The sequence below is a fragment of the Oryx dammah genome, unplaced genomic scaffold (genome assembly GCF_014754425.2).
Source record: "Oryx dammah isolate SB20612 unplaced genomic scaffold, SCBI_Odam_1.1 HiC_scaffold_16, whole genome shotgun sequence".
NCBI lineage: Eukaryota > Metazoa > Chordata > Mammalia > Artiodactyla > Bovidae > Oryx > Oryx dammah.
This window is the reverse complement of record NW_024070200.1, coordinates 13,361,569-13,433,657: the sequence shown is the minus strand read 5'-3', so window position 1 is coordinate 13,433,657 and position 72,089 is coordinate 13,361,569. Positions and strand designations below refer to the sequence as shown.

The following is a 72,089-nucleotide window of genomic DNA, read 5'->3' as shown; positions in this document are numbered from 1 at the left end:
TGAATCCAGGAAAAAAAAAAAAAAAAACCTGAACCAAGAAACCATGTTTGGGGACTTCCCTGGCAGTCCAGTGGTTAGGACTCCATGCTTCCAATGCAGGGTGCACAGGTTCAATCCCTGGTCGGGGAACCAGGATCCCACATGCCACGTGGTGTGGCCAAATATTTTAAAAATAAAGTAGAAATTATGTTTGATACAGATGATAGAGATAATGATAATCTATCATAGATTTAAAAAAAGGTTAAGCCCAACTTTGTATAAAAATACATTAGGAAGATGTATGTATATACCACAGATGACATCTGGAAGACACCAGAATATTAATACTACTACCTTGACATGGTCAGAGCAGGCAATGGCACCCCACTCCAGCACTCTTGCCTGGAAAATCCCATGGACGGAGGAGCCTGATAAGCTATAGTCCATGGGGTCACTGCGAGTAGTCACGACTGAGCGACTTCACTTTCACTTTTCACTTTCACGCATTGGAGAAGGAAATGGCAACTCACTCCAGTGTTCTTGCCTGGAGAATCTTGGGGACGGTGGAGCCTGGTGGGCTCCCGTCTATGGGGTTGCACAGAGTCGGACACGACTGACGCGACTTAGCAGCAGCAACCTTGACATGGTAAAATTATAGGCAATGTTTGTTCTGCTCATCTATATGTTCCTCCAGGAGGAGGAAATGGCAACCCACTCCAGTAGCCCCACGGGCAGAGGAGGCTGGCGGGCTGCAGCCCCTGAGGTTGTACTTGCATCTATATGTTCCTACCTTCCTACAACGAACATGGATTTTTTCATTGAACTTTTACAGAATCAAGGCCCCATGAAGAGTGTCACATCCTGCAACCATGAAAGAATATCACTTAAGTTCACGAGTAAAAATTCTTTTTGCCCCAAGACTTTAGCACCAACACAAACTCATTCAACTAACAAGTATCTGCCCCTTTATCCTCAGCTTTAACATCTGCAAAATGGGAACATAACTCCTCTTCTGGCATTCTAAGAAAAAACTTATCCTTCAAATGCTTTTCATTTTTCTTTTCTCCTGAGAAAAGCAGTTTTTAAAAGATTTACTTATTTTTAATTGGAGGATAATTGCTTTACAATGTTGTGTTGGTTTCTGCCATACAGCAACATGAATCAGCCGTAGGTATGCCTATATCCCCTCCCTCATGAACCTCCCTCCCACCTCCCATCCCACCCCACCCCTCTAGGTTGTCCCAGAGCACCAAGCTGAGCTCCCTGAGTCCTACAGCAAATTCCCACTGGCTATCTGTTTTACATATGGTAATGTATGTGTGTCAATGCTACACTCTCAATTCGCCCCAACCTTTCCTTCCCTTACATAAGGTAATGTGTATGTTTCAATGCTGCTCTCTCAATTCATCGCACGCACTCTCTCCTCCCCGCCCCACCCGGCTCCCGCTGTGTCCACAAGTCCGTTACCTATGTCTGTGTCTCTATTGCTGCCCCACATAGAGGGTCATCAGAACCATTTTTCTAGATTCCATATATATGCACTAATATACAATACTCCAAATGCTTTTTAGAAGCTTAAGAGACTCTTCCATTGGCCTGCGGATATTTCCAACTTCTGAATAATGAATATATTATTTGTAATTCTGCAGCTAGCACAAGGGGTTAGAAAGGAGTCTGAACAAACCAAATAGTATTGGATTTAACATAGGCCTTGCCCAGCTACAAGCTTTTAGTTCCAGTTTCCAACTGCACTCAACAGCCACTGCATCAACGCAGGTGTCCACTCTCATGTGGACAGATGCACACCAGCACATGCATGTGTCCACACACACAAAGTCAGCTTCAGGCCTCACTAACAATAATGATGACTGACATGATTCACATTTGTTGGGCATTTCCTATACATGCATAATCATATTTAATCTTCCCCAAATCTATAAAATACCATCCTGCTTATTACAGATCAGGAAATTGAGGCTTAGACAGTTTAAGTAATTTGCCCAACGTAACAGAACCAGTATAGCAGAGGGAAGATTTGAATTTGTCTGCCTGATGCTAGAGTCAGAGCTCTCTTTTTTTCTTTCTTTTTTTTTTTTTTTTGAGTATTTTCTTTCGGGCGTCCCTGATAGCTCAGTTGGTAAAAAAAAACCTGCCTGCAATGCAGGAGACCCTGGTTCGATTCCTGGATCAGGGAGATCCCCGGCATCACTCCAGTACTGTTGGGCTTCCCCTGTGACTCAGCTGATAAAGAATCTGCCTCCAATGTGGGAGACCTGGGTTGGGAAGATCCCCTGGAGAAGCAAAAGGGTACCCATTCCAGTATTCTGGCCTGGAGAATTCCATGGACTGTATAGTCCATGGGGTCGTAAAGAGTCGGACAGGACTGAGCGACTTTCACTTTAAAGTCTTTATTGAATCTGTTACAGTATTGCATCTGTTTTATGTTTTGGCTTTTTAGCTATAAGACGTGTGGGATCTCAGCTCCCTGACCAAGAATCGAACCTGTACTCCCTGCATTAGAAGGCAAAGTCTCAACCACTGGACCACCAGGGAAGTCCCTCTTAATTTTCCTATGAGACTGTGAAAAGCATGTCCTAAGTGAATTAGACATCCTGTTTTCCCCTTGGGGACCAGTAGGTACCCAGGGAAAGTGCATGCACAGAGGAGCTATTCAGCAAGTTTTCCAAGCCGCTCCATCCACACCACTCAATGCCTCACTTCATTCAGGAATTCTCCTGGACCTGGGCCTCCCCTGAAAGCTGAGCCCACAGGGCTTTCCTGCTTTCAGGCACTGATGTCACCGAGAGGCCTGGCCAAGAGACTACCATTCCAGCCTTCTTCAGTTGCCGGAGACAATGCCCAGGTGCAGCCACGTGACCCCCAGCCAGCCTCCATATGGCTCTCAAGTGTTAGGTAACACCCCTCTTGTCTGAGCTCTGGCAACACATTAGCACACTGCTCTCTGCCATCTTCTCAGCTCCTACCAACCCGGAGAGAATTTATCAAAATAGGCGAACTGCACACAGTAGGGGCTACCAGCATGGGATATAAGGCAGCACAGCCTTATCGCTTACCCGCTAGTTAGCCTGACACTCGGCAGAAGTGAAAACAGGCTTGGCTCAAGTACAGTGTTAGATGTGGGGCTAGGATGTGGGTCCCAGAGTCCAGTTTTGCCCTCTGTTTCATGAGGAGAGGGCTAAGACTTAAGAATTATTAAGCGACTAAGAACATAGGGGGAAAGTAGACTGAAAAAAAAAAAAAAGAACTTTCAAGCAGTGACGCAAATCCTTTCTGGATTAAGAAGGGAGACATAACTACATAACTGATACCAACACTTACTAAGTGGCAGGCACTGTGTTAACTGCTAATACATCACTCATTTCATCTTCACAACCATCTCTTAAGGGAGGTACTTTCCTGCCCATTTTACAGATGAGGAAATGGACATGGTAGTGATGTGCCCAGCAGCACAGGGCTTGCATGAGAACAAGCAGGTTACACAGGCTTTTGACACTAGGGCTGAAACTTTCTTTTTAAATTGAGGTCCTTTTTACACAGGGTGAAATGCACGTATCTTAAGTTACAGCTTGATGAGTTTTGAAAACTGAAATATACTCCAGTCAATACATGGACCATTTCTACCACCCTTAGAAGTTCCCCTATGGACCTCCCTGGTGGTCCAGTGGCTAAGACTCCATGCTCCCAATGCAGGGGGCTCGGGTTTGACCCCAGGGTCAGGGAACTAGATCTCACATGCCACAACCAAGACCTGGACAAGCCAGCCAAATAAATAAATAAATAAATATTAGAGAAAAGAAGTTCCCTTGTGCCCCCTTTCAGATCAACACCTACCTACTTCCAAGAGCAAACAATGCTGATTTGTCACCTGGAGCAGGATTATTTCGATCACCCACTCAGTAAACCGCATGCAAGTGGCACCTCTCCCTCCTTATGTCCTTCTAGAAAGCCACTCAGCTTCCCCACTGTTCTCTTTCTTGGTGCCTAACTCTAGCCAGAGGACCCAGAACCATTGCTTGAGGCCTGAGAAGCTGCAAACATATCAGTTCTCACTTGCAGGACCATTACCGTGGCACATCACAGGGGAGAAAGGAACACTGAAAATTGTCAAGGGGAAGGGAGAAGCCCTTCAAACTGCATTTAGCTTCGGGGCCAAGTGTGAACAAGTGATGAGCTGGCATTTCTCAAAGGAATGGTCCAACAGGCTTTCCTGATTTACAAGCAAGTGGTAAACGCTTCAGGAATTCCAAAGGTCAGGGAAGAAAAAGAAACAGTCCCAGGGCTTTTGTTCTCCCCCTCGCCTGGGTGTAAAACCCTGAATGAAAAAGCCGGGGATACTGCTGGTTTTTTTAATTAAACAGGACAGGTTGAAATTTCACTGGTTGTTGCACCAATTGGAATCCAGCAATTTTGGGGGGTCTAACAGGATGAAGAGGGGAAATAGATGCCATGAGACAACCCCAGGAAAACTCCTTCTTGTGAACCAAGAAGTACTGCCAAGCTGACAAGAGATTCATCATTTTAGAATCCAATCAAACTCAAGACAGGTAACATTGGTAAAAAACATTAAGACTGAGATGTCTCTGCCACAGCATGACATCAAGTAACTTATTATGCCACAGGAGCAATGACCTCAGGAAATTGTTTAAAATAGATCTTTGTAGGTAGATCTTTTTAAACCTCTTTCAGAATATACCAAAGCTAACCGCTCCTCCTCCCACAGGGGCTACAAATGCAGCTGATTCTCATCAGCTAATAAGTTCCTGGCTCAAGATGACAACTTGCTTAGTTGCAGGTGAGTAGATGAGCACAAGGGCCTGATCCACAGAGAACATTTGCTCCAAGTGCCTGTGAGTCATACAGACACTCCGTTCCAATATGTTCCCTGCACTTTCTGAGTTAAAAACAGAACGCAATGGCAGGAGCCAACACCTACTTGTGGCAGGCTGTCAATCAGACAGGCGCTGCAGAATGCAGCAACAGGAAAGGTTGCGGTCAAACACGCTAGCAGGTGTAACCTCCACCAAAACTCCGTTTAAACCCACGCCTCAAGACAAACAGCACCAAAGCATTCTGGCTCCCCAGGCCTCTCCCAACACAGTGACTTTTCAATCCAGTTTATAAGAAGGAACCTTAACCAACTGCACTTGCTCTGGGGCAACTGGGAACACAAGATGAAAGGGAGGCAGAAACACAGGCGTCCTGACCTCGAATGAAACTTTATAGTCACTCGCGGATGCTCTGGTCCCACCCGACACTTCCTGTAACCAGACACTCTCCGTTATAGCTCCTTGCCCCCCAAAAGAAAGGTTGTTTGTTTTCCTTTTTTTTCCATGTAATTGTCAAACAACACTTAAGTCCCTGAGTTTGAAGTCAGCTGCAACATGTGGATGACAGTCACTCAATTTCAAATTCCTTTCACCAAACGTCTGACCAAACCTTTGTCCTGGAGTTCTTCACACCCAACAAACCAGGAAAAGACACCATTAATACCGAAATACCAGTGGGCCCACATGCAGAGAACACTGCAACCTCACATTCCATTTCTACAACCTTAAATTCGACTTTCCCAGGCATCATTCCTTCCTTCCTCCCGGAAGGTAACTCACATTTGCAACATGATTTGGTTCAGAAAGATGCCATCCGCTAAATCCATGTACATGGTCAGGTTGTCCTGGTTGCCGCTTCCGAATGGCCCAAAAGTTTTCACCTGCGGGGAGGGGAACGCGGAGAGTAAGGCAGTAAAAGTCACCCCCACGCGCTCAGTCTAAAGCTCTCCAGGCGGGCAGAGCCCCTGGGGGCAGAAGGGAGTCACCCAAGGCCACCCACCCTTCCACAGCACCCTTCTCCCGGGCCTCGATCCCCCTCCCCGTGCCAGGCAACAGAAGCGAGACAGCAGAAAGAAAACTTCCTCGCCACTTTTTTGCGGCGTCTCAGAGCGGAAAGAAAATAAAATAAAGGGTACTTTTAAATAAATTTCTCACGTCTCAGATCTATTGGAAATCACAGCGCCCACCCTAGCCTGTACACGTTCTTACTCGAAACCCCCTAATCTCCACTGCCCTCCACCCGCTGGTCTCAGGGGTTCAGAAACTACACGAGGACATCTTAGGGGAGTGGGTCCTTTTTTCAAGCGGTCAAGCCATGCGCCCAGGGTAACCACTAGGACCCTGTCGCTCCAGGGCCGCCGGCCCAACGCCCTGGCGGGAACAGGTGTACCCGCTCAGCACCCCTGCCCGGCCGAGAGCGAGGCGGGGTCCTGCACCCGGCGCGCCGTCTCCAGAGTTGGAAATAACCCCAGACCCTGGGACACTGACCCCGACCCTGGCTGGGGGTGGGGGGTGGGGGGCGGAGGGCACTTGATGAGTCCTCTGGGTCTAGGGGCTACCCGGGTCACCGGCTGGGTCGGGTTTAACTGCGATCGCCAGCGGGCGGGAGAGGAGCCGGCGCCCCAACAATGGGGCGGGGAGCCAGGCACACTCACCCAGGTCACCAGCGGGCTCTGCAGGAAGAGCTCCATGAGCTCCGAGACCGTCACGTCCATGCTGAGGCTGCGCCCGCCGGCTCCGCGCCCCGCGTCCCCGTCCCCCGCGCCAAGGCACAAAGCGGCTCTGGCAGCGACCGGCGGGCGCGGGGCTGCGGCGGCTCGCGCCCGGGAGACAAAGGCGGGGCGCGAGCCCACGTTCCGCGGCTTCGGCGGCCCCGCGCCCCGCCCGGGGCTGGGGGAAGGGGAGGGCCCGCCGCTCGGGGAGGAACAATGCGGGCGGCGGCCCCGCCCCTTGGCGGCCCTGGGCGATCGGCGCGCCGCCTCGCGGTGCTGGAGCCGGGAGTCCCGGCGCTGGCTCGGCGGCGCCGGGAGGGGGCAGCGGCCCGCACGTGTGCAGGGGGAGGGGGCGTCCCGGCCGCCCGCACGTGGGGCTGCCGCCGCGCGCAGATGCAGAGAGCGCTGCCTCGGCGGGCTTGGGGCCCCAACACGTGGCTCCTAGCTGCGCGCGTGCGTCGGCCACGCGGCCCGGGAGCCCGATGCGGGCCTGAGCGCAAGAGAGCGTGGGTCCCGGCCTCTGCCTCCCCGGGTGCGCGCGTGGGAGACCGAAGGAGAGCGGCGCGCCCTGCCCACCCAGGTCGATTCGGGCACACCGCACGCTGGAGGCCCAGCGGAGCCCACCACCGCCAGGCTGGCGGCCCCCAAGCAGGTGCAGCCCATCGGCCGCGCGGAGCCTTCCAGGTGCCGCCGAGGCCCCGCCCGGCTCCGTGAAGACAGGCCCAAGCCCGCCAGCCTCAGGTGCTGGGGTCGGCCTCGTGGGCAGGTGGGGCGCAGGCCCGGAAGTCAGAGGAGGAAAGTTGGTGTTGAGTTTAAGCCGTAGGAGCGCGACCTCTTGCGCCCCACCTTGCCACCTCCCAGGCTGCTAGCCTTTTAGAAGTTCCCGCAGAAAAACGGGTGTTTTGGCCGCCCCGACCTGGACCCGGCCCAACTGGGACACCCCCTCCCTCCAACCCCAACACCACCGCAGCTTTGCCAAGAGTGAAGCCAGATTCCGGATTCCTACTTGGAGGACGTAGCGGCAGCTTGGTGGTAGGCGACAGGAAAGAGGACAAGTGCCCCAACTGGATGGAAAGCCAGCCCTGGGCCCAGACCCACAACCTCCCTGCTGAGACAGCTGCGGTGGATCAGGCGGTCTCTACCTCACCTTGGGCCGGTAATAATTTCACACTACGATTCAGTCATTGTTCAAAACATTTTACACAGTTAAACTAGTCGAATCCTCAAGAGTTTCCCAGGTGAGCCCGCCGATGCTGTATTGACCTGAAAGCGCCTAGCATAATTGGTGGCAAGTATACAGTAGGCGCTAAATGGCTGCTGGTTTGCATGTGAAAGTTGACTCTGTCAAGCGTTGGGGCTGCGGCATCTGCCGGTGAAATGTGGAATTGCAGCCGAGTTCTGTGGTACTTGAGCGGGTGAGGGGGTGAGATTGTGGCCCTGCCAGGCTCCCCTGTCCATGAAAATTCCCAAGAATACTGGAGTTGGTTGCATGTTTCCTCCTCCAGGGGATCTTTCTGACCCAGGGATGGAACCCGGGTCTCCTGCTTTGGCAGGCAGGTATTTTACCACTGAGCCACCCGGGAAGTCAGCCAAGTCGGCTGCTGCTGCTGCTGCTGCTAAGTCGAATCAGTCGTGTCCGACTCTGTGCGACCCCATAGACGGCAGCCCACCAGGCTTCCCCATCCCTGGGATTCTCCAGGCAAGAACACTGGAGTGGGTTGCCATTTCCTTCTCCAATGCAGGGCATCCCTAAAAAGAAGTGCCGAATTCAGGATGATGGAAGGGAAAATGGGAGACTGAGAACTAAAATTTCGAGCTTATGTGGTTTCCTCGTGCACCAGAAATTCAATAATTCCTAATTGCCTATATCATGAAATCAGTTGGAAATAGATAAAATATGTATTTATGCCCACCTCTGTTTAAAAGGCCCCTGTTCTGTGCGGCTGGGATTTTTTTTTTTTCCATATTGATCCCAACTATTCTGGAAAGACAAGGAGGCGATCTTTAAAATTACTAGATAAGCATAATCTTTCACATTAGGAAATACATTGGACAGATGTTTTTCTGACATTTGTCGCTGAGGACATTGACACCTCCTGGGCCACAAATATGTCAGGAATTTCTGTTTGGGGGCCAGTTAGCTGCTGTGTTGGTTCATTGTCATTGATGTATCCGCAGTCCATTTGCTCAACCCCATTTTTGTTTCCTGGTGAGCCAGGGTGACAGGTAAACTGGATGGTGCGCAGGTTGCAGGAGTGGAAGGCTTCACAGGGTTGGATGAGCTGGACAAGGCACTTCCTAGAAATCCTCTCAGTCCCTAAAATCAGAATAAGGAGTTTCCTGTATGACTTTACAGGGTAATTTTGAAGTTCAGGTGATGGGGTGTAAGAAGGTCTATAAAGGAATCTTCCTCACTGTCTCCCCCTCATCTGTTGCCACTCCGCCCCCGCCCCCCCCCGCCCCACCGAGCCCCCTTCTGCCATTATTTTAGTAAGAATTGTTTCCCCTATGTCTCCATCGAGTTGGCCATAAACTTCAGGAAGCAAACACACAGACCTTCTATTAACCACTAAGCATTAACCCTCTGTCCCCTGTACATCCAGACCAACCCTTGGGTTTCACTCTTATCTGAGATTTAACTGCTGCTGCTGCTAAGTTGCATCAGTCGTGTCCAACTCTGCACAACCCCATAGACAGCAGGCCACCAGGCTCCCCCGTCCCTGGGATTCTCCAGGCAAGAACGCTGGAGTGGGTTGCCATTTCCGTCTCCAATGCATGAAAGTGAAGTCGCTCAGTCGTGTCTGACTCTTAGCAACCCCAGGGACTGCAGCCCACCAGGCTCCTCCGTCCATGGGATTTTCCAGGCAGGAGTACTGGAGTGGTTTGCAATTGCCTTCTCCGGAAATTTGGCTATTTATTTACATTTTTTTCTTGTTGATTTCTGCATGAAAAGTAATTGCTTTGTGCATTGCTTCCTAGATAGAAGCAGTACTTTAATTATGTTGTTCATCCTGATAAATTTTCCCCCTTTCTCCGAAAATGCTGGCTCAGCTGTGTAATCTAATGGCATCTCTGTAATTTGATAGGAGTTTTAAATAATTCATACAACTTTAAGGAGGGGGGGAGTGGCTATTTGTTAATGTCTTTGTAATTAATTTGTTATAAGGAGCATGTATTAATTTCATAATTAAATGTTTGGGTTAAAATATACATACCATAAAATTTACCATCTTAACATTTTCAAGTGTACAGTTCAATAGCATTAAGTACATTCACTTCGTTGTGCAGTCCTTGCCACCATCCGTCTTGTAAATCTGACAATACCTATCACTTTCCCTTCTCCCCTGCTCTAGCCCCTGGCAAACCTAATTCTATTTTCTGTCTTTATTATTTTGACTACTCGAAGTGGAATCATACAGTATTTGTCTTTTTGTAACCGGATTATTTCACTCAGCATCATGTCCTTAAGATTCACAGAATACCTTTCCTTTTTTAAAGCTGAATAGTACTCGTGTGTGTGTGTTGAATTTTGCTTATCCATTCGTCAGTGGATGGACTCTTGGGTTGCTTCCATGTTTTCGCTATTGTGGATAATGCTACTGTGAATATGGGTGTACAGGTACCTCTGTAAGACCCTGCTTTTGATTCTTTTGGATACATAGCCGGAAGTGGGATTGCTTCATCACTTGCTTAATCTATATTTTGTTGGAACCTCCGTACTATTTTGCATAGTGGCTCTACCAGTTTACTGTCCCACGAACTGTGCACGAGGGTCCTTTTCTTCACAACTTTGCCACCATTTTTTATCTCTTATCTTTCTAAGTTTCACCATTCTAACAGGTGTGATGTAATCACTTGGGTTTTTTATTTCCTTTTCCCTAATGATAGTGATGTTGACCATCTTTTCATGTACCTGTTGGCTATTCATATATCTTCTTTGGAAAAATGTCTGTTCAAATCCTTTGCCTATTTTAAAATTTGGATTATGTGTTGCTTTTTCCTGTGAGTTGTGTAAGTTTATATATATATATATATATATATATATATAGGGTTTTAACCCCATTATCAGATATATCACTAGCAAGTATTTTCTCCCATTCTATAGGTTGCCTTTCATCTTGTTGATTTTCTTTACTGTGCCAAACCTTTTTAGCCTGAATTTTACTTTTTGTTGCCTTTGCTTTTGGTATCAGATCTAGAAAATCATGGCCAAGATTGATGTCAAGAACCATACATGGCAACACTTTCTTCTGAGAATCTTTTTGTTTTCAGGTGTTACATTCAACTAAATCTATTCTGAGTTAATTTGTGTGGATGGTATAAGATAGGAGTTTAGTTTCATTCTTTTGCATGTAGCTGTTCAGTTTTTCTGACACCATTTATTGAAGAGGCTGTCCTTTCTTCATTGTGTAGTTTTGGCTCCTTTGTCATAAAATAATAGATCATATATGGGTGGGTTTATCTCTGGACTCTCTGTTCTATTGCATTGACATACGTGATGTTTTTATTCAGTGCCATTCTATTTTGATTACTACATCATTGTAATAATATAGTTTGAAATCTGGAAGCATCATGCCTCCAGCTCTGTTGTTCTTTCTCAAGATTGCTTTGACTATTCCTGGTCTTTGTAGTTTCATATAAATTTTAGAAACTTTCCTATTTCTGTGGAAAGAGCCTTTGGAATTTTGACAGGGGTTGCGTTCAGTCTGTTTATTGCTTTGGGTAGTTTGGACATTTAAACAATATTAAATCTGCCAATCCATGAATATGGAATATCTTTCCATTTTATTTGTATCTTTGATTTCCCTCATCAATGTCTTAATAGTTTTCAGCATATAGGTCTTTCGCTTCCTTGGTTAAATATATTCCTAAGTATTTTTTTTTTTGGTTGCAGTTTTAAATGGGATTATTTCCTTAATTTATCTTTCTGATAGTTATTGAGGTGTTGAAACACAATGATTTTTATTTATTCTGTATCCTGCAACTTTACTGAATTTATTTATTATTTTAATACTTTTTTGGTGGGATCTTTTGGATTTTCTATGTATGTCATCTGCCAACAGTAATGTTTTTACTTCTTCCTTTCTGATTTGAATACCTTTTATTTCTTTTTCTTGCCTAATTGTCCTGGCTAGGACTTCTAATACCATGTTGAAAAAAAGTGTTGAGCAAAGGCATCTTTATCTCCTTGCTCATCTTAGGGGGAAAGCTTTCAGCTTTTCACCATTGAGTATGACGTTAGTTGTGGTCTTGTCATTGTGCTTGGTCGAATCTGGTTCTTTGCAACCCCATGGACTGTAGCCCGCCAGGCTCCTCTGTCCATGGGATTTCCCGGCAAGAATACTGGAGTGGGGTGCCGTTTCCTCCTCCCCTGCTCACCCAAGGATCTCTTGTGTCGCCCGCACTGGCAGGCAAATTCTTTCCCACTAGCGCCAGCTGAGAAGCCCAGCCTTGTCATAGGTGGCCTTTATTACGTTGAGGGATGTTTCCTCTCTACCCACTTTGTTGAGAGTGTTTTCATAAACAGATGTTGAATTTTGTCAAATGCTTTTTCTGCGCATATGATTTTGATCCTTCATTTTGTTAATGTGGCATATCACACTAATTGATTTGCAGACACTGAACCGTGATTGCATCCCTGGAATGACCCCACTTAGTAATGGATATGATCCTTCCTTTATTTTCTTGTGAGAACTCCATGGTTTTAGCTCTTACACTGAAGGCTTCAATCCAGTATGAGTAAATTTTTGTATGAGGTGAGGCACAGTTTCATTCTTTAGCATGTGGCTGTGTGTCATTTCAGTACCACTTGTTGAAAAGACTGTCCTTTTCCCATTGAGTGATCTTGATGTCTGTATTAATCAAGGTTCTTCAGAGATCCAAACCAATAAGATGTGTGTGTGTCTACATATGTCTGTCTGTATAGAGAGAGACAAGGTGGGGAGAGAGAAAGGGAGAGAGAGATTTAAGGAATCGGCACATGCAGTTTGGGGGCCGGCAAGCCCAAATCTTCAGGGCAGGCCCGCAGACTTGAGACTCAAAGGAGCATTGATGTGGCAGCCCAGGTCCCAAGACAGACTGGAGGCAGAACTCCCTCTTCCTTGGAGGACCTCAGTCTGTTCTTTTCAGGGCTTCAACTCGTTGGATCAATCCCACCCACACTACAGAAGGTAATCTGCTTTACTCAGAGTCAACTGATTTAAATATTACTCTCATCTAAAAAATATCATTGTAGCAACATTCAGACATTTCATGAAATCTCTGAGTACCTTGGCCTAGCTCAGTTGACACGTACAATTAGCCACCACCAATGTAACCTTTATCAACTTGGTGCCCAGACACATCTCCTTAAACCACACTTGATCTCTGAATAAAGACAATACGTAACATGTTAACAGTCACTCTGCATACAATCAAAAATGTACTATTTCCCCAGAAGAGGATGCAAAATTCTTGGGTGATATTTACTCTTCTCCTTGAAATCCTGTAACTTAAATACTATGATGCAAAAAAAAAAAACTATGATGCAGTTAACAACACTTAAAAGTCAGAATATCTTATATGATAAGGAAATAACAAAAGGGAAAACACAGATAGTTGTGACATATATATATACACACACACACATACAAACATTGTTGTTCAGTTGCTCAGTCATGTCCAACTCTTTGCCACCTCTTGGACTACGTGCAGCATTCCAGGCTTCCCTATCCTCCACTGTCTCCCAGCGTTTGCTCGAGCTCATGTCCGCTGAGTCAGTGATGCCATCCAGGCGTCTCAGTTGTCCCTTTCTCCTTCCGCCCTCAATCTTTCCTAGCATCAGAGTCTTTTCCAATGAGTCGGCTCTTTGCAGTTAGCCAGTACACACACACACACACACACACACGCACACACGCACACGCACACACGCACACACACACACACACCAACACACATATATCTATGTATATATATACATGTATATTATATATGTATGTGTGTGTACACACAAACATACACACACACGGATACACACTTAACAAAATAAGGAAGGAGTAAATACTCATGGCCATCACAGTCCTCGTTTTTGTAACTGATCACATGGGCCTAGCTGGTGTTTATAACTAGCTTCTTCCAGTACCGTTGCCTTTTGCTGTCAGCAAGTGCCTCATTTGGCAGGGGCTCTTGGCCTTCATTAGTTCAGTGAAGCGACTCAAACCTTCATTCCTGAAGGATCCAGGCCTTTGGCAGTCCTGCCTCAATTGTGTGCTAGTAGTTTTCCATCAACTTTAATCACAGGGCACAGTAATACAACTAAGAGGTGCCTTAAGGGTTCTTCTTTATTCCAGATACCCTCTTCCTTACTTCCACTGTGGACATATAATCCAATTTCTCCCAGATAGTCAGGTTCAACCACCCCAGTCAGCACAAAACTTCATTCTTTACCTGTTGATCCAGAGGCATGAAGAGCCCAAAGTGGCCAAGTGGCAGGCTGAACAGTTTAATGGACTCCTCCTTCCTTTGAAACTAAGACCTAGCAGAGCATAAGGTTTTAGGAAGCTTTAGGAAGCAAAATTTTACTGGTGAGTCACTAGGAGTAATAGTGGTGCCACCCCCATCTCCAGCCCTTGATTGCTGGAGCCTTGAATCCTGGCTGTTGGAGAAACAGCAAGCATTCAGATTCAGAACATGTGTAGCTGTCTAGAGACCTTTGCCCCACCCCTACTTGGTACTGCTACCTAGCTGATGCTGTAACTGAGTCTTCCAAAGGCCATTCCAGCATCTATCTAGCCAACTGCTTCAGGATGGTGGGGAACCTGGTCAGAGCACTGAACTCTGTGATTACAAACCCATGCATTTGGAGAAGACCAAAAGACTCACTGGGAAACACCCTGATGCTGGGAGATTAAAGGCAAAAGGAGAAAAGGGCAGCAGAGGATGAGATAGTTTGATAGCAATCACCAACTCCAAGGACATGAACTTGAGCAAACCCCTGGAGACAGTGGAGGACAGAGAAGCCTGGTGTGCCGCCGTGAATGGAGTGGCAGATAGTCGGACACGACTGAGCGACTGAAAACAGCAACACACCTGTGCGTTTACTTCACTTGCTGAGAAGTGAGCGCCTTGATCAGAAGCAGTGTGAGTGGACTCCCATGGCCATGGACGAGGCATTCTGTAACCACAGATGGCAGTTTCGGCAGAAACATTGTGTGCAGGGAACACAAGTCTGTATCCAGAGTAAGCGTCCATTCCAGCAAGAACAAGACATTGCCCCTTCCATGGTGGAAGCTGTCCAGAGTAATTGACTGCGAGGTAGGTAGCTGGCTCATCATTCCAGGGAATGGTGCCTCTGTTCATCAGGGACTCACTGTTGGTCCCTGATTGGAGACACTCTGACAAATTGGACACTCAGAAGTGGCTGTAGCCAAGTTGAGCTGGTGAGTAGACGTCCATGTTGCTGAGCCTGTACGTAACCCCTGCCCTGCCACGGTGACCACTTTGCTCGTGAGCCCACTTGGTGATGACAGTGTTGACGGGGGAAGGAAGCTGACCGGCGTCCACAGAATGTGAAAGTCGCTCAGTCACGTCTGGCTCTTTGCGACCCCATGGACTATACAGTCCATGGAATTCTCCAGGCCAGAATACTTGAATGGGTAGCCTTTCCTTTCTCCAGGTGATCCTCCCAACCCAGGGACTGAACCCAGGTCTCCTGCACTGCAGACAGATTCTGTATCAGCTGAGCCACCAGGGAAGCCCAAGAATACTGGAGTGGGTAGCCTATCCCTTCTCCAGAGGATCTTCCCAACCCAGGAATCGAACCGGCGGGGTCTCCTGCATTACAGGAGGATTCTTTATTTACTGAGCGATCAGGGAAGCCCTATCCACAGAATAGGTCCTCCTATTCCCTTGATTACATCTCCCTCTGCTGAAGTCAGTCATTGGTGAACGTTCCCGGGGGAGACAAATATCCCTGTGGCTTTTGCTCATTCATAGAGGTTTGCTCAGGTCCCTCTCTGCAGACTTCCTTGCTGCCAGTGCTCCAGTCATGTTCCTCCCAAGTGCCTGGCCATCCAGCCACACATCCCTGGTTACAGAAGGGACGGCTTGGTTCACTGCTCCAGGTTCTGTCCACTGTGGTTATTCCCCTTGGCCGCCGCCACTCCGGGATCCAGTGACTCCTATTCCACTTAGATTGCCCATTTTAGTGGCGGCAGCTCCCACCAAAATTTCTGACCTACAGAAAAGAGTGAAGTCCTTGGGTGTAGTATCATATCCACCCAGGGTGAGTGAGCAGATCTTTTTTAAAAATTCTAATATTTATTTATTTGGCTGTGTTAGGTCTTAGCTGTGATGCGTGGACTCAGTATCTCTGTGACATTTGGGATCTTGGTTCCCCAACCAGGGTTTGAACCCGTATCCCCTGCATTGGAAGGCAGATTCTTTTTTTTTTAATTTATTCATTTTTAGTTGAAGGATAATTGCTTTCCAGTACTGTGTTGCTTTCTGCCATACAGCAACATGGATCAGCCATATATGTCCTGTCCCTGTTGAACCCCACTCCCACCCCATCCCACCCGTCTAGGTTGTCACAGAGCCCCGGTCTGAGTTCCCTGAGTCATACAGCAGATTCCCCCCGGCTGTCGATTTTACATGTGGTCGTGTATATGTTTCCATTGTCCATTCGTCGCCCTCTCTCCTTCCCTGCCCCTCACCCACATGCCCATGTCTGCTTTCTATGCCCGTGTCTCCACTGCTGCCTTGAGGATAGTCTCATCAGTGCCATCTTGCTAGATTCCATGTATATGCATTAATAGACAATGTTTATATTTCTCTTCCTGGCTTTACTTCGCTCTGGATAATAAGCTCTAGGCTCACCAGCCTCATTAGCACTGACTCAAGTGTGTTCCTTTGAATGGCTGAGTGATATTCCATTGTATATATGTACCATGGCTTCTTTACCCATTCACCCGTCAGTGGACATCTAGGTTGCTTCCGTGTCCTATGGAAGGCGGATTCTTAACCACTGGACCACCAGGGAAGTCCCAAGTGAGCAGATTTTAAATGGCAAATGTCCCTGGCATTCCAGTCTCCCTACTCCTTTGGATCCTTTCCTCTATCTCAAGGCAGATCTGGCATTTCAACTTCCCTTACTGTAGCTGCTTTTTGGTTGGGGTTTCAGCCAGCCAAACCGTTAGAACCCTTTTTAATCCCCCTGCAGTACAACATTCAATTCAGAACCTCTGCCTAGCGGGCCCCTATAGATAAATTCAGCTTGATTCAACTTGTTCCACCCATTATCCCATACTCTAATATCCATTCCTATACACATTCCCAGATTCTGTATTTGGAAAATGTATGTGGCCCTTCTTGGAAGAGTGCACCTCGTCACGGGCCACACTTTTGCCTCCCCTTTAGGAGCCTGAAGGGCCTTGAGCCCAGTTATAGCCCTAGAAGCAAAGGGAAGGTGGCGGGGCACTGAGGTGAGGCTGCAGCGTCTTGCAAGGCAGTTACCCGAGGGAGGCCATTACAGATTTCTCTTAGGGTTAATCTTAGATAGTCTGGCAGAGAAGACTCATCAGAACCAAGGGGTTCTCTGCTCCCAGCCTCATTTGGATCTCTGCATATCTCCCCACTCCAGTGCTCAGTGAAAATAAAAAGCAGTCTATAATAGGAACAGAAGGAAATAGTTTTATTTGAGCCAAACTGAGGACAATGGGCTTCCCAAATGGCGCTAGTGGTAAAGAACCTGCCTGTTAGTGCAGGAGACGAAAGAAACTTAGGTTCAATCCCTGAGTCAGGAAGATCTCCTGGAGGAGGGCATAGCAACCCACTCCAGTATTCTTGCCTAGAGAATCCCACGGACAGAGGAGCCTGGTGGGCTACAGTCCATGGGGTCACAAAGTGTCAGACACGACTAAAGCGATTTAGCATACACGCACGCACACGAGGACTATAGCCTGGAAGACAGCCTCTCAGATAACTGAGGAATGCTCCAGAGAAGCACTGTTTCAGCCGTTTTATGTCTTGTCAGAACAAAGAACATCAAACACGTCAAGGAAACATTCCTTCAGGGTTTCAAAGAAAAACACATCAGGGGACTTCCCTGGTGGTCCGGTGGCTAAGACTCTGTCCTGTCAATGCAGGGGGCCCAGGTTCAATCCCTGGTCAGGGAACTAGATCCCACATGCCGCAGCTAAGACCCAGCACAGCCGAATAAGCAAAGGCACACACCCAGTGAATCAGTGTGGCCTTGGCACCTGGGAAAGGGAGTCTTATCCTGGAAGGAGGAGCAGCATGGGTTTCTCAAGAATGGAGGCATTTAATCTTTATTTTTAACATAGACATTCTTCTGCTCAGTGCCCCCTTGTGTTTAATAATTGAAGCAGATGTCCAGGATGTGTTTGACAGGCCACAAACAGGCTGTTTTTGTCAGCGTAAAATTAAAGTTAACTCATGAGTGAGCCAGAATGATTTCCTCATCCCTCAATATGTGAGAATATCTTTGATCACAGCTTTCAGAATCACATTCCTTCCCAGTTGTGTTCGCCTGCTCATGCTGCCATAACAAAATAACACAGACTGGGTGGCTTAAACTGCAGAAATGTATTTTCCCACAGTTCTGGAGTCTAGAAGTCCAAGATCAAGACACCAAGGCAAATTTGATTTCTGGTGTGTGCTGACGTCTTCCCGGTGCACGGGTGGCCACGTGTCACTGTGGCCTCACATGGCCTTTCCTCTCCACATGCGCAGAGAGAGCTCCATCGTTTCCTCTTATAAAGACATCAGCCCAATCAGGTCAGGGACCTCCCCTATGACTTCATTTAAGTATAATTACTTCCCTAGTTCCGAATGCAGTCACACTGGGGGTGAGGCTTTACCATGTGAATTTTGAGGGGAGACCATCTAGTCTCCTTCCCTGGTGGCTCAGATGGTAAAGAATCTGCTTGCAATGCAGGAGTCGTAGGTTCAATCCTTGGGTTGGGAAGATCCCCTGGAGGAGGGCATGGCCACCCACTCCACTATCTTGCCTGGAGAATTCCATGGACAGAGGAGTCTGGCTGGCTACAGTCCATAGCGTTGCAAAGTGTTGGCCACGACTGAAGCAACTTCCACTTTATGTTACCTGATCTAACCTTCAACACCAAGCAATGCTCAAGCTTTAATGGTATACGCTCTGTGAGGTTCAGAATTTAATCTGCATTGTAATTCAGCCTCTCACAGTACGAGGGTCTGGGTTTTATTTTCTGCAATGTTGGTTTTACAGATATAGGAGAAAATGATCTCTTTCAGGCAGACATAAAAGCATTTGAGTCACTTATGTGGAATTTGAACTGGAAATTTGAATTCCTGAGCTTATCTTTGTCTTTGCCTACTTTGTTCAGCGAAATTAGGAACAAGCAGCCAATCTTCATATTTCTTCGTTTGACAGAAAATGTTCCAAGGTATCATATACATGATTGCCCAGAACCTTGCCTCTTACAAGTATGTGATTAGAAGTGTCCATTGGTGACATTTTGAATATCTCCATGCCACCTCATACCATGGACTATTTGTGCATTCTTTACTTCTGGAAATTGAGTCATTAATGCCTTTAATCAGATAAGAGAACCAATTCCAGAAATCTTAGAAGGATTAGATTAGAAAATTTATCCTTAAGATTCTGTTCTCTAGAATGACTCTTGCTACCAAAACCTTTATTAGTTTGCTAGCTCTGCCATGATGAAGTACCATAAATTAAGCGGCTTAAAACACCAGAAATTTATTTTCTCACAGTCCTAGTGGCTTATGTCCAAGATCATAGTGTCAGTAGGCTTGGTTTCTATTGAGGCCCCTCTTCTTGGCTTCAAGATAGTTCTCTTCCCTCTGTGTATATCTGTGTCCTAGTAGTGTCTTCTTGCTGCTGCTAAGTCGCTTCAGTTGTGTCCGACTCTGTGTGACCCCATAGACGGCAGCTCACCAGGCTCCCAGACACCAAATATGTTGGGTTAGTTGTTCAGTCACTCCGTTCTGTCCGATTCTTTGCAACCTTGTGGACAGAGGCACGCCAGGTTTCCCTGTCCTTCACTATCTCCCTAAGCTTGATCAAACTCATGTTTGTTGAGTCAGTGATGCCATCCAAACATCTCATCCTCTGTCGTCCCCTTCTCCTCCTGCTTTCAGTCTTTCCCAGCATCAGTGTCTTTTCTAGTGAGTCAGCTCTTTGTGCCAGGTGGCCAAAGTATTGGAGCTTCAGCTTCAGCATCAGTCCTTCCAATGAATATTCAGGGTTGATCTCCTTTAGAGTGGACTGGTTTGCTCTCCTTGCAGTCCAGGGGACTCTCAAGAGTCTTCTCCAACACCACAATTTGAAAGCATCAATACTTCAGTGCTCAGCCTTCTTTATGGCCCAACTCTCATATCCATACGTGACTACTGGAAAAACTGTAACTTTGACTAGAGAGACCTTTGTCGGCAAACTAATATCTCTGCCTTTTAATACATTGTCTAGGTTTCTCATAGCTTTACTTCTAAGGAGTAAGCGTCTTTTAATTTCATGCTACTGTCACCATCTGCAGTGATTTTGGAGCCCAAGAAAATAGTCGTCGCTGTTTTCACTGTTTCCCCATCTATTTGCCATGAAGTGATGGGACCGGAGGCCATGATCTTCGTTTTTTTTAATGTTGAGTTTTAAGCCAGCTTTTTCACTCTCCTCTTTCACCTTCATTAAAAGGTTCCTTAGTTCCTCTTTGCTTTCTGCCATAAGAGTGGTATCATCTGCATATCTGAGATTACTGATATTTCTCACAGCTTGTGCTTCATCCAGCCTTGCATTTCACATGATGTATTCTGTATAAAAGTTAAGTAAGCAGGGTGACAATATACAGCCTTGATGTACTCCTTTCCCAATTTGGAACCAGTCCATTGTTCCATGTCTGGTTCCAACTTTTGCTTTTTGACCTGGATACTGCATACAGATTTCTCAGGAGGCAGGTAAGGTGGTCTGGTATTCCCATCTCTTTCAGAATTTTCCACTGTTTATTGTGATCCACACAGTCAAAGGCTTTAGTATAGTCAAGAAGTAGATGTTTTTCTGGAATTATCTTGCTTTTTATATGATCCAACAGATGTTGGTGATTTAGTATCTGGATCCTCTGCCTTTTCAAAATCCAGCTTGTACATCTGGAAGTTCTCAGTTCATGTACTGTTGAAGCCTAGCTTAGAGAATTTTGAGCATTACTTTGCTAGCATGTGAAATGAGTGCAATTATTTGGGAGCCTGAACTTTCTTTGGCGTTGCCCTTCTTTGGGATTGGAATGAAAACTGACCTTTTCCAGTCCTGTGGCCACTGCTGACTTTTCCAAATTTGCTGGGATATTGAGTGTGGCACTTTTACAGCATCATCTTTTAGGATTTGAAATAGCTCGGCTGGAATTCCATCACTTCCAGTAGCTTTGTTCATAGTGATGCTTCCTAAGGCCCACTTGACTTCTCTGTCTAAGATGTCTGGCTCTAGGTGGGTGATCACACCATCGTGGTTTTCTGGGTCATGAAGATCTTGTTTGTATAGTTCTTCTCTGTGTTCTTGCCACCTCATTATTCTTAATATCTTCTCCTGCAAGAACATTGAAATAGCAACTAGCTACTGAACAACCATCAACAGGAGAATGTTGGATTCCCACCAAAAAAAGACACCCCATGTCCACAGGCTGAGGCAAAGCCCCAACAAGATGGTAGGAGGGGCACAATTGCATTTGAAATCAAATCTCAGACCCGCCAGAGATACTTGGAGGGCGCAAACAAAACCTTGCGTGCACCCAGGACCGAGGGAAAGGAGCAGTGACCCTGCCTTTGCGTGTCTCCTGCAGAGGCACAGGTGGGCAGTGACCTGCTGCGGGGACAGGGGCTCTGGCTGCAGCAGGCCTGGGAGGCTGGCCATGTGGCCTAAGTTCTCTTGGAGGAGGTCTCCGTTAGCCCCACCATAGAGCCGCCAGCATAGACCCACAAACTGCAGAAAAATTATACCAAGGAAGTTCTCGCACTGTTGCAAAAGTTCTGGGGCCCACAACAGATTACCTAACCTGGGGATCTGGCAAAGGGACTGAGAACCCCAAAGGAAACAGACTCTTGGAGGGCACAACAAAAACTTGTGCGTATCAGGACCCAGGAGAAAGGAACAGTGACCCCACAAGAGACTGAGCCAGACTTGCCTATGAGTGTCTGGGAGTCTCCAGCGGAGGCGTGGGTCAGCAGTGGCCTGCCGTGGGGTCAGGGACACTGACTGCAACCGTCCTGGGAGTAGGAGCTGGATCATTACCCCTACCATAGTTTGGCCTCAGGCCAAAGTATAAGGAGAGAACACAGCCCCAGTCATCAGCAGAAAATTGGATTAAACATTTACTGAGCATGGCCTTGTCCACCAGAGCAAGACCCAGTTTTACCCACAGCCAATTCCTCCCACCAGGAAGCTTCTGCAAGCCTCTTATCCTCATCCATCAGAGGGCAGACAGAATGAAAACCATAATCGCAGAAAACTAACCAAACTGATTACATGGGTCACAGGCTTGTCTAACTCAATGGAACTATGAGCCATGCCGTGTAGGGCCACCCAAGACAGATGGGTCTGGGTGAAGAGGTCTGACAGAATGTGGTCCACTGGAGAAGGGAATGGCAAACCACTTCAGCATTCTTGCCTTGAGAACCCCATGAACAGTATGAAAAGGCAAAAACAATATGTTGGGTTAGGACTCACCCTAAAACCTCATTTTAATTTAGTTATCTTTTGAAAGAGCCAGACAGCCGCAATCTGAGATACTCAGGCTGAAGCCTTTATTTTCCAGGTCTGGGGACCATGGCTCAGCTAATGACAGTATCCTTGCTGAAACTCAGTTGCCCATAGAGACGTGGTTTTACTCCTGAACTCTTGGATCTCTTTCATTGATCTGTATTTCCATATATTGGAGAAGGAAATGGCAACCCACTCCAGTGTTCTTGCCTGGAGAATCCCAGGGACAGAGGAGCCTGGTGGGCTGCCGTCTGTGGGGTCGCAGAGTTGGACATGACTGAAGTGACTTAGCAGCAGCAGTCCATATATTAGTACCACACTCTCTTGATCATTGTTGCTTTCTAGTAAATTTTGAAATCTCAAAGTATGTGTCCTCCTACTTTATTTTTTCTTTTTGAAGATTGCTTTAGCCATTTGGAGCTTCCCTAATGGCTCAAAGGGTAAAGAATCGGCCTGCAATGCAGGAGACAGAGGTTTGATCCCTGGTGCAGAAAGATCCCCTGGTGGAGGAAACAGGAACCCACTCCAGTATTCTTGCCTGGAAAATCCAATGGACCGAGGAGCCTGGCGGGTTCCAGTTCAAAGGGTCACAGAGTCAGACACAACTAAGCGTGCACGTTGGGTTGTGGTTAGCCAGTTAGGGTCCCCTGCAACTCCATATACATTTCACAAGCAGCTTTTCAGTTTCTATAAGGAAGTCAGATTGGGGATTCAGATGGGGATTGCATTGACTCTGTAGATCAGTTTGAAGAGTATTGCAGAATTTACAATATTGCTTTTTAATTCTAAGTATGAGAGGTTTCCCATTTATTTAGATCTTTCTTTCTATGGTCTTTTTATAGTTTTCCGGTTATACACTTTGCTTTTCTTTTGTTAAATTTGCTCCTAATTTCACATACTGTGGTAAACGAAATTGTTTCCTTTTGTACTGTTCATTGCAAATGTATAGAAATAACAGTTGATTTTGTTTATTGGTTTTGTATCCTGAAACTTTGCTGAACCCATTTATTAGTTCAGTTTTATAGTGGACTCCTTAGTGTTTTCTATATGTAATATTGTGTCATCTGCAGATAGTTTTGCTTTCTCCTTACCAATCTGGATGCCTTTTATTTTCTCGCCTAATTGCCCCTGGCTAGAACCTCAAGTACATGTTGAAGTAGCAAAAACAGATATCCGGGTCTTCTTTTTGATCTTAGATGGAAAATATTCTTTCTTCATTAAGTGAAATATCAAGCTATATTTTTCTGTAGATGTCCTTTATCAGGAGGAAGTTTCCTTTCCCCAGAGTGTTGAGGGTTTCTATCAAAGTGGGTTGATTTTTCCCAAATGCTTTTTTTCTGCATCTGTGAAGATGATCATGTAGGTTTTGTATTTTGTCCTTTCAATGTGGTGTATCACACTGATTTTCCACATGTTAAACAACCGTGCATTCCTGGGGTAAAGCCCCTTTAGTCATGGTGTCGAGTTCTTTTTATTTATTGCTAGAGTCATTTCTTAGTATTCTGTTGAGATTTTTATGACCATATGCGCAAGATACTGTTTTATAGTTTTCTGGTGTTATCTTTGTCTGGATTTGGCCTTTATAAATACTGGCCTCATAGACTGAGTTGGGAAGTGATCCCTCTTCTTCTGTTTTTGGGAAGAATTTGTGAAAAATTGGAGAATTCAGTTTTGAAACCATTTGGGCCATATGACTTTTCTTTTATGGGCAGTCTTTTGATCACTAATCCAGTCTCTTCATGTATTAATACATAGATCTGTTCAAACAGTCTAGTGCTTTTTTATTATTGGTATAATGACACAGGACATTATATGAGTTTCAGGTATACATCAGTTAAGTCGCTCAGTCGTGCTATTGGAATTTTGGTAGGGATTACAATGAATCTGTAGATTACTTTGGTAGTATGGACATTTTAACAATATTATTTATTCCAGTCCATGAACACAGGCTATCTTTCCATTCATTTGGGTCTTTAATTTCATATGCCAATGGTGCCAATTTACTTTACTTTCTGATTTGGATGGCTCTTACTTCTTTTCTTGCTTAATTGTTCTGGCTAGGGCTTCCAATACTATATTGAATGAAAATGATTAGAGTGGGCATCCTTGTCTTGTTCCAGATCTTAGAAGAAAAGCTTTCTGCTTTTACCATTGCGTATGAGGTTAACTGTGGGCTTGTCATATATGGCCTTTATAATGATGAGGTACATTCCCTCTATATTCATTTTGTTGAGATTTATCATAAATGGTGGGAGAAGGGGACGACAGAGGATGAGATGGTTGCATGGCATCACAGACTCAATGGACATGAGTTTGAGTAAACTCCAGGAGCTGGTGATGGACAGGGAGGCCTGGCATGCTGCAGTCCATGGGGTCGCAGAGTTGGACACGACTGAGGGACTAAACTGAACTGATCATAAATGGGCTTCCCAGGTGGTGCTAGTGGTAAAGAACCCACCTGCCAATGTAGGATACATAACAGATGTGGGTTCAATCGCTGGATCGGAGGGATCCCCTGGAGAAGGGCAGGGCAACCCACTCCAGTATTCCTGCATGGAGAATCTCATGGACAGAGGGCCCTGATGGGCTACAGTCCATAGGATCGCAAAGAGTCAGACACGACTGAAGTGACTTAGCACACAGCAGCCCAAGTTATAAATGGATGTTGAATTTTGTTAAATCCTTTTTCATCTATTGAGATACTCTCATGATTTTTATCCTTCATTTCATTAATGTGACTTAACACATTTATTTACAGATGCTGAACCATTTGCACCTTAGGAATAAATCTCATTTGACCATGGATGTGATCCTTTTAATGCATTGTTGGATTTGGTTTGCTAATATTTTGTTGAGGGTTTTTGCATCTATGTTTATCAAGAATATGATCTATAATTTTCTTTTTTGTGTGTGTGTGGTATCCATCTCCGATTTTGATATCAGGATAATGCTAGCCTCATAAAATGAATTAGAAATGTTTCCTCTTCTTCTAAACTTTGAACCAGTTTAAGAAAGAATGGTATTAATTTTTTTAAATGTTTGGTAGAATTCACTAGTGAACCCATCTGGGTTCACAAAAGTCCTGGACTTTTGCTGGGAAGTTTTTGATTACCAATTTAACCTACTTGCTAATAATTGGTCTGTTCAAATTTTTGTCTGATCTTCCTGAGTTTATGTCTTGCTATGATTTTGTCCATTATTCAGTCAGTTCAGTCGCTCAGTCATGTCCGACTCTTTGAGACCCCATGGACTGCAGCACGCCAGGCTTGCCTGTCCATCACAAACTCCTGGAGCTTGCTCAAACTCAGGTCCATTGAGTCAGTGATGCCATCCAACCATCTCATCCTCTGTCGTCCCCTTCTCCTCCTGCCCTCAATCTTTCCCAGCATTAGAGTCTTTTCAAATGAGGCAGTTCTTCGCATCAGGTGACCAAAGTATTGGAGTTTCAGCTTCAACATCAGTCCTTCCAATGAACATTCAGGACTGATTTCATTTAGGATGGACTGGTTGTATCTTGTTGCTGTCCAAGAGGCTCACAAGAGTCTTCTCCAACACCACAGTTCAAAAGCATCAATTCTTTGGTGTGCAGCTTTATAGTCCAACTCTCACATCCATGCATGACCACTGGAAAAACCATAGCCTTGACTAGACGGACCTTTGTTGGCAAAGTAATGTGTCTGCTTTTTAGTATGCTGTCTAGGTTGGTCATAGCTTTTCTTCCAAGAAGCAAGCATCTTTTAATTTCTTGGCTGCAGTCACCATCTGCAGTGATTTTGAAGCCCAAGAAAATAAAATCTGTCACTGTTTCCCCATCTATTTGCCATGAAGTGATGGGACCGGATGCCATGATCTTAGTTTTCTGAATGTTGAGTTTTACACCAACTGTTTCACTCTCCTCTTTCACTTTCATCAAGAGGCTCTTTAGTTCTTCTTCACTTTCTCCTCTAAGTGTGTATCATCTGCATAGCTGAGGTTATTGATATTTCTCCCAGCAATCTTGTTTCCAGCTTGTTCTTTATCCACCCCAGCATTTCTCACGATGTACTCTGCATAGAAGTTAAATAAGCAGGGTGACAATATAAAGCCTCGACGTACTCCTTTCCTGATTTGGAACCAGGCTGTTGTTCCATGTCGTTTTAACTGTTGCTTCTTGACCTGCACACAGATTTCTCAGGAGGCAGGTCAGGTGGTCTGGTATTCCCATCTCTTTAAGAATTTTCCAGTTTGTTGTGATCCACACAGTCAAAGGCTTTGGCATCAATAAAGCAGATGTTTTTTCTAGAACTCTCTTGCTTTTTTGATGATCCAATGGATGTTGGTAATTATTCCTTTATAATCCTTTTCATTCCTATAACAATGTCCTGACCAAATATCTTGCATTTCTGATTTTTGTAATGTGAATCCTCTATTTTTCTTGAACAATCAAGCTTGTGTGTTTTTTTCCTCCACTGTAATCAAGTTTGCCACTTCCAGTAGTGGAACTGCTTGGTTTCACAGCTGTTCTGCATTGGTAGAACTACCTACGTGGTTCAGCTGAGGGAGTAGTGAAAAGTGGGCATGGGAGTGACCCCAGGCCCAAATGTCAGACTCTCACTTTTTAATGTAAAGATTCCTGAATGAACTCTTCTCAATTTGTTATATGCCTTTGGCTAATCTTCAGAGTGCTGAAATAGTTGGTTTTGACAATTTTTAAATTGTCAGTTTTTAAATACTTTAAAATTTTTAGATATTGTTTTTACATTAGTTCTCATGGGGGAGATTTGCCAAGTTCATCATATTGCCAGCGCTGAATGTATATTTTTACCCAAAATTTGGGTATTGACAACCCCCGCCACTGTATAGACTGAATTGACTCATGAAAATAGATAGTTTTAAGTTTTAAAGACAAAAATCATCATAGCCATTTCCCTCCATTTTGGACTATATTAATATATTACATAGCTACCATCTAGTGAATATTGGGATAATTGCTTTATCTACACACACACACTCACACTCATTCTACAGTCCTCACACTTGTAATGTTACTCACATCACAGATGGGGAAACCAAGCCTTGAGGAAATTGTCTAAGATACTCAGTAGCGGAGGAAGAATTCATGCAGGCCATTCTGACTATGCTGTTGCCATTATACCTGTTTCTGCAGTTGTTCACCACTTCCTCCAAGGAAATGTGTTCTTGGTATCAATTTGATTCAGTCAGTTCAGTCGCTCAGTTGTGTCTGACTCCTTGCGACTGCATGGGCCAGCACACCAGGCTTCCCTGTCCATCACCAATTCCCGGAGCTTGCTCAAACTCATGTCCATCGAGTCGGTGATGTCATCCAGCTATCTCATCCTCTGTCGTCCCCTTCTCCTCCTGCCTTCAAACATTCCCTGCATCATGGTCTTTTCTACTGAGTCAGTTCTTCACATCAGGTGGCCAAAGTATTGGAGCTTCAGCTTTAGCATCAGTCCTTCCAATGAGTATTCAGGATTGATTTCCTTCAGAATGGACTGGTTGGATCTCCTTGCAGTCCAAGGGACTCTCAAGTCTTCTCCAACACCACAGTTCAAAAGCATCAATTCTTTGGCACTCAGCTTTCTTTATAGTCCAACTCTCACATCCATACATGACCACTGGAAAAACCATAGCCTTGACTAGACAGACCTTTGTTGGCAAAGTAATGTCTCTGCTTTTTAATATGCTGTCTAGGTTGGTCATAGCTTTTCTTCCAAGGAGCAAGCGTCTTTTAATTTCATGGCTGCAGTCACCATCTGAGTGATTTTGGAGCCCCCCAAATAAAGTCTGTTACTGTTTCCCCATCTATTTCCCATGAAATTATGGAACTGGATGCCATGATGTTCACTTTTTGAATGTTGAGTTTTAAGCCAACTTTTTCACTTTCATCAGGAGGTTTAGTTCCTCTTCACTTTCTGCCCTAAGGGTGATGCCATCTGCATATCTGAGGTCATTGATATTTCTTCCGGCAATCTTGATTCCAGCTTGTGCTGCATCCAGCCTGGCATTTCCTATGATGTACTCTTCATGTAAGTTAAAGAAATAGTTACAGTATACAGCTCAGATGCACTCCTTTCCCAATTTGGAACCAGTCTGTTGTTTCATGTCTGGTTCTAACTGTTGCTTCTTGACCTGCAGACAGATTTCTCAGGAGGCAAGTCAGGTGGTCTGGTATTCCCATCTCTTTAAGAATGTTCCAAAATTTGTTGTGATCCACAGAGTCAAAGGCTTTGGCATAGTCAGTGAAGCAGATGTTTTTCTGGAATTTTCTTGCTTTTTCTATGATCCAGTGGATGTTATGTCCAGCGGCAATTTGATCTCTGGTTCGTCTGTCTTTTCTAAATCCAGCTTGTACATCTGAAGTTCTCAGTTCATGTACTGTTGAAGCCTTGGAGAATTTTGAGCATTACTTTGCTAACGTGTGAGATGAGTGCAATTGTGTGGTAGTTTGAACATTCTAGTCAACTTGATTAATCAACATGTGTGGAGCACATATTGTTTCTTGAGTCTCATTCAACCTCGTTTGTTCTGTCCCCAGCCTCTCCCACCGCATTCTAGTCTTCCAATGTAGGTCCATAAAGAACTTGCATTGGGAGGGCTTAGGATGAAAGGTTTTCACTAATAATTCAAATCACATTCAGACCCTTTTTGAAAGCTGCCTGAGTATTCTAAAAGCCACTTTTTTTTCTGGGCTCTTGGTTTTGATGGGGCACCTACTTCCCACAATATGAGCCAAAAAAGAACCATCTAGAAGGTTCTTAATAAAATTTCATTATTTCCTCTTCTTCCAGGATAGTACTTTATAGAATGCTGTACTACAATTTGAATGGTCATTCTTCAGGCTTTTATCAGAAACGTTCTTTCAGAAATGAAATACATCTGTTTTATCATCCTTGTAAAGTGCTCATTGAGTCAACACAGAAAATCTATTTACCCGACCAATCTACCTACATATCTGATCATATAAATCTGGTCTTCCTTCTGGGAACTCACACCCCAAGAAACAGACCAAGATACAAAGTGCATTAGATAAATAAACAAGCAGACCAACAGATGTGACATCTACAGCCTTTGGCTAAGTCTAGCTATAAAAGGCAGGGGTCTGTATGTACATGTAAAGAACTATGACCAACACATCAGTAAGAGAATTCGAGGTGCTGGAGTTCAGGATGAACAGACCTGAAGTACAATTTTAATGGTTGTTAAAATGACTCAAGATAGGCTAATTGTATGAACCTAAAATACCCCCTTTGTCACTAATCTAAGGCTTACAGGCATAAAGGATAGGACAAAGGTCTTGAGTCCTCTCCCTTTGTCCACAAAGAGAATTTTATGGTCAAGAATGAGTCAAACTTGACTGTGTAGGGGAGTCTACTAAGACTTCCCCAGTCTGTATATTGTATGTACATTACTCAGTCTTTCCTTCATTTATCCAGTAAACTATTTGTAGATTCATCTGTAGGCTCTGTATCATGTTAGACACCAAGTTGAAAAAGATACAATTCTTCCTTCAAGGTCAGAGTCCCTAAGTGTCAGAGAACAGTTCAAAACGATGAATGAGTTCATCAGCAGGCAAGGCAAGAGTATTCAGAGGCACACGACATGCGCACACTGCCATATTTAAACTACATAATCAGTACTCACTAAGGACCCTGTGTACAGCACATGGAACTCTGCTAAATGTTACCTGGCAGCCTGGTTGGAAGGGGGCTTGAGGAAGAATGGATACATGTATGGCTGAGCTCCTTCACTGTTCACCTCAAACTATCACAACATTGTTAATCAGCTATACCCCAATACAAAATAAAAAGTTCAAAAGGAAAAAAAAAAAAAGGCACATGACAGGCAGTCTTTTAGGGCACAGAACAAATGGATAGGGACATAAAAGTAACGTGGCTTGATGGAAATTGGGAAGATGAGTCCCTAATGAATCGCAGCAGTGGTCAAGTACGGAGCTATCTAACAGCAGAAAGGTCAGTAATGTTACAGCACATGACGTTAGAGCAGCCAAGAGAGTAAGGTGTCAAGAAGACCATGGATAGTAGCCAATGCTGCCTAGGTGTCAAGTAATATAAACTGGATAGGGTCCACTGAATTTCTGATTGGATGTGACCTACACCACAGTGGGAACATAAAGAAATTAAGCCCATTTAGCATCATGTTGAAGGAATCACTATGCCCTTGGAGAGCTTAACCTATGAGAGCAAAAAGGTCAAGGAAAGTTATGTCTCCAAGTTATTTTAAGGACCAAGACATCTGACTCCAGCAGTTAGGACATTTGTCTATTTGAAGAGAGTCTCTAGTTTCCTTTCAAAAGAGCCAAGATAAGTCATTAAGGCCAAAGGGAAAAATCAAACTGATCTAGCAGAGTACCCCAGTATACTGATGACTGCCACATTTCCTCATGTGTCAGTGTTCCATATAATGGTAGACAGTACTCCATCCCATAAACGTTTTTATAATGCTCTTGCTCGAAATTTTAGGGCAGTTAATACAACCTCGTGTATGAATTTTGAAGGACAAATTTTCCCCCAGAGGAATTTTTGATATGGTAAAAACTAGAGGTTGCTAACTGTAAGTTCTCCACTTAAAAGAAATCTTCCAGTGTAAACTCCTTGCTATTCTAATCTGGCAAGCTTTGCAAAGGCCAATGCTTAAATTAAGAATTAAAAAAGAGACACATTCCTCCCTGCTCCATGCCTCCCCTTCATCCCCAAAACTGACTTGCACATTGGCCTTCCAAAGAAAATGACATGCAGAATCTGAGTGCAATCAGGCAGAGAAAACCCATCAGGCTTCATTCTATCAAAAAAATGCCGAGTAACATTTCTTGACAAGATGGATGTCAAGGTACTTTCTCTAACAATTATAGGTTTTTGGTTTTTTTTTTCTTTTCAGAAATTGCTAGGTAATCACTGAGAGGTGAAATGTTTTTCCTTTTATAAAATGAGGAAAAGAACCAACAGGTATCATTAAAATATGTGAATACTTACATTATACTGACATTGGCTATCAAGATAGTATGTATACTCAAAAGCATGGATTTTTGAGTCAGATGGAACTGTGTCAATTCAAGTGTTTTTCTAGTAATTTATTGCTAATAGTCTTCCTCCATGAAACTTTTTTCTCCTATTATAGCAACTTGTATAAAGTTTCTGCTTTAGTAACCAACCTGTGCATCATTGAAAGGGCATCTCTTAAATGTTGAAGGTCGATAGCTAATACCTATTTTTTTTGTTTTTTTTTTAATATATCGGACCACAATTCATGAAAATAAGGGATGGTTCTTCCCATTACCCAAGAACTCCCAGAATACCACTAGTAAGTGTTGCATGAGTCAATTAGAAAGGTCAGTTTAAACTGTATGTTTAAGGAACAGACATTTCACATGGACTTTCTAGGTAATAAAGGAAGACATAATGTAATTAAGTTAGATCCTATTAAGTTTTTGTTCTTTATTTACAACATAAATTAAAATTATTAATTGCCAGAACTTGTGACCCAGAAGTATCTCTATACTGTAGTGAAATACACTTAACTCTTATAGTTAATAATGCACCCAGTTTCATTAAAAAAAAAAAAAAAATTAGTCCACAGTAAGACTCTCTCATGACTGTAGCAAGTTGCTGATTTCTGGTTCTCTATTCGCCTGTTCCATGGAGCCTTGTTTTTGGTACCGCAACGTACTGAGTGCTAGCAAAGGAGCTAAGGTAGAAGCACGCAGTGCTTGCTAGATTATCCAGTTAAAGTATGTGATACTTAAAATAGTATCCTTTTCCTAGATATGAATTTTTATTCACATTTGCAAATACATTCTTCCATAAGTTCTAAAATCTTCACTTTAGAAAAGTGAAGGTATGTGGAACTGAGATATTTATGTTTCCTTAAAATTTTAGCACACCTAAGACAATAAAAAGAACCTATTTAAAAAATAGTTAATAAAGTGTTATCTGATGGTCCTCTGGCCAGGTATTTATTTAGGAACCATCAATGACAACTCCAACTGGTATTCCAAAGGGAGCAGTTAAAAAAAAGAAAAAGAAAAATACAACTAATACAATTTCTCTTACTCTTCACTTTTATTATTCAAAAGTCAGTATGTTATTCTTAAATCATTCATCCTCAATTTTGATTTAATGTACCATCATTTTTTCCCAAGATATGAAATTTCAGAATCTCTTTGGAATACTAATTTCACGTTTCTAGGTTTAACAAAACTGTTGAAATTTTAAATTCCATTCTGTTTCCCTGAATTCTCAAGACAATTGCTGATGTAAATTTTAATATAAAATATTTAGTCACAAAATAGTATTGCTTTTTGTATGCACATAGTTGTAAGATTACTTTGCTTTTGTCAATAAAAACTATACCATCTTTCATAAAACTCTAAACAAATTAAGAAATGTAGAACAAAAATTACACATGGTAAAACAGGTACCAGCACAGCATTAGGTTATGTTACATCAAAAGAAAGTTTAATGGTCCCAAATATATATACTCAACAACTAAGCATACACTCAGAGAAGGAAAAAATCAAAAACAAAACGAAACAAAAGAATTATGACACACATGACCACATCTAGAATTCCACTCAATCTTTAATCAAGTAGGGACAAATCCCCACTTAAAAAAAAATCTGCAGTTTGAAGGGCAAAGGGAACAGATAAAAAAGAGGAAACTTTATATTCGCCCCTCCCCCAAAGAAGTTTTCCAAACCTGTTGTAACTTGACTAAAATGTTCAGAATGTATGATTTTAAAGGCAGGTCTCTTTATACAAAGAAACTGCTGGCATTCTTAACTGGTGAAGAATTACGGCAGAAAAGCCTATTCTTCTGAGTCTCAAACATGGTCCGAGAAAGCATATTCTGATTGTAGCAACTGACCAGTCAAACCAGAGTTCCACTTACAAAACCCCCTGCCCTGTTGGCTTTTTGTTTCCATTTCCTTCCCTGAGAAAAGGGCAATGTGTGGTCCAAGCTGGAGAGCTCAAAGGCGTAAGTCTTTCCCCTAAATGTGTAATATCCCCTCCTCCTGCTCCACTGAATTGGCACTTGATGAGCAGAAGTCAAGTGTGCGAGCTGATCGGTGTGTCAGTCATTCACAAGAAACCACTGCTTTGTTGGAGATGTTGTAGTGGGGAGGGGTAGAGAACCAGTTTTCTCGACAGGTACTGATCACAGGCAGTTGCCACTATTATGACTCAAACTTTGCTTTCTTTGACAACGGCAGAGTGTCTTCCTTGTCGTCATCCTCATCGTCATCTTCATCATCGTCAGGATAATCGACCAGACCCACGAGGCCTCCCTGTTCAGAAATAAGGATTATTTCAAGAAAAGACTACATTTTTTAATGCTCGTGTTTTAAGTCTGAGCAAAGGACATCTCCCCACCCCAATATACAAATTGGTTATTTCTGGGAGATGAGACTGTATAGAGCTGAAATTTATTACATATTTCCCAAGTTTTCCATGATAAATTTTTAGCAGTTGATGGAACTTCCCTGGTGGCTTAGATGGTAAAGAAATCTGCCTGCAATACAGGAGACCTAGGCGGGATCCCTAGGTTGGAAAGATCCCCTGGAGAGGGGAATGGCAACCCACTCTAGTGTTCTTGCCTGGAGAATCCCATGGACAGCGGAACCTGGCAGGCTATATAGTCCATGGGTTACCAAGAGTCAGACATGACTGATAAACTCAACACTTTCACATGATCCTTGGAAACCACTAGGGAGATAAATACTAAGTACTGAATTTAAAATTCAAAATTTAAGTTTTAAGACTTAATGCATTAAATTTTTTTTTAACACAGTCTCAACAGTATCAAAATTAAAACCACAGAAAATAAACAGACCACCAGAAGTAAGGGTAGACAGGCTCTCAGAGGCTAGGAAAGTGATTCTGCCCTGTTCCTTCCTCATTTCATCCAGGCCCTGCTCCTTCACCAGAAACCACCGTGGCTCATGTCAGACCTGATGTAGATCAATGAATTCCAAATGCCACTGTGTTCACTTAGTCCAGGGAAACATAAGGTGGCCAAAAAAATTGGTTTTTATTCAGAGATTATGTTTGTCCCCTATTTTGGTGGTAAAATTTTGATCCTTCCTAAATGAAATGTTTGTGATAGTATACAGTTAATTTTTATAAACCTTGCGTCCAGATATTTAAATTATCTTCTCCGCACGAAGTCTTTACCTGGGTATTAATTGGGAAATTTGATAAAATAATAAACTTTAAAATTTCTGTAAATGTTTTGATATATGCAAGTACGAGCCTAAGGTTCTAAAATGCAAACAGCCAAAATAAGAATATATTCAAACTTCTATATGGGTCATAAAAACTTTCAGAAATCTCTCAGCTGCTGGTGGGAGAATTATTCTCTATCACAAATGTTAAAATCAGTTCCAAAAGACAGTAACTGAAAGGAGTCCTAGTCATGACAACTAGTGTTGAGAGAGTTGGAACTTACCTTGGTAGTAATAGCTGCCGTCTGAGATGTACTTTTAGGGATGGATCCAGGAGAGCCTGGAGACCCTGGGGATCCAGGTGATCCTGGAGAACCAGGCAGATTTGTTGCAGGTGACTGGGTGGAGAGGGTAGTCTTTGTTCCACTAGAGAGGGAAAGCTTGAAACTTGGGCTCTGCCGACCAGAAAGATTCGTTTTCAGAAGCACCTCCTTTTCCTCACTTTCTTTTACTAAAAATGAGAATATTGTCAATAGTTGTCACCGGTACTCATTTTTTAAAATACCTCCAAGTGAGGTGGCACTAAAACACAGTAATTAACTAGCTTACTCCTTCTCAAGAGCAACACTGAAGTTCAGTTTATGAACAAAGCTTAGCAACAAAAGCTTAGCAAAACACTAAGCATCCTTATCCAGGAAAGGAAGGAAACCTTCATTGTTCTACCCTTCCGGAAATATCTTATGCAAGTCAGATGAAGGAAATTTAGTCTATACCTTCACAACAGAGCTATTTAATCCAGTCTATAAAAGCAAGAGTCTTTTAAGTCTGCTGTGACACAAAGTAGATACTAATCACTGTCAAGAAAAAAAGGATAAACCTAGAGTGAGAAAGCCTTCATTTTTTTCCGCCCATCTTTTCAACATACATTTCTTCCTCTCCATGAATTTACTTATTGGATCCATAATGTCATCATCATTCTTAGTTTTGTCAGATGGAGACACTACAGCTTCTCCATCTTCCATGTCATCTTCATCTGTGTTGAACCACATCTCCTCTTCATCTTCTAGTGTTCTAGCATCTCTTCGATATCGATGATTCCTCAAAATGGAACGCATACTGTGAGCAAAGAGAAGAAAGGTAAAATGAACAGACTTATAAAGACTTTTTTAGTCTTCAGATATTGTCCCAAATTACAGTCTTAATGGATTAATGGAATATTAACAGATTCACAGACATTGAGGCCGTGGGAAAAAAAAAAAAACAGAACAGATTTTACCCAGCACAGAACAAAACACTACACTCTACCATATCTAGTGTTAATTAGTGGAATCAAAATCCCTATTATCAAAATTGTACTGTTACAGATCAGTTATTAAACTAGGAATTGATAAGTCTTAATTTATGGATTTTAAAATATATCACAAGTATGTGAATTCAGGTAGTTTGGAAAAAGGTACACAACTTCATTAAAATAATTTGTAACATTAAAGAAAAACTAATAATCTGATTTTACTTTGGACACAAAAAATAGCCTTATTGTCATATCAGTGTTTTGCTTTGCTTTTTCTCTTTTGCACTAACTGGATATATATGCCTGAGATAGGTCTATAGGTCAAACTGCTATCCACCTAACATTGCCAGGAAAACATTTACATTGATCATTAGAGAAAACTACAACTTCCATTTATTTCCCCCTCCCTTGCCAAGCTAAATAATAAACAAAAAAGAGCTGCCACCATAAACCTGAATAGGTTCAAATATGTGGTAATCTACCTGTCAAGTTTGGGATTATCTTGCCTTTCTCTTTGTTGTTCAAATCTCAGTTTCAATCCTTTAAATGTTTGTACATAATCTACATCTTCCAGTGCTTTCCAGTAATTTTCAACTACATGAGCAGTTAATGATTTTATATCTTCCTAAAAAAAGAATTATAATACAAAATTATAGGGAAAATGTTATTTTAGCAAAATATGAGGCTTAACTGCAGTGAACTCATAAACTCTCCCAGAACAGCAATTTCATAAAATTGTTATCCAATCTTATATCCCCCAACTTTTGGTGCACCTCAAAATTATCCATGGCTCTTTCCAAAGTAAATGCCCAGGTTCCACCCTAGATGATTCTCATTCAGTTAAGTCTGGGCTGAGCAAATATATTTTAAAATCATACTACAAAACAGTGCTAGAGATGGATAGTGGTGATGACTACAAAACAATGGGAATGCACTTCACGCCACTGAACTGCACCCTTTAAAAATGGTTAAAAAGGCCAATTCTGTTATGTATACTTTACCATAATATTTTAAAAAAGCATGCCACAGATAATTGAGACACACACCAGTGTCTGAGAACTGCAAACATACTATATCATAAAAGAATCAAGTTTTTGCTCTTAAGAAACATGGAGGAACGTCAAGAAAAAGCCAGAAAACCTCAAAGTTAAAAACACATCCAAATACTATGTCAACTATAATTTCACTTTCTTAAAATGACCAATATGACATTATTATATCAGTTTTCAAACTATTCTATAAAAGACTCATAGCTGCTGAGAGAGATTATTTTTTTCTTAGTTGGAACTGAATCTCTCATAAGCTTTTGGTAACAATGGTTTCCTTTCAGAAATTCTCTCCAAATATAATCTCAAAAAAGCCAAAATACCAATAATGCTTATTAGATTTTCTCAAACAAAATCAAAATTCTAACTAAAAAGCATAGAACCTACCACTCTAATAAATTCAAACATTTCTATTATAGCAGAGTTCATCAGATTGTAGCGGGATCCATTGTTGAGAAATGCTTTGACTACTGGTTCAAATAAAAAACTTTTCATTATGTAGCGGTTGTAAAACTCATCTTTTAATCCAATGATCTTTCTCTTAAAACGAAGAGCACCTGAAACACAAAGGTATTGTTGTTCAAATCACATACCGTATTTTCGTATTTTAGAATTACCAAAAAAAAAAACAAACCCAAAACTATTTAATAAACATAGTTCTTCGTGCAGTAATAAGTTACTGCTTCCAGAAGTATGAACCTAAAAGATTACAAAAGGGTTATCAGAAAAATGTATTCTAAAAGTAGTGTATGTCATCATAGAACGCAAGTCTTAGCCAGAAAAATTCTGGAATTAAGTTACTAATTACACCAACATGTATCTTATATCTGAAGAAATAAGATTGGGCTAATAAATGAATCAACCTATCATACTACTGCAGATGAGAAAATTCCAAATGTAACCTTTTGTATATACCTTCAGAACAATAGAAGAAATATTAGGGCAATCCACTCTATAATTTGATCTTATTTTTGGACACTCTTATTATTTTGTATCAGGGTTAATGGGTTTACATTGGTTTGTATTTTGATGTGTTTGCAGAAATGCCATAAACCCACAGAAATCTGTAGGACCCCAAATTTGCCTTCCCATAGATTAGGAATCAATTTAGAGGATGCTTTTAAAATGTGGTCCTCTACGCTTGCTGCAGCGAGTATGCTTTTTTTCCCTAGTTTTCCTTTTTACAATTAATTAGGCTTTAACTTACAGATTAAAAGGTATATTTACATCTTGAAGTATGGGGAGTTACTTAAGTCACCATTCATCAAGATCCAAATATACTCAGACAGCTAGACTTCAACAAAGCCCTCTTCACCTAAACGTAATTATCAGTAAGTTAATGCCCCAGTTATTGTAAACAGTTCAAAAAAGCATACTCACTTCATGCAGTCACATCGTCTTCGGTTGGCAAGATTAAATATTGTGTTTGTATTTTGGTTTCTTTGGAGATCATGGAAGTGGCTCGTTAAATTGCCAATTTGTTATTAATCAAGTCCTTCATGAGCAGGTAGCCAGGCAACCATGCTGACACGGTTTCTGGGTAGGAAGGCAGAGGAGTAAAGCAGCTCAATTTTTCTTTAGTTGGCAGAAAAGAGGTCCACAAGTGAATGCCCAATTAGGTACAGTTGAGTATAAACTGCCTTAACAATCCAGCTTATTTAAGAGTGTCTCTTACTAAAGAGACACACTGGGCAGGGAGTTCAAAATAGTTTAAAAGTATTTTTAAACTACTGAATATTTTCAAATACAAAAGCATGGTGAAATAAAACATTTTAAACAATAAGCGTCATCTTTCTTTGTGATAATAAGTCAAAGCCTAACAATGAGTTTTGAGAGCCTTTTTTTTTTTTTTTCTTTAAATGTTGCCTGACAGAGGAACTTAGGAAGTTCCATTTGTCAGAATAAAAATCAGACTCATGCTAACAGGCCAAATTTTAAGCTTTTAGTAAATAAGGCAAGTGCTATTATCTTACAAATTGTTACTCCAACTCTGCAGGCTTTTTGGAGACTTGTGTCCTACCATAACACACACTAGCCAAACCCCGTGGTCTGCATGCATTTCCTGGGTACGTGAAAAGAACTCCCTTTCTAGAATTCACTAAGACGGAGTATGCAGATGGCGCCACTGCCATCTCCTCAACAGCAGTTTTGTTCAGAAACTGCTAAGGTGGATAGAATGTGATTCTAATGGGCTTTTTTGTTTTGCTCCTCATTGCCCTTATGTATTTATATTAAGAACTGTGTTATTTCCACCCATACCTCTCCCCAAAAAGAAACTTGTATGAAAAATATCCAAACACTATTCTTGTTCTTGAATAAAAACTTACTTCTAAAAATTTACCAGTGAGTTCTATGAAATCAAGCTGCTCAAAGGAGAGTAGAGAAAGCTTTTGGGATAAGTCAAATTAGCACAACTGTAGGATTTTCAATGTAAAAGTGGCACTCTGCTTCCACTCACATCTCTAACCTTCATTAGCATGCCAGGGATCTCTTAACGTTTAGTGTTAATCATCTCTGAAATAATAAATCTTACCTTATACAACATGAGATCTTATATATAAGTTTGAAACTTTTTGCCTCACATATAACTAATGATAGTTGACTAAATCATCTCCCAAGAAATTTTTCTTTACTTCATTCTTCATATAGATTTTCATATTTTAAATAAAAACAATCTGACAACATAAAGGTATGCGCTAAAAAGCTACAGTGTAAAATCCACGAATCTGGAAAAGGCCAAGACTGATAAAACTGGTGTGTATATGTGTGTATACTCAACACAAACATATCTAATGTATAAGGACTAGGTAAGAATTGGTGTTCTCACCCAGACTTATGTTGTCTTTAAATATAAGAAAAAAATTAAGAACCAGCAGATATAAAAAATGCAAAGTCCTCAAAATTTAAGCAATCTTTTGTCTTTACAAATGGACATCTAAATTTACTCATAAAACTTCCCTTAAAAAACAAACCATACTTAATATTTTGATGTACTCTTTTCTAAGACTGAAAACACCTTTAATCTCAAATTTATGCTAACTCTTAGAAATTCTTGAAAAAATTCCTACTGTATAGACAGTTATAAAGCATGCATCCCTAATGACTGGCATCTTCTTTCAGAAGCTACTCATTCTCAATCCTGGAAAGAGCCACACTGAGAATTATCTGAGAAAGAGTAAGGTTTAATCAATGATAGCCTAACTTAGTTTGGAAAATATTAATAAAACAAAACTTAGATTTTTGCAAGCATGCTTAGTTTCCTATAATACAGACTAATTTTCTCTTCATAGTTCTCATCAAACTGTGAGACATTTTCTTTGCAGTACTCTAAGCAAATAGCAAGATGAAGGACGAAAGAACAGGCCTTTCCTTCTCTGCCACTCGACCAACTAGGCTCACATGTCCCACCTATACCAAACCACTAACACACCACGCTTAAGATTTGTTCACTGGAATTATGTATTCAACCAGGAATGTCACCCTCTCTCATGATCAAGACACAACTTATTTTACTCATTTTTGCAAGACTTCCCTCATCTGCCTCATTCAGGTAGAATAAGTCATTTTCACTATGCATCCAAAGACACCCTGATATAATGCTGTTGTTTTGGTTTTAACTCCTAATGAACTCTGAGCCAACTTGACAGCTGAGTCTAGGTCTTAATCATCTTTATCCTAATACCAGGTATGTACCATACTCCATCAAATCTAAGATGCCACTGATTACAAAATACCTTTTCTACTATTAACAAAACAAAAAAAACCTACCAATCATAACATGTCATTAATTTTAAGACTCAATTTGATATGAGTATCAATACATATCTTAGAATCAATAAAATGTGGTAATAGATGTTAAATTTACTGAAACAAAACTAATTAATTTATTCATTTATTCAGTTTTTCCATTCTGTCCCATCTGCTCAAACTCCCTTTCCCACACTCAAATAAGACCTTCCAGACGTGAAAGAAAAATTCAGAGAGGCATTTGTTATTAACTCCCTCTCAACTTGCTTTGGGACTCTCTCTCTTCCTGTGGTAGGTCTGTAAGGAAACTGGGCCTGAGTTTGAAAGCCCTTCTTTATACGCACCACATGTGTTCTCAGTGCACACTGCAGAATGCACACCAGATAACTCAGCTCTAATAACTGTCACCCTGATAGGTTTCCTTCTAAGAAAAATTCATTGAACTTTCTATTTTTAATACTGTTTTAAAGATAAAATGTTGACATGGTAAGTTAACATTAGGAATATCCTTATGTTTTTAAATTTAAGGATACCTTCAAAATTAATTAAGCAAAACCTTTTTTTATTTGGCCATACCACATGGCTTCTGGGATCTTAACTCCCCAACCAGGTATTGAAACATGCCCTTGGCAATGAAAGTGTGGCGTCCTAACCACTGATCACCAGGGAATTCCCAAGCAAAATAATTTAAAATTAAAGTAAAAAAAAGATAGCAAAAACAGATGTTTATGTTCAGGCCTCTAACAGTGGATGATTACAATGCCTTTATATACTAACAAAACCAAACTTACCCATAAAAACCAAAAGGCCAAAAGAGTTACCAACAAACATCTCTTACTGAACCTCTAGTGTATCCTAAAATTGCTGTGTCAACTTACCAAAGAAGGCTGACTGCTGTATGATCAAGAATATTCTGTATTAATCTATTTATAATTCAGAAACATGTTTCACTTCAGAAAACTAGGGTCTTATAAATACAGTGAAAGTCAAATTTTGAAAAACGTATAACTAAAACAGCCTTGTTAGAAGACTTGTTGCTCTAAGAGTTGACAAACCTTTCTCATAAAGGTCTACCGAATACATATTCTAGGCTTTGTGGGCACAAATGGTCTCTGTAGCTTTTTTTATTATTTCAACAATGCTTTAAAAACATAAACTACTTTTCAGCTTCAAGTTGTGCAAAAACAGACCACGGACTGGATTTGGCCACAGCTGTGGTTTGTTACCCCTGCTCTAAAATATCTGAGGTAACACAATGGGGGAAAACATTTGTGGAATTAATGAATGGACCATCTGTAGACATTTGTGCTTGGCAGTCTGTAACTTAGAAAAAAACGCATTTTGGAAACTTAGTACTATTAGCTATGTTTTCCAAATTATGACTATATTCTTCATGACAGTGTGAGATTCTAGTCTCACAAGAGTGTGACTAATTTGTGACTGTCATGCCATATATACTAAGTAAAAAATAAATAAGGTAATAAAATGATTTAAGGTGTCATTTTAATAATGTAATACTTTAAAATATATCTTTATTGTATACTGAGGAAGAAGAATTAGGAAAATCACTGCTCAAAATGTGGCAAAAATACATGATCAGTACAGTTTAGTATTAGAACCTAGGTTTCCTGAAATCAGTGATCTTTTCTTCTCAGGCCACAAGACTGAAAGCTAACGCAATGATACAGAAACAAGAGGTAATGCAGCAGAAGCAGCACTCACACAGCGCCAAGAAAGCGTGCCTCGAGGCCATGAGGACCAGCACCCTCCGGAGGATGTCTTTGTTAATGATGTAGTTCTTTATGTGGTAGGTGTGGTGCTCCACACAGAATGTCAGCAGTTCCAGCACCAACGCCAGCAACTGGGCAGTCTGAAAATCATCTGAAGAGAACACAATCGTACTTAACGGCTTATATTCATTTCCCCCCAAATTTCAATCAAATAAAATCCTTTCGATTAACCCAAATATGTTCAGATGAAGGAAAAGGAAACTAACATTTACTAACGTTGCCTACCATGTGCTAAGAACTGTGCTTCCCATTTCTCACATCTAATTTAAACAACTCTGAAGAATTAAGTGTTGTAAGACCCAGGTGTGAAATATTAAGGCAACTGAGATACAAATTTATTACATCTGCTTTATTCCGAAGCGTGAGAATGCTCTACCATGTCTTACCATATCCCTCAGCGGATGCAGATATCACAGGAGGTCCTACCAGACATCACCCAGCTTTAATGAACGGCTCTCTCGGCTCCTTTGATTTGTGTGCTTGATTTATGCCTCCTTTTACTCCATATTACTGAGTCCACACTGCATTATAATCTAATCACTGGTTTATCTTCCTTACCAGGCAGCAAGCCTCCAAAAGTATTTCACACATTTTTTAAAAAATTTCCTTCACTTAACCCCTAAAGATTAGCAGAGTGCCTTTCCCACAGAGGGCTAACAATAAATGTTTGATGAACTAAACATGTAGGTTTGGAAGGGAGCCTCAAGATTTACCTACTATATATTGTGTTCCTAAGACTTACTTCCAGAGTCATAAAAAAGGGTAAATTAACATGTTTTTAAGTGGTATTATGAATTATCAATATAACATATTTAACTTATATGACAAAATCACTTATTGTCAAAATTTCAGTAAGCAATTTCTCAATGTAGATCCTAAAACTACTGTTATTTTCTAAATCTCACACACAGACACACCCAAGCTAAAGGAATAAAATGCAGAAATAAATAATCCCAACTTGGAATAATCCTCAATGCCAAAAAAAAAAAAGTTTAATACTGAGCACAAGCTTTGCTCTAGCTACACATGTGAGGTGCACATAACTTAAAATCAATCCTCTAAGAATTACTTCCATTTGTTTCATATATGTAAATACAAACTAAACACAAATATTGCTTTAACAAAAAAATTGTTTTAAAACTGAGAGCAACAAATTATCTCTGCTATCTTCTTTCAGAGTTCTACTACCTCTGATTATAACACTTAAAAAAAAGAAATTTATCTTGACATTACCTCTTTTGAAAATGTATTAGTAGACCTCCTGGCGGCTCAGATGGTAAACAATCTGCCTGCAATGCAGCAGACCTGGGTTTGTTCCCTGGGTTGGGAAGATCCCCTGGAGAGGGGAATGGCTACCCCACTCCAGTATTCTTGCCTGGAGAATTCCATGAACAGAGGAACCTGGCAGGCTACATACAGTCCATGGGATCGCAAAGAGTTGGAAACGAATGAGCGACTAATACACATTAACACCAACTTTTTGGGTTTCAGAATTCAAAACGAAGAACTTAACTACCGACCTATATTATCTTACCTTTGCTAGGTTTGTCTTCAGTTGTATTTGCCAGTAAGGGAGCAGTAAGGACATGCATACAGTGCTTGTAGAAGAAACCCAGAAATTCAGTCTTTTCTGTTTTCTAAGGAATCAAAAACACTTTCATGAACTTTAACTGCACTGGTTCCTACCAGCAATAAAAATTATACTAGCATGAAAAAGAGAAAAATGCCCGTGGCTTACATTGGCAGTAGCCAACATGTTTTCCGGATCAACTAATGTTCGAAGCAGGCCCATAAGCTGGACTGCTCCTCCAAGTTCAGGGTCTGTATCACAAATCATATGTTCTATGATGAGGTTGATGAGCAAAATATCCTGTTGAGAAAAATGCACATAATAAGGATCACTTATTACAGGAGAGAATGGAAAGAGCACATACTATGACACATGCTACTGTATCACGCCTGTATCTTGTTAACTGCAAACCAAACACTCGACTGGCTGAATGGGATAGTGAGCAGTTTCCCTAAGTATGGTATAGGCACATTACACAAACAGTACCAAAACAAAAAGAAAGTTCCTTTTTCTATTATCTTTAAATCCTCTTGATTAAAAGAATGTTTAGTTAGAATTTATAATATTGTTCTTTCACTGCTATGATTCCTTCTATTTATGGCAAATAGTAACTGTATCTATTCTCCATTTATGGAAATGATGTAAAGTTTCCATTTAAAACAAATTTAAGGAAAAAATAGCTGATACCTAAATGTCTAAAATTGGAGGAAATAAGATTGTGTTATTTAGAGAGCACACAGGAGAACAAATATAGATATTCCAAATGACTTAGAAAATTGACTGCTAGTTTTCCTGATCCTCTACTATGATTGGTTTTCGTGGCTCAAGGAGTAAATAAAGACTGAGGGATTCAGTGAGAAAATCTCTGCTCATGCCTATATATGCAGTAGTAGGACAGACAAGGAGAAAATGCAGACAGTCTATGAAAATGATGATCAAAACTGGGAATCAAGATTACAGCACATGAAGAAAGTACATCGATATGTGTTCAACTAGTGGCTTACAGGGCTAACAATAGTCCTTAAAAAAAAAAAACCTGTATGTTTATTTAGGTTTTCAAGATAGGACTATTTTATAAAAGGAAAAGATAACATTCAACAGTTCAATCTGGCACTTCCTGCACCTACCCTGACATTATAATTTTCTTATAAAATTATTAAATATACAAGTTTCTAGGCATTCCACTTCATTCTGACATCACAACACATTAAGATCTTTTAAAAATGTAAGAAATATTTTCTATTTTGTAAAAATACAATAGGGTAGAATTCTGCATACATATTTCTTCTAAGAGGTGTCTTTTTTACCTCATCCCTTAAGAAGGAATTCAGGGCAGGATATTATTAAGTAACAAAGTACTTTCAAGATTTTATAGGGGAAGGAGGAAATAAAAACTCAGGATCACTGGTTTAATTATCTGAAAACAGCGCACACACTTAGTGCTTCCAGATACGCCATGTACCACAGACTCTGGAAGCACCTTTCACATCACCAGGATACACTCTCACTGACTCTGAAACTGACTGGTGTTACAGGGGATGGAGGTGGGATGTGTGTGCATTCTTCATCATTCTTGTTGATTTTGAGACTCTCTCCCTAACAAAGCCAATGTTTTCCTAGGGAAATTATTCATAATTCCACAAAGAGAAGACCAATTTATTGACTAAATGATTTAGACAACACAACACAGCAGGTTAATTTCAGAATTAAGAAACTTCATCTCAAAAACTTTTAAAGAAATTTAAGTTGAGCATTATCAAGTAACTGCTGTAAGACAATTTATAGACTGAGACAAGAGTCAATTTAGGAGAAGAATAAGTCATGATATTATGGCTATACTTTTCTCAAACATTAATTATTTAAGTCTTTAAGAATGAATAATAAATATAGTTATAGCTCCCCATGTATACTTACTGTTAGCGCAAATAATATTTACCTTGTTGGTTATTTTTTGCTCTGTTAACTTCTTACTTACATCATCGTTCTGTTGTGCCTCCTGCATGACAAACTCTCGTACCATGGATGGATTATATTCAACCAAGTATGAGAATATATCAGTAGCAGCACTTCGCACCTGTGTATCATCCATGCCCTGCAGATAAAAAACACACTCATTTCTCCTATAATAATAAAAACATGGAACTTGCACCTATATAAATCCAAAATCTAACAAATAATAATAATAAAAAAAGGGAGGTCAAGGAAATTCTGCCATATGTAAAGTTCTTGTTCTGTGGATAGTTATACTTTCTATTCCTGTTTCTTTTTCTACTTTAACATTTCAATGAATAGGCTGCAAAGTTAACAAATGATTAAAAATATGGAAAATTCCCATGAGTGTCCTTTCAGTACTGTGTTACAGGCTATCTAATACTAGGACTTTATAGCTTTTTAACTTTATGTATTACACAACTTATAGTAAATATTGGCTATAGTCAAATAGTTGCATGTTACATAAAAAATACAGTATTTTGTGGATTAAAAATATAATGGTAATTAAGTATAAGGAGAAATAAACTTACAAGGATGACTTCTAAAGCTGGTAATATACCCATGTTTGACAAAGTCTTGAAAAAAGCATCTCTGTTTTGAGGTTGTAGCGTTTGGGAGAATGCACAAAATTCTTTTAAAAAGTTAACCTGAAATTAAGAAAAAGGGTAAGTAATTATAAAAGCTATGTTGTTTTAGCTTCATGCCCTTCATAATATCAAATTTCTTACCAACTCTTGTCTTTTTTCCTCATCTGTTGCTTCATCTGTTAGTTGTGCAAATAAATCTGTCAGAAATTTTTCATCTTCCTGTGAAATCAAAGGATAAATTTAATCATGCCAATAGTTAAGAATATACTTTTAAGATACTATTATAGAAGATATAAATTGTAATAATTAGAAAAGGGGAGATGGTATTGGCAATGCTGTTTTTTAAGAGTAAAAAAACTATTAAAGGATAAATTGGGCATTTATAAGGATATCCTTCGTATTTCGGCAAGGCTCTATTTCCTAAGGGCCACATTATAAATATTTTTCTAAGGGCCACATTATAAATATTTTAGGCTTCTCATTCTCTACCACAGCTACTCAACTGTTATCGTAGGAAGTGGCCATAGGCAATGTCAGTGAATGAGTATGGCTGTGTTTAGATAGAACTTTATTTATAAAAACAAACATGGTTTATACACGCATCGTTTTCATAGGGTTTCATAACCTTAACCTTAGAAGTTAAGGTTCTATAACCTCAACCTTAGAAGTTAAGGTTCTATAACCTCTCAAATGAAAATAAAACTTCCTTCACATTTTAAAAACAGAAATGATTCAATTACTTAAAAAGCTAAATTCAAAAAAAAAAAAGCTAAATTCAGAACTTTTAAAGAAACATTAAAGATTTCCACATACACAATAATTTAACACATAATCAAATTATTCTGAAAATGAGTCAAATGATACTCTTATAGGATACTAATCTGAGCATGTAGAAGTTAAAAAGTACAGAACTTGGAAATAACATATGTTGTCTTATTCTTACCTCTTTATAATTGAGACACGATTAAGAAATTTACCCGAAGCTCAATCACAGTTAGCAGGGAGGTAGGTAGAGCCTTCCTGACTGCCTGTTCAATTTTTTCTGCCACTATTTTTAGTTAAAATTTTGTTTTAATTCCATACTACCACATCAAGTAGAAGTAAATTCAATAATACACGCCCTACAGTTATGCCTATGAGTTATCTCCCATTAGTTTATAAACCCCATATTCACTACTGTAAGTGCTCAAGAAACATTTTGTGATACTAAATTAGTTATTCCCACCTTTACTTCTACAATACATACGCCATATCTCAAATGGCATCCAATATCAAGATCCACCTTGGATATACCCCAAATAAAAATCTAATGATTAAAAAACAATCTCTGCACTGCTGCAAAGTGTAAACAATTAAGCATGCTCCACAGTATTACACAGAATATAACCAGTCAATGGTAAGGCTTATGACCATGTACAAGGTGGGTAGAACCTGCTTTAATTACTCCTTGTCAAAAAATTTGTAAAACTCTTTCTTCACAGCAGCACTTTGGATATAAATGCTCAGCAACAAGAGAACAGAAGGACTACAGCACTGGCAGTGAGCATTTTACAGAGCATACTGTAAGGAAACAAAACTTAACTTGAAATTATTCATACTTAATGAGTAAAACTGGCATTTTACCAGTCTGAAGACCAAGAAAAACAAGTGACAGATCCCTGTGAAACAAAACAAACGAGAACCATGTGGAGCTAAATAGAAGGACCAACAGCACTCAGGACTATCCAAGGAAACCAGGAATCAAAACTACACCAGAACAAAGGATCTGTTAGGTAGCTGGCAAAAACTAGTTCCTTAGCAAAGAACAAATGAACATTAGTACCAGAACCCTCCTTTTTCCATTATCAATCACAGTACACTATGTAGAGGAACACTGCTGTAGTTACCAAATTGTATTGCCTGTATCATTTTCTTAAATGAATGAAAAATAGGTCAAATTAGTCAATATGAACTGGACTTATCACTAGCTTCAGAAAAGCAGTTTTGGTAAAATGGACCTTTCTATTTGAATTCATGGGTGTGTGTGTTTGTACGTATGTATTTTATATATGTGTTTATATATATATATATATATATATATATAGTGACAAAACCAGGATCACTGAAAATATAGTTTCCTAAAAAGGAATAGACAAAAATTATATTTACAGTTTTATTCATAACATATGCTACCAAGCAGCTCTTGCTGACATTTATTTGCTTCATTTTTTAATATAACAAATCCAGGTTCCAAATAATTATTTTATTTATAGATCTGGGGTAAAGTCTTAGAGCTTTCAAATCACATCACATATATGTTATTGTTACAATATTCTGGGTAGGAACAAAGCACACAGGAGGTGTGCAACTCACAAATCTCGACACTAGGAAGACATATTTCAGTTGGACTAGACTAATTCATGCACCATGGGATAATTTACTGAGAGATTCTCTGACTTTGGGGCTGCTACAAATGCAGATTACCAGCCAGCTCAGAGATCTGGATTGTGTGTTTTGTGCAGAATCCAGGATGCATCCTAGGTAATTCTGATGCAAGCACCCTAACACACCACACCCGAGAGACTGGGCATACTATAAAAAGAAATTCTGGAGTTTACATTTAATAAGCGATTAACAGATATTTAAAATAATACTCAAGAGTCTTGTATCATGTTCAATGCTTTACAAGCATGCATCTTATTTAATCTTCAGATGACCTTATAGGGTAGATACTAATATCACCAACCTTAAGATTAGGAAGCTGAAGCTTTTAAGAGATTAAGAAAGTTGCCCAAGTCACACAGCTATTAAGTAACAGGCAGAGCTGAAACTCAAATACAAGCCTAACCTCCCAACACTCTCATCCATTACAAAAGCATGCCTTTTGGAAGGGAGAGACACAGCTGTAACTTGCCAACTCTTGACCCTAAAGCTAGACCTTTAGTAAATAATTACCCCAGAATCCTCCAAATTTTATAGAATTTGTATTCTATAGTTAATGACATATTTTTTGGCTTCTATTTTTTCTTCCTTGTTCCAATCTATTCGGTTTTATGCCTAATTGATAGTTTAATATCCCTAAAGTTCTACATTCAGTTGTTTCATTCAGATCCTTTCTCTATAATTTCTTTGAGCTAGATTTTTTTAAAAATCACCTTTATCATCCCTAATCCAAACACAACCTTCTGTGTTCTGCAGTATTATATATTATAATCTCTTGCAATATCACCAAAGTAAATACCTTTAGACAAAAAATAAAATTCAACTTATGTGCCTAAAGGAACAGAAAATTTTTGCTGAAGGCAATGGGCATTTTTTTAAGCAGAAAAAAAAAAGAATGATCTAACTCACCTGTAACATACCAACAATTTCTACCTTATTGAAAAAAATAAAGGAGTGAAGTGTTGACAACATATTTTCTTCGAAGACTGAAGGGGTAGGTAGAACCATATCTTGTATATACTGAACTCTGTATGTCTGATGAATTTTTTGTTTCAACTCAGGATCTGATATGGGAATGACTTCTTTAAACTTGGCTGTTTTTGTTAGAAATTCCCTATGTTTTCGTGGTTGTGATAAAGCAGGATCATATTCTAAGCATCCAATGACGTCCATGATACATTCCTCAGAGAACATAACTTCAAAAAGAGCAGTTCGATTCAAGAGGAAGATGCCTTTGATAATTTCATACAAGTGGTGCAGTCCTTCAATATTTTCCAAATCCTCACACACATGAAAAAGCTCTAAGAGCTTTTTAATATAACCCTCATTTTCCAGTGCTAGTGCAAGTTTTTCACGACGCAGGGGAGAAGGTAAGGATGACGCCACAAGTTCTGCAATTTCCTCGAGACGACTTAATTCGCAAGACGGCAATTCTAAACCTGGTGACGACATGTCATCGAAACGCTCCTCTTCAGACTCATCCACAAGGTCCTGAGTGATGTCCACTGACGGGTCCTTTCCTTGAACCTGTTAAACAATATTTGTAACAGCTGAGGAAGTATAATCAAAGCAAATCTAAATGATATTCTTAGATATAAGAAACGTATAACAAAACTATGATGATTTCCAAGATTAGAACTTTCTTCAAACTTGACACAAATGCCTGTTTTTCTAAGCACATTTCTATAAATAATACACTTTTAATTTTAAGGAAGTTCAAAGCTCAAAAATGTAATAAGCTTCCTCATAAACACAAGGTTTATCAGCAATGGAAACATTCTAACACCTGCTGAAGTATCGGTGACTGTGACTTAAAACTGCCCTGCAGATTCATAATAAAGAGGCCTGATGGTAAAACACCCATTCATCAACAGACCAGGGCAAACCCCAGAAACATTCCTAGCATTATGCTATGGTACATCCATTAAACTCTTCAAAGTTTAAGTAAAATTCAAACAAATGCTGTGACCATAGAAAATATGTATCATTGTAAGTAATAAGAAAAATATTTAATATCAGTTAATTTAGAAACCAAGGGAAAAGAGCATGTACAAACTGGCTTTGGACCAAAGTGGGTCACTGATTTGGTATAAATGCTGGTTGGTAGCCCAAAAATATGATTAAGAAAAACTGAGCTGGAAACAAGTGCACCCACATAAAAATAAAACCACACAAAAAGTAACTGCAACCTATATGTAGTAGAGCTATGCCCTAAGAATACCTGCTTAAAGTAACCAAACCATGAAGTTTTTCTTTGTACACATCCAGACCTTTACCTTTCATGATCCCCTAGAAGCTCTAAAGTTTGTCATAAATCCCCACCTTATGTCAGTGTAGGGGACTCTATTTATAAAAAATTAACTCATAAGTCTTCACAGTTAAATATAATTTAAGGTAAAAAACTTTTTACAAAAGGTCAAAGATTTTTTCGGAATGAAATGAGTTTTGCTCTCTTGGCCCTATAATCTGACACTGGCATTAAACCAGCTCAAAAGGCCAAACTGAAAGGCAAAGGGATGGAAAAAACAGGCCTCATATGAAATGACCAACAAACTTAAACTGCTTAGAATGGTTAAGAGATGTTGATGGATATCAGAAGGGAAGAAGACCTGAACTAAGTCTTGAAATATGCTGCAAGGTGACACCATCTTGACCTTAATCCACTGGGCAGAACCACTAAAAGGAGGCCAGGCACATTCACAGCTTGTACCTGGCATGGTCTCAAGTTGGCTCTGGATTTTTGAAATTACATAAGATCTCACCACAGCTTTAGACTCCTAATATTCAAGCTATAGCTTTACCTATAGAAACATGGTAGGCATCTGATTACAAAATCAAATGAAAAGGGATGAGAGCCTGTAATTGTACTGAAAATGATATCTTCTTGAGTGAACTCGCAAATATGAAGACTGAACAGGTAATCCAAAAGGCCTGTGTTTAGGAATCTGATCTGCTTAGGGAAACAAGGTGAAACTCTTAAATATTTGACAAGTATGTTTCAGTCTTGCTTTCAGAACAGAAGCAATTTGAGAATGAAAATTTTAAAAGGAAACGAGGCTAAGCTAGAAGAAAGAGCTTTCCTGGAGAAAGGATAAATCTCAGAAGTTAATCTGGATATAAAGAAAATGAGAATGTGAAGACCGTAAAAGATGGTCAGTCAAGGTCATAAGTCATGTTGAGAAATGACATGCTGAACATGAACTGTGTACTATATCAGAAAAGAACAACAAAGTAGGCACGATTCCCAGGAATGTTACTATAGAGAAAACTATACTAGTACTACTAGTGTCCCAAGAGAAAATGAAGAATTTATGGTGTTACAGACTAAGGAAAAGTATAATAAAGGTCTGAGAATTTTAAAGACAACCCAGGCCTGACAGTAACAGACTGAATCCAGGTCTGAATTAAATACTAGCCTAATAAAAGACTGTGTGCAGGGTGGGGCTGTTCATCTCAGGAAAGTGAAGAGGAAACAAGATTTGTGTGAATAACAGATACTTTCAGCACCACCCTGAGCTCATTAATTTCATCTCTTTCTACGGGAGAACTCCAAATGACAAAATCTAGAGGAATATGCTGTAGAAACAACTGTATGGGGCAGAAAGCAAAGAAAACATGAAGAAGGCATAAATACATCTATGTTAGTTTTTTCACCCGTTAAGAAAAGGAAAGGGACAACTAAACAGGTTAATTTATGAAACACAACTGAGTAGAACGGTATAGCGGAAATAAACTCTGCAGGTTAAGGAAAACCTGTTGTCTCAAGAACACAGGCTTCTATAGTCTATTCAGGCAGTGGCTCTCAAATGTCATGGTTCTCCAGAGTTACCTGAAGCAGGCACTGACAGACAACTGCCAAGCCTGTTAATAAAACTGTAACTGGGAAGAGAACCATGTCCATCTGTCATCTATGACTACTTTCTCAGTACAACAGCAGAACTGAGGAGCTAAACAGCACAGTCCACAAAGCCTAAAATATTTATTACCTTGCCCTTTAAACAGAGAAAATCTGATCCAGAAGGCTTATTAAAACTGCTACCTACCTAAAACAGAATTACTGGTACCTATTAATAGAGTTTTTACTTCAGCAGATCTGGGAAGGAGGTCTCATAATTTGCATTTTTATCAGATCCCAGGTCATGCTCATTCTGCTGGCTTAAGGATCACATCTTGAGAACCAATGAATTAAGGAATCTGCTCAAAGTTATTTCTTCTCCAGATAAAATAAACATAAGGATAGAGAAAGTGTCCTTAGAATATAATGGTCTATATGAGTCTTTAATAAGAGAAAACAGCTTGAGCCACTCAAGTGCATTATCAATGACCATTCACAAAAGATTGTGGAGATGTTACCACTAGACTGAGGTACTAGAACCACTAAGGAATTCTGGAATCAACCGAGAACAAAAATGATAAAACTGAAGAGATAGTCAAGACTCACAAGAAGTTACTGAACAAAGAGTTAAGATGATCAGACTTCCATTTTAAAGAAGATACTCTAGCTGTGTAGATCTGGGATGAATGCAATAAACCAAGCAAGAAATGATGGTAGCTTAGTAAACCAACAGCAGTGAAAATGAAGATAAATGAATGCATTGAAGACTTAAAGAGTTTAAGGACTGAATGGACAGAGAGGATGAAGGAAGGATAAACATGTTTCTGACTTCAGCAACTGGATGGCACTTACTGAGATGAGAGAGATAGGAGAATGAACAAATCTCAGTGAGTTTATGCTCAGTTTTAGACTACTGAATTTGAGATGCTAGTAGCACTCATGGAGGACAGCTCTGAAAGGCAGGTGAATATAAAACTCTGGAGTTCAGCAAAGGTCTGGACTGGGTACACTGGTGTCAATATATTGTGCTTTTCTATACATCAAGTTTTTCACAGACAGCACTAATCTATATGCAATGTGTCTCTATGCATTTTAAAGTATAAGGCATTAGCTTAAAGCACAGCAAAAAACAAAATGCTTAAAATGAAAGCATATTGATTTTCTACTTTTAAATTACCTGACATATCTTCTCCCAAATTTCATCACATCCAGCTTTTTCTTGAAAGCTGAGGGCCAAGTCATAATTTTCTGCTTCAGACCACACAATCAAAGTGTCCTTAAGAGAAAAAAAGAAGTCTGAATGATTAACATATATTATCACAAACTACTTTAAAGTAAAAGGCAAATGAACAAAACAATAGGGAAACGAGAACAGTACTCATTTTTACTTTTTGCAACATTGGTATCAGTCATTTCCAATGTTCTTTTACACTTCACTTTATCCAATCTATAAAATGAAAACAACGTTCTCCTTAAGGAAAAGTTGAACCCATATATGAAAGGCACAACTGAACACACAATCCAAATGTATCGAAAGATATAAACTAAAATTACATCAGTTTGCTTGCACATTCAGTCACATTTTATGCTCTAGTCAAAACGCCCAAAGAGAAAGTCTCCGTCTTTTCATAACAAGGCTATGTTAAGAGGATGGGATTAATAAAATAAACCTAGCTCCTCCCCCTAACTGTCAGTATCCGGTGTTCTTTACCTGGGGCACTTGAGGCCCGGAACATCCTTGAAATTATCAGTTAAATTTGTAATATGTGAGCATTTATCTGGACAGAGGTTTTTTTTTTTAACTTTTACCAACATTCAAGAAGCAAGATGCTGCTGCTGCTGCTGCTAAGTCGCTTCAGTCATGTCTGACTGTGCGACCCCACAGACGGCAGCCCACCAGGCTCCCCGTCCCTGGGATTCTCCAGGCAAGAACACTGGAGTGGGTTGCCATTTCCTTCTCCAATGCATGAGAGTGAACAGTGAAAGTGAAGTCGCTCAGTCGTGTCTGACCCTAGCACCCCTTTATTTTTCATACTGACTTTTTTATGATAGTAAGTTTAATAAACAGTTTTTACTAAAGATGTCATCTCAGCAAGACTACAATCACAATGCCAAGACCACTTTACATTTGCTGTAGTACAGTATATATTCTACAGTATGCATGGTATAATATTTACGCAGTTTAAGATATCTTTTCAAGCTTGCGTTAGTCGCTTAGTTGTGTCTGACTCTGCAATCCTACAGACTGTAGCCCACCAGGCTCCTGTGTCCATGGAATTTTCCAGGCATGAATGCTAGAGTGGGTTGCCATTCCCTTCTCCAGGGGATCTTCCCAACCCAGGGATCGAACCTGGGTCTCCTGCATTGCCGGTGGATTCGTTACCATATGAGCCAACAGGGAAGCCCTTTCAAACTTACTGACTATATAAAGAAAAATAATTCAAAGTGATTAATACGTAACTGAAAAAAGCCAGGCCAAGTGAGCTGAGCATCTGGCTGGAATGATTAAGATTCCCGTATTGAAGAGGAAACCCAACTGTATTTTAAGGTATCTTAGAGGATCTATTATTTCTTATACTTTTTACTGCCTTGGCAAGGGCACTTTATTGTACACAAACGGATCCCATGTACAAAAATCTGTCTGTTAAACTTCATATAAATTCTATTCAATCTTTTAACTATCAATCATGAGGCCAATAATCTCTTACTAAATTAAAGTGATGCCAGCCAGAAGTAGATAAATGATCCTCTAACTGGGTTGTGCAGCATCACTACAGGATAAATTCACAAGTCTTACTCAGAATTTTTAAAAGAAGAACTCAAACAGCCCTTTTTATTCCACCTTCAAGACCTTCTAGGGATCCCAGGCAAGCAATCTGTTCCACAGTGACTGAGTAGCTATTCAAACTCAAAATAATTTACATTAACAGTGTAAGATCAACATAGAAGAAATTACTCTGTTGGGTGGCCTCCCTGAGCCTCCGTTTGTCTTTAAATAAATGAGATAATACATACTGTTTTGAAAATTGGTAATAACATAAGATTCACTGGAAGAAGTCTAAAACCGCTACCACATTAGTAATGAGTTTAATACAACGAGAAGCAACTGTTCTGCTACAGTGGATATTGTGAATCACCTGGAGGCGTAATCAGGGCACAGCTAGAAATACGCCCTTAATGATCCATTTCACAAATTTTTAAGTTTGAAAATTTTTAGGAACTGCTCCTCTGTTTTCCTTGAAGAGCCTAATTTTCACCAATTTATCTTACCATCCAACAACCTATAGGTTAAAACATATAGATTTGTTCATTCATCCTCAGAACAGATTCAGTCTTTTCTTTTTCTAAGGATGTGCTTTTACTCTTCAGCTGACTGAAACCTCAAAATGTGAATTTAAGTATTGAACATCAAAATCAAATACTCTAGCCTCCAGCCATTCCAATAGAACCTGAAAGTTTTCTTAAGAACAACAAATACAACAGTGTTAATAGACCATTAAACCATCAAGAAAATATTTCATATTGTACCAATGCTTGTTGGACAAATAAAACACCATTAAATAAATTTAGGAATAAATATCAAATTTCCTATGTATTATCTGTGTGACCTCAAGCAAGTCACAACCTTTAGGCATCATCTAATGTGTAAAGTAAAACTAACTTCCCTCTAATAGTATTTTAATGGTCAATGAAAAGCACTTCATATAATTCATTTATAAACATATATATATATATAAATGTGTTGGTAATATTTTTAAAGTTATTTTATATCTGTACCTTCAGAGCAATGAGAAGACTGATAATAATTTCAGTGGCTTTGTAGAGAACTCAGTATTATCTATCTGTATATTCTGAATACATACCAGTTTTGGTGGTAGTGCTTGTAGGCATTGAGAGATTTACTTTCAGATATCTCTTGCATCAGAAGGGTACAAGACAGTTTACTCAAATTTAAAGTTCCAAAAAACTTACATCATTATAAGGTCCTGCTCAGGCTACGTAAGAAATCAGGTCCATATTTATACCAAGTCGCTGTATAGGGTACGAATGTTCCTCCTGCACTACTAGCATTCACAACAGCAAAGAAAGGAGCTGATTATTCCACCAGTGGTCACTTTTTAAATTCTCTTTAGGAGAGAAAACCGTGTTATTTTAGATGTAACTTGTGAGAAATGAGGCTCAGCTGGTCAAATATCTGGAACTGTATTTTGGAATTAGATAGGCAAAACATGTAAACTGCTCCAATTTTTCATGGTAAGGAATCAGATGGTAAATTTTCATTTAATCACCAAACTGAGAGGATAATATTCAAGATAAAGCACAACATCGTCAAAATTTTACCTGTTGTTTCTGGTATGCAGTATTTGGATTAATTTTGGATTCTAAAAGTAGAGAACCTAGGAAAGAGGGGGAAAAAACACACATTCCATTATGTAACTGCAAAGCAACAACACTGTACTATTCCCTTACATACACACACATTTCCTTTTTGAAGGTCTGATGTGCATACAACCTCGTACAGGAAATATTACTTTAAAACAATACAAATTTAAATATAATAGCCTATAACCCAAGAAATGCTCACTTCAACAGGTTTACTTTTAACCAGACAGACACAATCAACTAAACTGGATGCTAATAGAGATCTAACAAACTCCTGAGCAGCAAAGGTCGTGAAATAGCACAATGTGAAGCCAGATGATCTGGGATTAAACCTCTGATATACACCAATATTGAGAGAAATGCAAATAAAACATGCAAATTAGCATTATAAATAAAATCTGGCTAAAATAAGAATTTACTGATAAAAAGTTTGAAAACATCAGGGATGATTCATTGACCAAGTACATCCCCAAACTGTGATTCACCTTCAGAAAATCTTATATTTTTGTTTAATACAGGAATTACCAAACTTCTCTATCTTCAAACCATCGATTTACTTTCTGCTAACCCCCACTCCTAGCCCATCCCTCCTCTCCCTCCCCTCTCTTGGCAAACACAAGTCTGTTCTATTAATCTGCTTCATAGAAAAGTTCATTTGTATCATATTTCAGATTCCACATATAAGTGATATCATATGGTGTTTGTCTTTCTGTTGGAGTTACCTTCATTTACTATGATAATCTCTTCAATCCATGTTGCTGCAAATGGCATTATTTCACTTTTTTAAAAAAATGGCTGAGTAGTATTTCCACTGTATATACGACCACATCTTCTTTATCCATTTACCCTTCTACGAACAAGTTGTTTCCATGTCTTGGCTATTGTAGATAGTGCTGCAATGAACACTAGGGTGCATATCCTTTCCAATTATACTTTTCTCCAGTTACATGCCCAGGAATGGGATTGCAGGATCATATGGCAACTCCATTTTTACCTATTTTGGGGAAGAACCTCCATATTGTCTTCAGTAGCCGCTGCACCAATTTGCATTCCCACCAACCGTGTAGGGGGTTCCCTTTTCTCCACACCTTCCCCAGCATTTACTGTTTGTAGATTTTTGATGATGGCCATCCTGCTTGGTGTAAGGTGGTGTATCTTACCAGTGTGTGTTTGCATCTCTCTAATTAGCAATGTGATCATCTTTTCTTGTGCCTGTTGGCCATCTGTACATCTTCACAAAGAAAATTTAAGACTAGATTTATACCTCTCCGCCTGGAGAGGAATAAGTTGTGTTTAAGCTGGAATCAACCAAGTCCAGTTTAAAGACAAGTTGTGGCCCAAAATACTTAAGAAGCATTTTCTCTGCATCTGTCTCTCATCCAAGGCTTTCATCTCCTATTACATTTAACAATTGTTTTATCCATTCTAAATAGTGGCCAGACACTTGAGAAACAGGTGCGCTAACATTTCCAAATTGAACTACCTTTGCTTTAAATCATTTACTAATTTTGATACTGTCCTGTGTTAGTAATTTACTGACCCTTCACTGCCATGTACTCATAATGGTGCTAAATGGTACTGAATATATACAGTAAAATATCAGCATTTGCCAAGTTGTGGTGACTTAATTTGCAAACACCCAATTTAAAAATGTGCAATGGTTCTGAATAGATACTTCTCCAAAGAAGATGGCAGTTAACAAGAAAAGATGCTCAACATCATTATTCTTTAGATAAATGCAAATCAAAACCAAGAAAAGAACCATTTCACATCACTTAAGAAGCCTACAATCAAAGACAGATAATTACAAGAGCTGGCAACCGTGTGGAGAAGCTGGAACCTCAAACATTTTTCTTGTGGGTATATAAAAAGGCATCTACTTAAGTTTGGCAGTTCCTCAAAATGTTAAGAGTTACCAGCAATTCCACTCCTAGGTATATACAGGAGAAATGAAAACATGCCCACACAAGTAGGTGTACATACATTCACAGAAGCATTATTCATAATAGCAAAAAAATGGAAACAATCCGAAGGTCCAAATACTGATGAATGGATAAAGTGAAATACTATTCAGCTATACAAAGGTATCAGGTTCTGCCCCATGCTATAACAGATGAACCTTGAAAACATAAGTGAAAGAAGCCAGTCACAAAGGACCACATATTTTAGGGCTGTGTTTATATGGATAGTCCAGAATAAGCAAATTTAGTGGATCTGCAGATTAGTGGCTGCTTAGGACTGGGAGGAAGGGGCAACAAATGGTGCTAATGGGTACATGATTTCTTTTAGAGGACAAAATGTTCTCTCACTGGTGATAGTTGCATAACCCTGTGACTACACCAGAACATACTGAATTATACACCCAAAATGAGTCAATTAGCTGGCATGTGAATTCTGTCACCAAAAAACCCCCTGAAGTGTAAATATTCATACGATGGAATACCATGTAGCACTGTTAATGAACCAAATATATGCAAATGCAATAATGTATATGGATCTTACCAACAGGAATGAAAGAAGCCCCAGACAAACGTGTACCCCGTAAGTCCATTTACATAAAGTTTAAAAAGTGCCAAATATTAATCTACGGTGTTAGAAGTTAGGTTTATTGCGGGGAGGCGGGAGAGATGGTGACTGGAGAGAGACATGAATCAGGCTTCCAGAGTGCTGGTTATGAAGTTTTTTGTTTTTTTTTTTTAAGAGAAGGGGTAAAACAACACATGGCATGGGGGTGGCACTTCAAGTTGTGATTTCAAGAAACACATACCTGACTTGGCAGCTGCTAAAACAAAGCACCCAGCATTGGTAAAACCGTTATTTTTTAAGAACCAGTTTCCATCCCCAGCCTCTTTTCATTTGTTTCAAAACTCTCAGTAATGTTACAGAGTTAGGAGGACTAGAAAGGAAAAACCAATTACAAATTATTTGCAGTTTGAAGTGTTCCCTCCCAAAGTGCTGGCTAAAACAAGGATAAGCACATACCAGATGCTTCAGATGTTAGTTTTTCTTTCTCTTGGGGCATTCAAGATTCAGGGGAAGTATCTCTCCTAAAACCCATTTCAGCATATCCCATGGTTTCAGTCTAAGATACAACTTTAGCTCTGGTCCCCAAGTACCATGTTCCCTAAGCTGTCAGCAGGTTGTAGAGGCTGGACCATGGAAAGCAACCTTTTAATTGGGAGGCTAAGTAAGATAAAATGGAAAGACATCATGCTGACGTATGGCAGAAACCAACACAATATTGTAAAGCAATTATCCTTCAATTTAAAATAAATAAAAATAAAAAAGAACCCAGAAAGACATATTTCTAGTTTTATTCCTCGCCCATCTATTAGGTTCCCCACCCCCACCTCTTAGTTCCTATTGGATCAAAGTTATAAGCACTTATCCAATCAACTGAAAAAGAACCAGCTGAGTGTCAACATATACTTACACAATCTTTCCCTCAACAAGTTTGCTACCAGTTGCTACAACACATGGCATGGGGGCTGCACTTCAAGTTGTGATTTCAAGAAACACATACCTGACTTGGCAGCTGCTAAAACAAAGCACCCAGCATTGGCGAACCCATTATTTTTTAAGAACCAGTTTCCATCCCCAGCCTCTTTTCATTTGTTTCAAAACTCTCAGTAATGTTACAGAGTTAGGAGGACTAGAAATGAAAAAACAATTACAAATTATCTGCAATTTGAAGTGTTCCCTCCCAAAGTGCTGGCTAAAACAAGGATAAGCACATACCAGAAGCTTCAGGTGTTAGTAGTTACTAAGTTATTAGTTAGTGAGAACAGTAGTTCCATCCGAATAAAAATGAGTGTGGAAGGGGATGCAGAGTTCAATTGTAGGTGAGAGGTATTTATCATGGCAGCAGAGATAATAAGGGGAGAAAGAAGAGAATAATCCTTAACAGGAGACCTTAAGCAAGATCAAGGGAGTTAAAGGAGACACGTGCTTTTGATAATGGATAGATCCAGCATATATATCTTAATAACTGAATCACATACGCAAAACAGCTCCTCGCCCCAATTTGGGAAACATATTCATCCTCTCCTATGAAACAGATGCCTTCCTTTATCCTCCAAGGGGAATTTCATTCTCACCACTCCACTACGATACCATCTCCCCACACATCTGAGAAACCTTACATATTTGAGAAAGACACTCTTACACAGACAAGAGAAAGACAAGCCTAGAGAGCAAACCCCAATATCAAGACTTGAAAAAGGCCTTCCCACTTGAATGACTCAGAAGGAAATAGGGAAATGCAAAAACAAGAGAGATGGATGAAGCTAAGGGGAATGCATCAATTAAACTTGTCATTGTAGAATCTATCCAGCAAAATCAACTACCCTCAGGTGAACTAAAGAATACTCCTGCACAGCAAATGCTTGCCAGTCCATCCCAAAGTCCTGATGCACCTGCAAGTCGGTATTTATGCATATATATACTTAAAAGAGGGTTCTTAACTCTCATTTACTATTACCAAAACTGAGTATCAGCACAACCCCTTTGGAGGGTCATTTATCTTTATCTATGAAGCTTTTAAACACATATTACTCTTTAGTCCAACAATCCTTCTAGGAAATTATCCTACACCCTCATACAAGTGCCAAGCATATGAATAAAGATGTCATTAGCAGTGTTTGTAAAGGTTAAAGAAAACTAGAAACAATGTCTGTGCCAGCTATACTCAGGATGTGGGGATCTCAAAAGGCCTAGAAAATCAAAACTATTTTCATAACATTACTAAGAGATTAGTTGCCTTTTTCATTCTTATTCTCTCAGTGTGTCTATACTGATACTGCAACACATTGAATGCAGAAGTAGAAAAGAATCCTTTAAAAAAAAATTAAGCTGGACATTAAAGAGATGTAAAAATGTAAAAGAAAAGACTTTTGAAGTCAGCTTTAATGCAGTAAATATTGATATTTTTTGTTTAAACATAAATAAAGCTTTTAGAGGTCCTCAGTTTTAATACATTAAAGATATCCTAAGGGAAAAAATTTGAGAAATGCTACTGTGTCAATAATGCTATACTTTGTGAATACTATGCTGATTTTAGGTGAGATAAAACTGTATGAAAAAGTGAAAGTGTTAGTCAATTTGTATATCCTGACACAAACAGATGCCCCAAATATACTGATAAAAAGGAGATCTATACACTCAAGAAATAGGAAGGGGAAATGCCCACTCATAACATAACCAAGACAATCATAGGTAAAGCTGTCATGGACTGACAGCAAGAAAAAGTGACCATAAAACAGTACAACTATGAGTATAAATAAGTCATTAAAAAATGTTCCCTCTCTACTTCACATCTTGGGTCTCCTATAAAATAAAATCTGATAACTTCTCTAGTATCCTGTTGCAAACTCCCAACACAACCCTATCAAAATGAAACACACACCTTCAGGGATAGGGGAGAGCAGTTAGTACACGCAAAAGAACTGAAATGAGAGCACTCAAAACTGGTGCCTGTAGTATGGATCCAGCTCGGGCCAGCTTGTTTAAGTCTCAGTTCTAGAAACATACTAACACAATATGTGCGTGCTCAGTTGCCAGGCTACTCTGTCCATGGAGTTTTCCCTAGAGGAATACTGGAGTAGGTTGCAACTCCTACTCCAGGGGACCGGCCCCACCCAGGGATTGAACCTGCATCTCCTATGTATCCTGCATTACAGATAGGATTCTTTAACCACTGGGGAATAATCATGCAAATCTTTTAAAACAGAAAGATTTTACATTAAAAAAAAAAAAAAAATCTAGGTTTTTGGCTGGGTACAGGAAAAAAAGACCCCAAAACTATTCAATCAAAGAATCAATGCACCAAGACTTAAAGTTAGAAAAATAATACCTCTCAGGGTTGCTTCTGAATATTAACTGAATATATAGTGCCTGAACCAGAACCTAACATATAACCAGCACTCAATACTCTCTTTTTCAATAGCATGATCAGAATATCATTTCCCTGGCATCACTTTATTTCTGAATAGTAGAAAAATTAGTATTGATAACAATGATCTAGAAACACATTATGAACAAAAGACTAAGCATCACAGGCTCACTGTACTGTTTAAGGAAAACATTCTAGTATACAATATTTAGGAAGACTTTCAAATCTTCTGTTATACAGTTCAATTTAGCTGGAAAATTCACTTTTCAAAAGGAAGACCAAAAATCTCACCGAGGTAGGAGATTAGTGTAACGCTTTAAACCTGTAGTAGATCTGTGTTCCAGGTCCCTCCCACTCAATTTTGTGGACTACAAAGGCACTTAAAAACTAATATGAAAGCTCAGGAAAAAAAACTCAGTAGTGTTACATTAAGAGGTCTCACACCTCTGTCAGCCTTCAACACTCTCCACCCCAGTTATACACAACATAGCCGATGCCCCGAACTCAAAAGTTATCACATGCAACAGATGATAACTAAAGGCTTGATTATCCTAAGCCTATTAATTTTCCACAATGCAGGACTACACAAGAGAAAAAGAAAGTGCATTTAAATCACGTTTTCAAAGTGAAATAGTTCTCCCACTGGATTCTTCGTGTTAGCTAAATTTTGAAATGCTTACTGTTGCAAGATCATATACTACCTTACTGATTTATAAGAATAACATAGAAAATGCTGATTCTACCTCTGCTCATTTCTCACCACAGCAGCCAAAACAAAACAGACTTTCCTACCCAAAGTGTCTATCTGTAACCAAGTTCTATCAAGGTAGAAGCACAGGATTCCAGTTTTCACCACTAGCTAGCAGTGCTACCCTGAACAAAACATTTCCTTATGTCTCATTTCTTCAGGTCTCAAGTAACAGTGAAAATTAAATCTTTTTAACTCTGAATAAATAAATCAGAATTTAAACTAATATAAATTAATTTAAATGATTAAATATTAATAAAATGTATTGATTTTATTAATATTAATTAAAATTACTTAAATATTAATCAAAACTATTGGATGCAAAAAAAAAACATAAAACTTAAAGCAAAAAACATAAGAACACTATTTTTGATGATTGGCAAGTAATCCAGAACAAAGAGTACCGATGTGATTTTATGTTCAAAGACATCCTTCAGTATGTGAAGAAATTCCAATTTCTTTATCAATTCTAAAATTGGTAGGAGGTGGTAAAAATCATAATGGAAAAAAAGAATGATTTGAACATAAAATGAGAGAGTAAGCAACAAGCTAATAGGTACAGCATAAACTGGAAGAAAATACACTAAATAATCTTTACTGAAGATGGAAACTTACAAGTACACGGCTATGATAAAACCTGAGAAACTAGGTAATCTATCTTTGTTTTTCACAAAGGATACATTCCAACAACCTATTTTGCTAGTAGGAACCTATTAAATAAGGATGCAAATCAGAAAATGGGCTCGGTAGCTAGTGGGACATCTCTCCCCCAAGGGAAAGTGAGCTACAGATCATCAAGCCAACTCAGCTTCACAAGGGAAGGGCACATTTGCCCAGAACAACATGGACTGACAGAAGACACAAGTACTTCCATTCAAAAACTGCCTTCTTAATTTTCAGGTAAGTCTATAAGCTCCTCTAACAAGATAAATGACTCATATGGAAAACCAGAAATAACTTTCCATAAAAAGAAAATTCTGAATTATCCCATATGGCAAATGAGGGAAGCACACAATAATGGATAACCTAAGCTAGCAGCCAATGCAAAAATTCCCACATGTGGCTTGAAGACAAACTACAACTTGAAATATCGTTAGGCTAAAAATTTGTCTTCATTTCCTTTGAAATAAAACTTGGGTCTACGTATAAAGCAGCAAATGCAAGTAGACAATAATATGGGTGTTTCAAACACACTGTAAACAGTTAATGATGTTAATTAAATAATTGATAATACGAGTTTCAAGACATAGTCTAGAAATCTCATTCAATCTGATACCTCTCCCCGACCTCAGTTTGAACACTGATCTTCCTTGCTTTTTAATTAACCTAGCTATGTGATCTTTGGTTCTTTAGCTTCTCTAGGCCTCCTTTTCCCAATCTGTATATATGGCTAAAAATAGTACCTACATCAGAAAACACCAGAAGATACATGTGGCACACAGCAGACACTCAGTAAAATTTGACTATTATTCCTATTTGGGAGTTTTCCTGTTAGAAAAAAGAATAATCAAAAGTAAAAATTATTTATAAAGGATTCACAAATATCTTGGGATTTTCTAAGCCTACTCTTGGATTTAGTTTTCCTAACAACTTATAATTTGAACAAGGGCACAGTCAATTTTTTTAGCTCCTTCCCTAACAGATAAAAATGGGGGGGGGGAAGATTCTTATATTATTGTGTTAAAAGAGTATAATTCCCTATGATAATATGACAATAGGACTTAATGCTTTAAAGTACTTTAAACAAAGGACTCTGTATGAGTACAATTAAACACAGGATGTGAAGTCACCTCTTATTTTAAATTATTATGAGATTTCAAAGAATTCATCTCGAATCTACACATGCTTTCATCTTAAGTTAACCAAACCTATAAAGCCTATACAAGCAAAAACACAGAACTTAGAATAGTTGGTTATTATGTGATAGTCATATACCAAAGTAAACTAACACTTCACATTCAAACTTGTATTTTAAGAGGCAAGTAACATAGGCCTCAGAAACATATACCCAATGAATTCAAAACCCTTTAAACGCCTCCAAGAAAAAATAGTTTTTCTCCGCTTTTAGTTTGCGGGAGCCTTATAAAGAAACCTGTGGGCAATGTACCATTTTTCTTTCAATTCAAATTGAAAAGCAATGTCCCTGCAGTCGTCAATTACAGAATGGTGAGCCTTATCTGTTCCAGGGAACTAGAGTTCTGGCTAGGAAGTCCAATTAAAATTCCTTAAAATGAGTTTGTAGTAATTCATTTATAGAACAACTACAATCATAAACTAAGATAGTTAGCTACCATAAAACTATGGGATATTGTTACAAAACAGATTTTCAAATTCAGAGGAAAAATTCTGAAAAAAGTTTTACCCCTTGTGAACTTTTTATTTAAGGGAAATTCACAGTATGCCACCGGGGGAAGTGGCAATCCCTGAAGAGTTGAGTCTTTAAAAATGTGAAAAGCTTATCTTCAAACAACTTGGTCTTTGAACCTTGACGGCTGTTTCAAAATCTGTGAAGCTTACGCACCACTGGGGCAGAATCGAAAGGTTCTAGAGATACTTGCCAACTTCTCCCCACCTGTTAACTAAACCAAACTATGAATACATATTTAAGCAATCAAAAAGCTCTGATAATATGACTCCACGCTTGCGGAAAGTTTACACGGTGAAACTACACACAAAAATCTTCATTTCTAATGAAAAAGACAACTAGCACTGGGGAAACACCCATCTATCTTCTTACGCAAAGAAATATTTTCCCTGCCTAGTGCAGAGTTGCCAGATCCATGAACCAGCGCTGCCAACGTGCAACAGGATCGGAAAGATGCAGGAGTAATGTGTTTGGGCGGGGGCGGGGGGAATACAGCAAAATATTCCTGTTCCAAAAAGCGAAACTGTTAAGAACTTTCTCAGCTCCGAGAAAAGTTTCAGGCCTGCTCTACAGATGGATGAACTAAGGCAGGAAATCGGTTTAATCAGTACCTTTCTCAAGGTCACTCTGGTGCACAGGAACGGCCCGCTCCGGGCTCCCGCGCCCACGTCCCCGATCTCGCCACACTCCCAGGCGGCTCCGCTCAAACGCGCCCGGTCCGCTCGCGCCCGCAAGTGCGCCCGGGCGCTCAGAGACCTAAACGCTCTCCAGGCAGTTCCGGGAGGGCAGTGGTGCCGGGGCCCGCCCTGCCCCGAGAAGGCGGCAGCTGCAGCCCCAGCCGCCCCCTTCGTCCTCCCAGGGAGCGGCCCAGGGGTTCCAAAGAACCGGGGAGGTGGCCCTGGGTCAGACGAGGAGACGAGGGATTCACTCACCGTCACTCTCGGCCCTGACAAGCAGAGACATGCCCTTCAGGCGCTCCACGTAGCCGGACGACACATGTCCGGTGCCCCGGTCGTCCCACTGCCGGTCCTCGTTGAGGGTGTAAACCTTCACCCGACGGCGGGTGTCGGTCATCTTGCCGCCTGGGGGCCGGGCCCCGCCGGAGTCGCCCGGGAAGGGGGTCCGGAGAAGGCGGGAGCACGCCCGCGAGCCGAGGGCCCGACGGCCTCACTGCCGCTGCTGGCCGCCCCGGAGCCGCGCTGCCGCACGCATGGCCCGCCGCGGGGCCGAGTTCTGGTCCCCGCCTTTCCCCTAGCCTCTGGCTCCTCGGCGCTATTGTCCAGGCCCGGGGAGCCCTGCCGCCCCAATCGGGGCGCGCAGCGCTTCGCAGCTTCCCGCCCCGCCGCGCTAGGAACTCGGGGCGCCGGTCACTGCCCTGCTCCCGCCTCCGCCATGATCTCAGCCAAGCCGCTTCCCGCGCCGCCGCCGCCTCCTCAAGCCGCCGCCGCCATGTTTTCCTTCCTTATACCTGGCCCTGCCACCGCAGCCGGAGGTTGTGTTCCGCTCGTCTGCTTCAAATGTCCGAAGCTGACGGGCGCCAGGTCCCGCTGCAACTGCTACCACTGCGTGGAAGACTCCGAGAGCTCCCAAGCGCACGAGCGCTTCTGGCTACCGGGAGTCCCTATCCCTCCGCCGCCGCCACCGCCTCTTCCGTCTTCCTCACCGAGCCAAAGCCGCCGCCATCTTGGTTCGCCCCTCAATAGTGGCGCGCGGGGCCACCCAGGCAGCGGCTGCAGGGGCGGCCCGTTGGCCCCACCATTTAAAGAGACAGGAACGAAGCTGTGAGTCTCGCAGCGGCGGAGGCCTCGGATGGAGGTGGGAGGCGGGCCCCGGGTTGCCGAGGTGGCGGGAGCGCAGGGAGCGGAGGAGGCGGAACGCTGGTCGCGCCGGTGACGAGCCGGGTCTCCCTCGCGCTCCCCGCACGCACCGTCGTGCGAGCGCAGGGCGGGTGTGCGTCCGTCGCGCCCTGTGTTCGTCATCAGCCGCTCGGGATTCGAAAGGGCGTGGAGGCCGCCTCTGGTTGCTGCGCGTTGCCAGGCTTTTTGCCCGCGGGGCGCTCTGGGTCTGGGGTTCTGGAGCCCGCAGCTGTCTTCACCGGTGGCTCGCGGTCCAGACGCCGATCCCGGCGGGCATCAGGCGGCTTAGGCCTGGGGTCCTCCCGCGCCCGCCCGCCTCCGCGAGTATCCTGTCCGAGCCGCCTTCGGGGCTGGACTGGGCACCCGGCGCGCAGAGGTCGGTGGCGCCGGAGCCTTCTGGCCTCGGGCCCTTTTCCTTTTGGAAGAAATAGAAAAGTTCTTAGGCCGGGAGATCAGCCGCCGGTCCTGGGCATTGCTGTGGGGCAAACACTGCGGTGCGAATCTGGGGCCCTGGGGCAGTTTTCTACTTCTGGTTCTGGGACCAAGCTTGAAATCACAGGTCTAGACCCTCCACTTAAAATAGCTGCTACCTCTGTTCCCCTGTCCTTTGTCAGAATTGTTGTTTTCTAGCTCTTCATGTTGCGAAAAGAACTTAACGGTTTTACAGAGACAAATGGAGTACTGTATAATCATACTGAGTAATTTTCAACATTCAATGTTGAATCTGTTAATCTTCACGGAACAATGACGTTCTCATTCCTATCATACAAACAATAGCCACCATTTTACACGGCTTTTTACTTTTTGCCGGGCCGTCTAGGTCATTGCTGGCCACTGGGAGGAAAATGTGAGTTTCATATGTAGCTTTACGGTAGCCACTTCTTTAAAAGTATGAAGCAACTGCTGAAGCATGTGTTTTTAATGTGTTAAGAAAAAAATACCTGCCATGCCAGTTCGGCAAGATTCCAAGCATTAGCCACTGCAGTGTCCCCAAGACAGTGCACCCTGAGGGGAATTCAGGATGGGGAAAAACGGCAAGTATTCTGTGCTTTGGATTCACTGGCCCCAAGAGAAATAAGATATACATCTATGGGAAAATGCCTGTGACCACCAGATTCTAACATCTTCCCCAAAGTAGAAAAGCACTAAAATCATTAACTCAAGATGTCTGTTATTTGTGATTTACAGTAATCTTTTTATGCTTCACTAAGAATGTTTTTCCTAGCAAAAAGTTTGTGTATATTCCTGGCTCCTCCCTTATTACTTTGGAGCAGTACCTTAGCGCTAAGAGCCTGTTGCAACGGCTATAGCCATCAGTAAGGTCTCTGAATAGAACTTAACTCACAACTTTTACACGGTGTCTTTTTCTGTTGACAGTTGAATGCAAAATATTCAGTATAAAATTAATGAGATATTTTGAATGATTATTTTCATGCTAAGTTCAAAATATATGTACTTTACCTTGAGTGTCGATTTCTATATGGATGCTGAATTTTCATTGGAAATATATGATGTGGGTTTCAGTTCAGTTGCTCATGCATTGGAGAAGGAAATGGCAACCCACTCCAGTATTCTTGCCTAGAGAATCCCAGGGATCGGGGAGCCTGGATGGACTGCCGTCTGTGGGGTTGCACAGAGTCGGACATGACTGACGCGACTTAGCAGAAGTAGCAGCAGCTCAGTTGTGTACAACTCTTTGAGGCCTCCTCCCTGTGGGTTTAGGTTTCACTAAATTTACAGCTGAAAAAGTAGATTCACAAACTAAAGTTACGTCAAATATACTTTTTTTCCCCAAAATAAATATCATTTTTTTAATTTAAAAATTAATTAAAATTCAGTTCAGTGGTGTCAGACTCTGTGACCCCCATGGACTGCAGCATGCTAGGCCTCCCTGTCCATCATCAACTCCTGCAGCTTGCTAAAACTAATGTCCATTGAGTCAGTGATGCCATCCAACCATCTCATCCTCTGTTGTCCCCTTCTCCTCCCGCCCTCAATCTTTCCCAGCATCAGAGTCTTTTCCAATGAATCAGTTATTCGCATCAGGTGGCCAAAGTATTGGAGTTTCAGCTTCAACATCAGTCCTTCCAATGAATATTCAGGACTGATTTCCTTTAGGATTAACTGGTTGGATCTCCTTGCTGTCCAAGGGATACTCAAGAGTCTTCTCCAACACCACAGTTCAAATTAATAAAAATTAAGTAGGATTTAAAATTTAGTTCCTCAGTCCCATTAGCCAAATCTACAGGGCTTAGTTCTGAAAGCAAGCAGGACTCTGTGGGGCTTCTGGGTACAGAAGACTTTCTGTGTTCCCTGTGCCTTGTTTTCAGGGAATAGATTCCAACCTCCATCACCTTCCCTGAGTCATAAAGGGCACATTGAAACAGTTGCTCATCAGAGAAGGAAGGGGGTACAGAGATGGGGCGGGGCGCAGGGGGTGTGGGGAGGGAAGCCAAGAAAGCATTAGTGCAGCCCTGGGGCAGGGTCACCTCAGGCATACACAAAATTTCTTTAAGCTCCTTCTGTAACTAAATTCAGTTCAGTCGCTCAGTCCTGTCCGACTCTGCGACCCCATGGACTGCAGCAGGCCAGGCCTCCCTGTCCATCACCAACTTCCAGAGTTTACCCAGACTCAAGTCCATTGAGTCGGTGATGCCATCCAACCATTTCATCCTCTGTTGTCCCCTTCTCCTGCCCTCAATCTTTCCCAGCTTCAGGGTCTTATCAAATGAGTCAACTCTTCGAATCAGGCGGCCGAAGTGTGGAGTTTCAGCTTCAACATAACCATTCCAATGAACATTCAGGACTGATTTTCTTTAGGATGGACTGATTTGATCTTGCAGTCCAAGGGTCTCTCAAGCATCTTCTCCAACACCACAGTTCAAAAGCATCAATTCTTTGGCGCTCAGCTTTATTTATAGTACAACTCTCACACCCATACACGACTACTGGAAAAAAAGCCTTGGTAGACGGACCTTTGTTGACAAAGTAATGTCTCTGCTTTTTAATATGCTGTCTAGGTTGGTCATAACTTTTCTTCTGAGGAGTAAGCGTCTTTTAATTTCATGGCTGCAATCATCTGCAGTGATTTTGGAGCCCCCAAAAATAAAGTCCGCCACCGTTTCTCCATCTATTTGCCATGAAGTGATGGGACCGAATGCCATGATCTTAGTTTTCTGGATGTTGAGTTTTAAGCCAACTTTTTCACTCTCCTTCTTCATCTTCATCAAGAGGCTTTTTAGTTGTTCACTTTCTGCCATAAGGGTGGTGTTATCTGCATATCTGAGGTTATTGATATTTCTCCCGGCAATCTTGATTCCAGCTTGTGCTTCTTCCAGCCCAGTGTTTCTCATGATGTACCCAGCATAGAAGTTAAATAAGCAGGGTGACAATATACAGCCTTGACATACTCCTTTTCCTATTTGGAACCAGTCTGTTGTTCCATGTCCAGTTCTAACTGTTGCTTCCTGACCTGCATACAAGTTTCTCAAGAGGCAGGTCAGGTGGTCTGGTATTTCCATCTCTTTCAAATTTTCCTCAGTTTTATTGTGATCCACACAAAGGCTTTGGCATAGTCAATAAAGCAGAAATAGATGTTTTTCTGGAACTCTCTTGCTTTTTCCATGATCCAGCGGATATTGGCAATTTGATCTCTGGTTCCTCTGCTTTTTCTAAAACCAGTTTGAACATCTGTGTGAAGTCATGGTTCACGTATTGCTAAAGCCTGGCTTGGAGAATTTTGAGCATTACTTTACTAGCATGTGAGATGAGTGCAATTGTGTGGTAGTTTGAGCATTGTCTTTCTTAGGGATTAGAATGAAAAACTGACCTTTTCAAGTCCTGTGGCCACTGCTGAGTATTCCAAATTTGCTGGCATATTGAGTGCAGCACTCTGACAGCATCATCTTTTAGGATTTGAAATAGCTCAACTGGAATTCCATCACCTCCACTAGCTTTGTTCGTAGTGATGCTTTCTAAGGCCCACTTGACTTCACATTCCAATATGTCTGGCTCTAGGTGAGTAATCACACCATCATGATTATCTGGGTTGTGAAGATCTTTTTTGTACAGTTCTTCTGTGTATTCTTGCCACCTCTTCTTAATATC

The 72,089-nt window shown here is 40.8% G+C and overlaps 2 protein-coding genes and 1 non-coding gene across 5 annotated transcripts in view; 1 reads left to right on the top strand and 2 right to left on the bottom strand.

The window, feature by feature from the left end:
- The window catches only part of CCDC88C (coiled-coil domain containing 88C), a 145,781-nt gene extending 139,122 nt beyond the window's left edge, over nucleotides 1–6,659 (bottom strand). Inside the window, exons 1-2 of one of the 2 annotated variants that reach the window (XM_040256634.1) lie at nucleotides 6,482–6,659; nucleotides 5,607–5,707 (exon numbers count right to left, since the gene is read on the bottom strand). In XM_040256634.1, the coding sequence (XP_040112568.1) occupies nucleotides 5,607–5,707; nucleotides 6,482–6,541 (161 nt within the window). In that variant the 5' untranslated portion in view covers nucleotides 6,542–6,659. The remainder of the gene's footprint in view (nucleotides 1–5,606; nucleotides 5,708–6,481) is intronic. The other variant, XM_040256635.1, reaches the window with a different exon arrangement.
- A 10,959-nt stretch (nucleotides 6,660–17,618) lies between these two features.
- Nucleotides 17,619–17,691, top strand: TRNAD-GUC. The gene has a single exon. It is a non-coding gene; the product is annotated as a tRNA-Asp (tRNA).
- A 14,644-nt stretch (nucleotides 17,692–32,335) lies between these two features.
- Nucleotides 32,336–68,039, bottom strand: PPP4R3A (protein phosphatase 4 regulatory subunit 3A). Of its 2 annotated transcripts, none has more exons than XM_040256637.1 (15): nucleotides 67,059–68,039; nucleotides 57,082–57,137; nucleotides 53,918–54,016; nucleotides 49,815–50,432; nucleotides 46,626–46,703; nucleotides 46,428–46,544; nucleotides 45,842–45,997; nucleotides 44,074–44,205; nucleotides 43,870–43,972; nucleotides 42,268–42,426; nucleotides 37,186–37,355; nucleotides 36,235–36,377; nucleotides 35,387–35,577; nucleotides 34,746–34,972; nucleotides 32,336–33,585 (listed from the first exon to the last, which is right to left on the bottom strand). In XM_040256637.1, exons 1-15 carry the CDS (start codon nucleotides 67,198–67,200, stop codon nucleotides 33,475–33,477), a joined length of 2,502 nt encoding a protein of 833 aa, XP_040112571.1. In that variant the 5' UTR covers nucleotides 67,201–68,039; the 3' UTR covers nucleotides 32,336–33,474. The 2 variants fall into 2 exon arrangements, with proteins under 2 accessions (XP_040112571.1, XP_040112572.1); XM_040256638.1 differs by having other exon boundaries at nucleotides 32,861–33,585; nucleotides 45,881–45,997; nucleotides 67,059–67,200.
- Nucleotides 68,040–72,089: the final 4,050 nt, after the last annotated feature.

Bases quoted from the DNA above. Each gene is read 5' to 3' on its own strand.
- PPP4R3A (XM_040256637.1), bottom strand. From the start codon at position 67,200: ATGACCGACACCCGCCGTCGGGTGAAGGTTTACACCCTCAACGAGGAC. The intron at 46,704-49,814 runs GTGAGTTAGATC...TTGATTTCACAG, and splicing joins AAATTGTTGGTATGTTACAG to GAAGATGAAAAATTTCTGAC. The intron at 34,973-35,386 runs GTATGTTGAAAA...TCTCATTTTTAG, and splicing joins ATTCATGGAGAGGAAGAAAT to TAAAAGAAAGTGAGGAAAAG.